The sequence below is a fragment of the Mustela nigripes genome, chromosome 2 (assembly GCF_022355385.1).
Source record: "Mustela nigripes isolate SB6536 chromosome 2, MUSNIG.SB6536, whole genome shotgun sequence".
Taxonomy (NCBI): Eukaryota; Metazoa; Chordata; class Mammalia; order Carnivora; family Mustelidae; genus Mustela; species Mustela nigripes.
The window spans coordinates 197,906,026-197,957,518 of record NC_081558.1 but is presented as its reverse complement, the minus strand read 5'-3'; the positions used below and the strand labels follow the sequence as shown (position 1 = coordinate 197,957,518).

At 34.8% G+C, this 51,493-nt stretch overlaps 1 protein-coding gene and 1 pseudogene across 1 annotated transcript; one reads left to right on the top strand and one right to left on the bottom strand.

The window, feature by feature from the left end:
• Positions 1-20,399: 20,399 nt before the first annotated feature.
• Positions 20,400-33,534, top strand: LOC132010627 (coiled-coil domain-containing protein 34-like; annotated as a pseudogene).
• A 9,398-nt stretch (positions 33,535-42,932) lies between these two features.
• On the bottom strand, positions 42,933-43,576 carry LOC132010278 (fatty acid-binding protein 5-like). The gene has a single exon (XM_059388183.1). The coding sequence runs from the start codon at positions 43,542-43,544 to the stop codon at positions 43,140-43,142; it is 405 nt and encodes a 134-aa protein (XP_059244166.1). The 5' UTR covers positions 43,545-43,576; the 3' UTR covers positions 42,933-43,139.
• Positions 43,577-51,493: the final 7,917 nt, after the last annotated feature.

Genomic DNA, 51,493 nt, shown 5'->3' with positions numbered 1-51,493 from the left:
ATATCACTAGCCACATATTCTTAATCATCTTTACTACCTTCTACTCCATTATGAAATCTTGATTGTAAAAAGCCTAAAGATTTGGTCATCAACTTTCAAGTTTCCTATATTTATATTTCTATTTAATCAGACATGTAGATTTGATTTTGCATACAAACTCTATGTCAATGTGTCCCTACCTAATATCTCTAAAGTTTATTGAACATGAGAGTCATAGATCCTCCACTGAACATTCCATCCATAGTTTACATGGCTTCACATAAGCAAGCCCATAACAAAATTATGGCTACTAATATACTTCCTTATGGCAAAATTCCTTATTTTGGAATTTGGCAGAGTTTTTCTCAGTGTTAAATCACGGAGATAGGAGTTAGTACTCATTCCTTTTTTCTGTCTCATATTTCCTCCATCTACTATATCAGCAATACCTTCAATTCTCTCTACTAAAATACATCATAAACATGTTCCTGTTTTCTCTTCTCTTAGCCTGCTCTCAGATAAGCTCCAACTATCTGGGCTCTGCAGTAGCCTCCTAACCAACCTCCTGCTTTTCACATTATTCACCCAGAAGTTAGAGGAATGTTTAATACCATGATTCATATTGTTTTATTTACCAAATCAAAACTATCCATTACCACAGATTTAAATTTGTTGATAATAAAATTCAAACTCTTTATTTTAGTCTATTGGATCCAATATGTCTGACCCAAAGCTTCATCTCTGAAAATCTCTCTGAGCTTCACTTCATGACTCACTAAAATCATAGTTAATAAACTATTCAACCACACTGGCTTTCTTTGTGGTCCTCCACTATATTGAATTTGTCATCACTTTAAGGTCTTCATCCCATTTCTCCTGCCCAAGAAGTTACTCTGTTTAAATAACTAGCACCTTCTGACAGCTAAATGTCTTCTTCTCCAATTGGCGACCTCAGCACAGACTGGTGCTCCTTTCTGTTTACATCTATTTGATTCTATTTATCATAACCATTATAAAAACTGATGTTTTCTTGCTTACCCAGTTATTTAATTTGCACATTGACTGTCTCCGCTAACTAGACAATATCCGAGAGGAGTAATTTTTCCTATTTTGTACATAGTTGTATCTCCAAATACTTTGAAAAGACACAGACACCGTACACACTTATTACACTGTAGACATGAACTGAATGAATAACTAGGACATGCTCAGTATTCAAGCTACATATACTATTTGTGTCCACACTGAGCTCACAGATGAAAAATTAAGTATACCCACGTATGAGCAACTATCAGTACACAAAATCAGATAAACTATTCTCCATCCGGTATAAATTTTCTTCATAGCATCCATATTCAAGTGATACTCCATTTCAGTTTTTTGTGTTTAAAGTACAAGTAAGCTCGAGTTTCACTCACCTGATAGTGAGAAACTCAATCCTAGTCATTTTATGTTGAAAACTTTCCTCGAGGTGTGGACAAGAGAAACTAGAGAATTTGAAAATTTTCTGGGACTTTCAGTGATCAATTTTGTTTTTTCATGTCAGTTTCCTGAGAAATATTGGACAATGAAAGCTTTCCTAATGTAGGAGTTGTCTATCACAAGAGTCTTCTCAATGAAGTGCAGATTCAAAAACAAAACTAGGAGGTTGGAAGATTTTCCTAATTTGTGTATTTTCAATTTTCATTTATGCAACACAAAAGTAATTAGCAACTTCTAAATTTATGTCTTAGTACCTAAACATCTATGCTTATCCACTTTTTTTTTAGGTACCAGAGAAGGAAAGAAGTATCTCATTTCATATTTCTACAGCAGAAAAAAGCAAATAGGGTCATCTACATAAATTACCTTTCTATAATTGTTGATTTTAAATGCCTGGACATAATAGCTAATCCAATTTGTGTTAATGAAACATAAAATTTTAAGTTTTTCCCATTCATAATAATCTTCTCACTTTCCATTCTTCATTGTCAACATTTTAATGTCTCAGTCCTTTGATATTTATGTTTTTATCAGTTTTATTTTTTACCATTAATATGTTACTATTTGTGAATAAATGGTAGAAATATGATCTATAATATCTAATGTACATAAACATAAGTTGAAAAAAATCCCAGGCTTTATTGGGATTGTTAATTAGGTCTTCTAAGGTGGGCAATGACCTGTGAAAAGGTAGGTAACCAAAGAACAGAGATCATGGAGGATATTGGGGTCCTTGTCTAGTTATCACTCAAACCAGAAAGTACATTCTAGCCCAAATCCAAAGGGGTTCAGTAACGACACCAAGTTCCCACTCAAAATTCTTACAGAAGAGGTAAAAGTGATCCTTCTAAGGAGCTTGCACAGAAGCTTACATGATGGAAAGGAATATATGTGCAAAGAACCAAAGTTGGTAAATGGAGGACACGTAGATAACATTTGTTAAATAAATGTGCATGGGTCAGCAAATGAGTAAGGACAATCATATCTTCAGCATTTATAAAACTCTGTACAATAGAGGGAAATTCAATAGAAAATGTGACATACAAATAAGGAGCATAAGTGGTGTTTGTCCGTGTGTGTGTGTATCTGTGTGTGCATGCATGCACACTTTGCCTTATAGCTCACTAGTACATCCTCTCTGTAATCTTTCTCTCTCCATAAAACCGGACTGTTCAGGAACTTCTGTCCATTTGTTTCTATTTTCATCTATTTAAAATTTATGTTTTTAGGTTTCCTTTTGATTGTTTATATCTTTAAAAGGGTTACTGATAGAATTTCTAAAATAATGATTATACATGCAATAGGCCTAAAACCTCAGAAAAATTACTCAAAAATAATTTTAAGTATTTTAAGTACCCTTCTGCATTAGGGACTTACAATACAATGTTTCATAAATTATTTTTATTCAATTAGTTTTCATGTATACACTATCCCAATCATTCTGTCAACTTCCTTATGTATCTATATAATTAGTAAATATATCTTTACCAGCATACCAATGTAAAATGCTGCACTTTAAGTATGAAAGTTTAATTACCTTTCATTAATTAAATTGTATGTAATCATATGGCATAGAAGTAATTGCACTAATCACTTGGAAGGAAGGTGTGATAAATATGAAGCTTTTAGAAAAAAATCAAACAAATTCTGTAGTTTAAACTATGTTCAAAGCCAAATACATAGACTTTTATTTATTTTTTAGTAATTTCCTTTTCATCTATTCGAAAGACATGCATTATTTGTTATCTTAATGGCATCTTTGGAACACTGTGAATTATTGTCTATCCTTATTAAATCTATTTTCGCTTAGTGTTTTTTCTATATCTTGGAGAAATTGATGGGGATGATTAACAACTGAAAAATAGCATTTTTGTGGATATATTAGCTATAGTAAAGAAAGGTCAAGACTGTTTAGTAAGAGATAAAAACAAAGAAAAAAACAGCAAAAATTCAGTTAGGGGAGACTGTGAGAAGACAATATTCAAGTGACATTAAATGCTGAAATGACAGGTTAGACAAAATAAGGCCATATTTTTATACATGCACTAATGATTCAAATAATTTTACTAATAAAAATAGTCAAATTATGTATTAGTAAGAAATACATTTTAGAACAATTTTGGATTTACATAATTACTGAGAATATAGACAGAGCTCCTCTATACCCTATACTTCATTCTTCTATTTTATTTTCTAAAGATTTTACTTATTTATTTATTTACTTATTATTTATTTATTTGACAGAGAGACAGAGAACACAAGCAGGGGGAGCAGCAGAGGGAGAGGAAGAAGCAGGCTTCTGCTGAGTAGGGAGACCATGCAGGGCTTAATCCCAGCATCCTGGGATCATGGCCTGAGCTGAAGATAGACGCTTAACCAACTGATCCACCAGTAGCCTCTATTTTATTTATTTTGTTTCTTCTATTTTAATATCTTATATTACCATGACATATTTCTCACAATTAACAAAATAATATTGATGTATTATATTTTTCATTTTATTTTATTTCTTTCAGTGTCCCCACATTATTTATGCACCACACCCAGTGCTCCATGCAATATGTGCCCTCCATAATACCCACCACCAGGCTCACCCAACCCCCCATGTCCCTCCCCTTCAAAACCCTCAAACTGTTTCTCAGAGTCCACAGTCTCTCATGGTTTGTCTCCCCCTCTAATTTCCCCCAACTCACTTCTCCTCTCCATCTCCCAATGTCCTCCATTTTATTCCTTATGCTCCACAAAAAAGTGAAATCATATGATAATTGACTCTCTCTGCTTGACTTTTATTTCACTCTTCCAGTCTCATCCATGTTGACACAGTTGGGATTTCATCCTTTCTAATGGGGGCATAATACTCCATTGCATATACGGACCATATCTTCTTTATCCATTTGTCTGTTGAAGGACATTTTGGTTCTTTCCACAGTTTGGCAACTGTGGCCATTGATACTATGAACATTGGGGTACAGATGGCCCTTCTTTTCACTACATCAGTATCTTCGGGGTAAATACCCATTAGTGCAATTGCAGGGTCATAAGGAAGCTATATTTTTAACTTCTTAAGGAAACTCCACACTGTTTTCCAAAGTGGCTGTATATTTTATTTTCAATTAAAAAGGATATTTCAGTATTTTTCCTTAATGTACATTTTCTGCTCTAGGAGCCCATCCAGGGTACCGTTACATTTAGCTGTTAGGTCTCCTTAAGTTCCTCTTGGTTGTGACAATTTCTAAGACATTCCTTGTTTTTTATAACATTGACACTTTTGAAGAGTCCTGGTCAGATATTTTCCACAATGCCTCTCAACTGGGATTTATCTGATGTTTTTCTCAGATGATTAGACAGCAGCAATTTTTTATTCTTGACAGAAAGACCATGGAGGGGCACCTAGGTGGCTCAGTTGGGAAAATATCTGACTCCTGATTTTAGTTCAGGTTGTGATCTCAGGGTCTTGAGACTGAGCCCTACAGGGGGATCCTGGCTCAACAGGGAGTTTATTGCTCTCCCTTTCTTTCTGGCCCTCCCACTACTCATGTTTTCTCTCTCTCTAAAATTAATAAATAAGTCTTTAAAATAAAAGAATAAAAAGAGACAGACTCTGGAAGTAAAGTGTAATTTTTATCATATCCAGTACATACTAAGTATTACTTTCACTTTTTATGGTGACTTTGATCACTTGGCTGAGGTAGGGTTTGTCTAGTTCCACCCTATTTAAGTTACTCAATTCTCTTTCCATACAATATTCCTTGTATGGAAGTCACAATGTACAGGAATACTTATGGACCATACAATAAATTTTGACATATCTAGATAGTGAACATGTATGTAATTTCAAGAAACTTTCTTGTTATTAATATCTCTTTATATTCCATCTCTCTCAGACTATAGGAAACTACTGATCTGTTTTATGTCAGTATAGATTTAGATCAGATTTTCAAGAATTTTATGTTCTTTGTACAGTTCAAGCTTTTTAGCATTTGAAAAATTCAACATAAGTATTTTGGGATTTATCCTTTATGTATATTATTACTTTATTATTTTTCATTACTGAGTAGTTTCCAATGTATAGATAAGCAAAAATCTGTTAGGTTGGTTCTGGGGTTTTGCTTTTATATAAAGCAGTAATGAATTAAGTATTTGAATGGATATCTTTATTTCTTTGGAGTAAATATGTAGAGTGTAATAACTAAGGGATTTGGTAGATGAATATATAAGTTTCTAAGTAACTATAAAATTATCTTCCAAAGTATTAATACAGTTATCCCCACAGTATGTGAGTGTTATAATTACTCCACATTCTTGCCAACAGTTAGAACAGGCAATCATTTTACACTTTTAAAATTTTATAGGAATTGTGGTGGTATACTATTGTGATTTTATTTTACCTAATCCTAAAAACAGATTTCTTTGAACAGTTTTTCACTTGATTATGTGCCATACATATATCTTCTTTAGTGAAATTGCTATTCAAAAAAAAATTCCCCTGTTCAGATGTTGTGTTATGACTGAGTTGTAGGATTTTTAAATATATATTCTAGATACAAGATTATATTACATATATTTTCCAAATGGTTTCTTCCTTTTTGTGTGAATTCTATATACAACAAAAGTATTTTTTTTCTTTAAATGAAGAAGATAAATAACATTCAGATAAACAAAAACCCATAGGATTTATTACCAACATTTATGGAATATTAAAGGATGTTCTAGCAGGAAAAAATATGACACATATAGAAATTTGGATCTATTAAAAATAAATAATTTAGGAAATAGGTAAAATAGATTTAAATGTGAATGAATTTATTATTATTAGGTATCACTCTGAAAGTTAAAAGGTCATATGAAGAATTTTTTCATGTTTTCTGGAATTACATGTATTGTAAGTATAAAATATCATAAAAAGTGGAAGAGAGGAATTAGGACCATATGATTTAAAGTTCCTACATGGCAATTGAAGACTTATCTAAGATCATTTGAAGGTAGACTCTTATTAACAGTGTACCTATCTCTCAAATATCTTTACATTGTAATTTTAAAAAATACATTTATTTTCTCTTACTCTTTCAGTGGGAACATTGGGCTGCTGTGTCTACTACATCCTCCCTGGAAGTAGCTATTGCCACACTCAACTTTTACTTTGTAACATAAGATAAAAATGATACTGAAGATCTTATATTCAAGCATTACAAAAATAATGCAACATATACACCTTACAAATCATGTTTACCACAGTAATCTGGTTTTATGTGGCAACAAAAATTCTCATTTCAAAAGAGCTAAATCCAACAAGATGCTTTACAGAATAACATGAATTAAAACAAAGCAATCATTCAAAAACAAATAAAATACAAGTAAAATGATACTGCTATAAAAATAGGTTGATTTAAAAATTTTTTCTGGAGTAAAGTTTGTAAATATCAATCAAGACTGTTATAAACATTTTCCTGTACAGCAAAACAAACAGACAAAAAATCCTATATATAGGAATTTATAGTAAAACAAAACAAAAATAAGAATAGCAAGCCAAATTTTCATAAGATTTTTTATTGTTTTAGCTTATTTAGTAATATATTGAAACCACAGAACCCTAGTCAAAATTAGTAGACTAGACTATTAAGAAGAGTAAATACTGTTTTTATACAATGTTAAAAACAACAGAGTCCCATCACTTTTAAATGGGGATATTTTGAAACATGTTACTTTCATACTGAAATTGTAACTGTATATGTGTGGTTGTGTGTATAATCAGAATTTTACTTGGAAAAGAATTAAAAAGTATGGAAAATAAATTCATAGTTGGTACAGCAGTAGCAAAACCACATGTTATTATGTGGGTTAATAGGAAAACATCCCAAGAATTCTGTGGAGTAATAACTTATCTTGCTAAACTTTGCTTTTGTGCTCTAGTTTTTGTATTAGATGGTTTTTAAAATAATCTGGATTATTTCAATACTTTTCTTTACACTGGTAATTCATGTATGGATTTCTAATCAGGAAATAAATAGCATGCGACTTCTGTTATACTTCCAATTATCTTATTCCAAAATTTAAAAAAAAATTAGTTACTTGAACTTGTTTTTCAATTACATTTTAAATCACATTTGTAGTACTTCAAAGTTAGGAATTATAGATTTGGAAATTATAAAACGATGAAAAATTTAAGGCTATATGTATACATGACTGTTTTTAATTCCAAGTGTAACTTGATATGAGCAGAGAGGCAAATGTACCCAAATCTAGACCCATTCTTGTGTTGGTGATCTCAATGGGCAATGTTATAGGGCTGATACTTGTAAAAGAAGAATGGATTTGATGGAGTTAGAGAATATTGTAGTTTTCCTTGCAGTTTGATTATATTAGCATAATTATGTTGACATATGACTAGAATTTCTATTATTTATTTTAAAGTAGACTATCTCATAGAAATATTTATTCCAAATGGAGACAATTTTGTTCTTTAAATCTAAGTAATGTTATAGCCCTGTTTATATTGGGATGTATTTGGTCAAATTATAAAGGTGGCAATAAATATTCCCTGAGATATTCAAGGGCTTCAGATTTTTAAAGGGTTGAAAATAAAATCTTGGGATAGAATATTTTTTTCCTAAAACTCTAGAAAATAGTACAGTACACATACACTTACAAGTATCCTAAATCACATAAGCAAGTTTCCTTTGAAACTATTCCCTGTCAAAAATGAATGTTTTTCTAAAAAAAATAAATAATACAGTTTAACTTAACATACAATTTTTATGTCAATGGTTCTTTAATATATTTACAGACTGTCAAAATACTTTCAAAAGTAGTTGAAGCTGTATGAGACTTAATGACCATAATTTCCTGTCTGCACTTTTAACAGTTATACTCTTTGAAACTTTTGAATATATTCACAGTTGTGTTCTCAGTAAAATTGAACATGTTGAGTTGATTGAATGTCCAGAGGAACCAATTAAAGGTGGGATATTAATATTAACAAGAGTGTTTCATAAATGATGAAATTATTCTCTATTTTTTCGTTTTGGAAGATAGATTGCTTTCCCTCTAGAGCTAAAATCTTTTTAAAATTTTGTTATTTATTAAAGTACAGGTTTTCTTTAAAAGTGAGTCCAGAGTAACTCTACATGTAATCATCCTAGTTGGAAATAGGAGAAAATGAACCCTCTATAAAGTCATATTTAATCTATCCGTCTCTTAGATTCATGCAGAGAAGTGTTGCCAAAAGGAAATTCAGTCAAAGAAGGTTGTGCATTGAGGCCAAGCTCCACTTTAGGAAATAACATTTCCAGATGATGCACTTGGGACTTTATAGAGGAATTTATGTAAATGAGATCATTTGACCTGTTTTCTGTCTAGGTTCTTTATGTGAAATATCTAATATTCATTTATTTTTCACATCATAACAGTGTATAATACATAGTTTAAATATAAATTTATATACTTAAACGGTTTTAAGGAAAATTTTAGTTTTTGATATCTAGATACCCCTAATTTGAAACAAGTCAAAAAACATACAAAAGTGAGAGAAGTGATATTAGGAAGGTATGGAAGAGATATTTATTTCTAAAGTTGCTATACTGGATATTCACTGAACCTACAGATTTGCTATTGTCATCAACATACTTTTTATTTAATTGAATTAAGAAAATTGACTCTACACTATGCTCTAGTTTTAGATGACCACAGGAAACCATATATGACCAATTTATTACACTCAATGTAACAGCCTAAAATGCCATTGAGCCACTATAAAACATTAAAAATCTTAATGAAAGTAAAAGTAAACTTAAACTAAAAAGCATTTTAAGGTGACTTTAAAAGTAATATTTGATTAATTTTGGATCCATCTTACATACTAAAGAAAAGGCTGCTAACAGCACCAAAATCATAATTGAATTTATAGTCAAATAAGTTGATGGCCAAATAATTCAACTTCAGTATTATGTTATATGTTGTACACTGATTGTAATTTAATATTCTTTCTAGTTGTGTCTATTAATAAGACCTAAGTATCACACGCTCATCCTTAATCTCAATTTATTTCCTATTATGTAAACATCCTTAAATTATATTTCATGTCTCCATATGACTTACTCCTCCATGGGTCGGTTAGATTCTTCTTCCCTCAATAACCCATATCAGCACTTAGAGTAGTCTGGATAGGCTCTTAGAAAATTTGAAAACATTGATTTGACTGTGTTGAGCCATTCTTTCTCTCCTATGATCTTATCCTAAAAAACAATCTTTCTTTCACAAACACACACACAACACACACACACACACACACACACACACGATGACTTTTCCACTATAGAAAAAAAAAAAATAAAGATTTTATTTATTAATTTGTCAGAGAGGGAAAGAGAGAAGGAGAGAGAGAGCACAAGCAGGGGGGGCAGCAGGCAGAAGGAGAAGCATTCAGAAGGAGAAGCAGATTCCCTGTTGAGCAAGGACCCTGATGTGCGTCTTGATCCCAGGATCCTGGGATCATGACTATAGCAGAAAGCTGACACTTAACAACTAAACCACCCCAGTGTCCAATGCAGAAAATTTTTTATATAAAACATATTTACTGTCTAAAAGAATGTTGTTATGTTACAGAATCATGATGATCTATGAAATATTCAAACCAATTCAACCACGTGTTGTTATCAAGTTATACCATTCATTAAAATTACTAAACCAGAGGTACCAGTATTTCATGGTTTATAGCTGCCTTAGTCTCTCAGCAACTGTTTTTCTTTGATACCCCAAAACAGATGATAGCTCCATGTGTGAAGTAGATATAAAAAAATATTAGAATGCACAGAATCCAAAGATCTCACTGCATTTCACCAAAAATTTAAAATATTATTTGGTGTCCCTGTGAGTTTGCTATGAAGCTTTGGAATTCCTTTTTGGGAACCAGAGGATTAAATTCCTATAATTATTAGGAAATTGTTACAAAAATGTCTGTATTTTTACAGAGATGTAGATAGAACATCCTCTATGAACTAGTTAAATATATACAACATGTTTTTAAAAATACTGAGTTATCATAAAGTAAGGTTTAGTTCATAGACTAAAAGCATGACCTAAATCTATCTATCTAACTATCATTTATCTATCTATCATCTATCTATCTATCTATCTATCTATCCTTATGCATTTAGTATATGAACAAACTAAAATGTGACAAAATTATATGATCTCAAAGCAGTGTAATATATGTTTGTAGTTGAAAATATCTTTTAAATTAGAAAATAAAATATACTAACCTGATAAAAATAGGTATAAATAGCATAGGAAACTACTTCATTAATCTTCAACATCAAAAACAGGGGGGTGGATAAAGGAGGAGCAAACAATGGAGCAGAGATAGTCTCTTTAACAAATGGTACTGGCATAATTGGGTAGTCATATGCAAAAAAAAGAAAATAAAATTAAGTGCAGACCTTACATCGTTCACAAAAATTAAATCAAAATAAATCACTGACCGAACTTTAAAGCATAAAACTATAATACTCCTAAAATATAACATACAAGAATAGATTAGAAAAAAAATACAGGAAAAGACAAAAACATATATTAAAATTTAATAATAATAATAATAATAATAATAATATCAACAATAAATAAGTGTCTCTACTGGCAACTTATATCCTTCTGCCTTTTCTACATTATACTCTTTAAAAGAAAGTCACTATTTTCAGCTCACAATTAAGAAATAAGGAATGGAACACCTGGGTGGCTCAGTTAGTTAATCTTCCACCTCTTATAGTCTCAGCTCAGGTCTTGACCTCAGGGTTATAGTTCAAGTTCCCATTGCACTCCATACTGGAGAGCTTACTTAGAGAAAAAAGCAAATCAAGACAACAACAACAATGTCACACACACACACACACACACACACACCCCAAACTGAGGAATAAAATTCTATTTCCTTTTAAGACAGATTATCTACTGAAATTATTTGAAGGTCTTTATAGGTGAATTGTTCATTTTATTTGTATTCCTTCATTTACTTTTTCAATGATTTATTATCCTGCAAATTACTATTATATCAAATTTGTTGAAGTGCTCTTCAAGTCAACTATATATTTGCTAATATTTGTCTGCTTGAACTACCAATTACTGAAATAGTAATATTTAAGAAAAGTTTGTAGGAGTGGATTTGTATATTTCTCCTTGGAGTTCTATAGCAACCCCACCTCCCATCCCCACCTCCCCAATCCACCCTTAGTCATTTTGATGTTCTTTTGTGAAATGTTTACACATTTAGGACTGGCTTGGAGAATTGATTCTTTTGTCATTAGGTAATGCTACCCTTTGCCACTGAGAATTTTCCTTGTTCTTTTTTTTTTTTTTTTAAGATTTTATTTGTTTATTTCACAGACAGAGATGACAAGTAAGCAGAGAGGCAGGCAGAGAAAGAGGAAGGGAAGCAGACTCCCTGCTGAGCAGAAAGCCCGACATGGGACTTGATGCCAGGACCCTGGGATCATGACCTGAGCTGAAGGCAGAGGCTTTAACCCACTGAGCCATCCACATGCCCCAGTTTTCCTTGTTCTTAAATTTACTTTGTCTACATGGGCAAGTGCAAAAATCTATTCCTTCAGATTTTATTTGTCTGAGAATATATTTCTCCATTTTTTAAAGGACAGTTTCTCTGGGTATAAAATTCTAGGTTGATAAGGTTTCTGCCAAGAAGTCTACTATAATTCTTAACCCTTGTTTCTTTAAAAGATAAGGTTCCCTTCCTCTTCCAGCAACCACCAGCTAATACTGGTTTGCTTCAGGATTTTATTTTTGTCTTTGGTCTCTGTTAGGTCCATTATTAAATGAAATGAGACCAAGACAAAGTAAAAGTTATTAAAAGCTTTTTTTTTTTTTTTTTTTAATGATAAGTATTAGAAGTTAGACTGATAGGCCAGGGGAAAGAGACTGAGACAAAGTTAAAATTATGCAAAGCTCTATTCTATGTTAAGCATTAGAAGTCAGACTGACCAGCCAGGGCCGTCTCTGAAGAGAGCGACCATCCTGATCTTTCAGGCTTAAGAATTGACTGACTGACTGGTCAGGGCCGCCTCCGAAGATGGCGACCCCTCCCCATCTTACAGACTACCTTTTATAGAGCAAAAGTCTGGCCACACATAGGTGGCCAATGAGATTGTAGTCATGTTAGGTCACACGCAGGTGGCCAATTAAATTACAGTTTACCCTATAGTAGCTGTTTGACCTAACCTATTACTCTGGTCAGAATTAGTGCTCAAGGTTAGCACGCAAATGGCGGGGTTTACATTCTTTGGTGGTTAGGGAAAAAGTATGTGTGTTTCTTACTGATTGGATGTCTCCACCTGGCCCAACTCGTCCTTGTATTCTTGGTTCTGTTATCAAGAACTGGCCGACCTGGCCTTGTATTCTGGGCTCTGTTATTAGGAACTATCTGACCATATTTTACTGGTTTCCCAGACTTGCTTCTAAGTAAGTTTCTCTGGGGCGTGGGGGCAGGGTCAGTTTAAGTTTTACTGCACAAACAACAAAATGGCTTTTAACCAAGACGGAGTAGCTCTGGCTAAATAGGTCCTTACAGTCTCTATTTGTGATATGTATGCCTAGGTGTCAGTTTTTGCTTTTTGTTGTTGTTTTATTTTCTTTTAGGTATTTAATTGGCTTGGTGTTCTCTGAACTTCCAGGATATGTGGTTTGTCCTTACTTTTGGAAAGTTCTCAGTTGTTGTTACACCAAATATTTATTCTGCTCCATTTTCCCCTCTTGTCTCTTTCCAGTATTCTAATGTGTATTTTACACATTTTGAAAATCCGTAGGTTCTAGGAAATTCTTTTCTGTTTGTTTTTTCTATTATTTTTCCTCTTTCCATTTCAGTACAAGGACTTTGGCAGTCAGGATTTTCCAGACAAACAGAACCAGTGGGATCAATCTTTCTATCAAAGGCAAAAGGAAAGAAAGATTGGAGTTTTAAGAGTTGGGTTGAATTTGGTGGGTCTAATCTCTATAGAAGAGGGACTGGCTGGAAACTCCTACAGGACTTAATAGTGTAGTCTTAAGTGCAGAATATGTAAGGCAGGTTGGTCAGGGGAAACTCAAACAGAATTTCAGTAGTACAGTCTTATTTATTTCTTTATTTATTTGAGAGAGGGAGAAAGAAATTATACATAAGCAGGGGTGTGGAGAGGGGCAAAGGGAGAAGCAGAAGTAGACTCCCTGCTGAGCAGGGAGCCCCACACAGCTCAATCCCAGGGTCCTGCAATTATAACCTGAGCCAAAGGCAGACACTTAACCTACTGATATAACAATGCACACCTCAGTGTTGCTTTTTTATATCAGAATTCCTTCTCTCAGAAACTCAGTTTCCGCTTCTAAGGTTTTCAATTGAAATGAGGCCCTTAACATTTTCAAGAATGATCTCCTTTATACACAGTCAATGGGTTGCAGATTTTAATTACATCTACAAAACAACTTTACAGCAACATCTGTATTAGTGTTTGAACAAAAAACTAGGTATCATACCTAGTCAAACTGATACACTGTGGGTTTTTTTGCATGTTTTAAAAATTCTTTCTTAAGTTTCAATCTTCTTATAATATCAATGCATTTTTTTCCATTAGACCTTAATATATTATACATAGTTATTTTAAATTCTCTACTAACAAATAAAATGTCTATATTATGTCTAAGTTTGGCCCTAATGCTTTATCTCTTCATGCGGTGTCTTTTTGTTTGTCTGTTTGTTTGCCTTTGGCTTATCTTCTATTTTTGTTGTTGTTTTTGTTGTTGTTGGAAACCAGTCTTCAGGGATGCCTGCTTGACTCAGTGTGTCAAGCCTCCACCTTCAGGTCAGGTCACGGTCTCAGGGTCCTGGGATCCAGCCCTGCATCAGGCTCTCTGCTGAGTGGGGAGCCTGCTATCCCTCCTCTCTCTGCCTACTTGTGATCTATCTCTGTCAAATAAACAAATAAAAAGTCTTTGGAAAAAAAGAAAAGAATAGAAAACCAGTCATCTGTTGGCAATATGTTCGCTTCTGTTTAGGACTTGCTTGAGCCATTGGTAGCTTCAGATTCCTCTGGTGCCTTGATTTTGTCTCCCCTCTTGACTTCTGGCTTTCCTTTTTGGTTCTCCAAGAGTTTCTGCCCTGCAGCTTTTCCAGGTATAATTCACTATTATTACATTGTAGCCCTGTTGATATTGGAGTAATGTGTGAGGATGGGTGCATTATGTGATTTTCCAATTAACTTGTGGTCTTTTAGTAGGCCTGTATCTCTGGTTGTGACTAAATTTACCAGTGTTGTCTCTAGGATAACTTCTTCCTCTCTTTAGTGAGGGAATACTGGAGAGACCTGGAAAGAAAGGAATGCCTAAGTCTCTGGGACAATGCACCAATAATGGTTTGCTCCCTGGGCATTAGACTTTTATAATCAAAAAATCATTGGACATATTCACAAGGATTTGTCTTTCCCTCTTCTTGCCAGAAGCATACAAGGATCATTCTCAAATCTTCGTAAAGAGAATCTAAATAAGGTTCCTGGCGGTAAAATTCTACAAAATTCTGTGGGACCCTCTGATGTGTCAGTTCCCTGGTGAATCTCAATCTTAATCTATTCTATTCTCAACTTCTAGCACCTCATTAAAATTATTATTTAACAATTCTTACCTGCTTATGACTTTAGAGGCTTCTAATCCAGCTATGTAGTTGTTGGCGATCAATCTCTGGATTGGTCCATCTCTCCAGAATTTGGGGTGGAATTTGGCCTTCGAACTCAGTTATTTTTTTTTAATATATTTTGTTTATTTGACTCAGAGAGAGCGATCACAAGCAGGCAGAAAGGCAGGCAGAGAGAGAGAGAGAGAGAGAGAGAGAGAGAAGCAGGCCCCCTGCCTAGCAGAGAGCCCAATGTGGGGCTCAATCCCAGGACCCTGAGATCATGACCTAAGCCAAAGGCAGAGGCTTTAACCCACTGAGCCACCCAGGCGCCCGTGACCTCAGTTATTTGATGGGTCCACATAAAGTTGTTGAATTCAGTTTGTTTTATTTTTACTTGTAAGGATCTTACTCACAGCCCTTGGAAGCTCTGTGGATGTCCAGGCTTTTCAAATATCGGAGCTGAAACCAGAAGTCCTTGGTAACAGTCATAAACCAACCTAGGCTCCAGGGAATACATTAAATATTTTTTCAATTTTCTTATAAATAAGTATATATATAAATTTCAATTATTACATCAGTGAGAAGTGAATTATTGACAGTTTTCATGGTACAATTAAATCACTCAATATTCTCGTGGGTCCCAAATGTCAATTTGCTTTTTTTTTTTTTTTTTGCTTTTTTTTTTTTGTTTTCTAAATTTTATTTTTTTTTTTTTTTTTTTTTTTGCTTTTTTTATTTTGTTTACTATATATGTTATTATAGTCTTCAATGTAACTGGCTTATGTGTAATTTTAGAATTACATATTCCAAATGTGTAAATTCTTCTAGAGTATTACTTGTGATTGGCAACATCCATAGCAAACCAAAACAGTGACTGAATATTAAAATAATGAATTGTTGTAGAATATACCTTAGATTAGGCAATACGAGAAACTCAGTTTAAGTCCTCCCATACTAATTTGCCAGAAGACCTTGATTAAAAAAGAAAAAAAAGCTAAACACTCTAAATATTCCTTGACTCCCTTTGTATATAGGCTCCTACCAAACTCATTGTTTCACTTGTAAGTTAAGTCAAATTCCAAGTGTCTTAGCCTTCATGAATGATAAAAATATTTTGAAAGATAAAAGATATTTATTTATTTATTTGACAGACAGAGACCACAAGTAGGCAGAGAGGCAGGCAGAAAGAGAGGAGGAAGCAGGCTCCCCGCAGAACAGAGAGCCCGATGTGGGGCTTGATCCCAGGACCCCAGGACCATGACCCAATCCGAAGGTAGAGGTTTTAACCCACTGAGCCACCCAGGCACCCCTGAAAGAACTTCTTTTATAGCAATGTTTATTCTGTTCTTAAAAAGTTTTCCAACAAAAGTTTACTTAGATTTTACAAAGACTGTATCAATGAATCCTTAAGCTAGTCTTCACTTAAATTCTATACCCCTTGATCTTATTCCCTTTTTCTAAATTTTATTTTATTTTTCAGTGTCCAAGATTTATTGTTTATGCACCACACCCAGTGCTCCATGCAATATGTGTCTTCCAAAATACCCACCACCAGGCTCACCCATCTTCCCACCCCCTTCCCTTCCAAAACCCTCAGTTTGTTTCTTAAAGTCCACTGTCTCTCATGTTTTGTCTCCTCTGATTTCCCCAATTCACTTTTCCTTTAATTCTCCTAATGTCCTCCATGCCATGTACTCCTTATGCTCCACAAGTAAGTGAACTATATGATAATTGACTTTTTGCTTGACTTATTTCACTCAGCATAATCTCTTCCAGTTCTGTCCATGTCGATACAAAAGTTGGGTATTCATCCTTTCTGATGGAGATATAATATTCCATTGTATATATGGATCATACCTTCTTTATCCATTTGTTTGTTGAAGGGCATTTTGGCTCTTTCCACAGTTTGGCGATTGTGGCCATTGCTGCCATGAACATTAGGGTACAGATCTCCTTTATTTTCACTACATCTGTATCTTTGGGGTAAATACCAAGTAGTGTAATTGCAGGGTCATAAGGTAGCTCTATTTTTAATTTCTAAAGGAATCTTCAAACTATTTTCCAAAGTGGCTGCAACAACTTGCATTCCCACCAAAAGTGTAAAAGGGTGCCCCTTTCTTCACATCTGCTCCGACACCTGTTGTTTCCTGTCTTGTTAATTTTGGCCATTCTAACTGGTGTAAGATAGTATCTCAGTGTGGTTTTAATTTGAATCTCTCTGATGGGTAATGATGATGAACATTTTTTTAGCCATTTGTATGTCTTCTGTCCATTTTTTGATGTGGTGATCTGCTTTTTGAGTGTTGAGTGTGAGGAGTACCTTATAGATTTTGGTTATCAGGCCTTTGTCTGTAGTGTCATTTGTGAATATCTTCTCCTATTCCTCAGGCATTCTTCAAAGTGTTGGAACAAACAATCTTAAAATTCTGTATGGAACCAGAAAAGACTCCAAATTGCTAAGGAAATGTTGAAAAAGAAAAACAAAGCTTGGGGCATCATATTGCCTGATTTCAAGCTTTATTATAAAGCTGTGATCACCAAGACAGCATGGTACTGGCACAAAATAGATATAAAAAGATTGTAAATGCAACATGATATAAAATAAAGCATATCCACAAAACAACAATGATGCTTATGTTTTACACTGTCAGGTTTGCTGCATTCAGATGCTTAAGATCCCCCACCTGTATTTTACCTTGATTTAAGTGGTGCTTAACTCAGTATTTCTTTCTATACTCTCAGCTTCATCAACCATGGGAGGTGTTGATGCCTCTGAATATAAACAATTACCTGAATCTTCAGTTTCTTTAATCTTCATGTCCAATGCAATTTCTCCATATTAGTTACCATTTAAATTACACCTTAGGAGGAGGAGGGGCAAGATGGCAGAGAAGTAGGAGACCCTGTTTCAGCCAGTCAACTAAAGTGAGCTGATTATCTACCAGATCATTCTGAACACCCATGAAACCAGCCTGAGATATTGGATTATATACACTTCTTTATCCCTATGGGGCAGAAGACACCAGTGGAGAGTAAAGTGTACTGGGTATGATCAAACTGATATTGGAGGATAAACAGAAAGGGGAGGGAGCTACCAAAGCAAAGCATTGGAAAGTAATACCCCAATACGAAAGTGCCCTGTGATTGGGAACTAGCATTAATTTGGAGTCTAGTTAAAAGCACTCAAAGAGAGCAAAATATCTTAAAGGGCAGCTGGTGGAATTGGGAGGGCACAGGTAGGGGCCTAAGCCCACAGACCCAGAACAGCCACTCTGGTGACCACCCATGCCATAGAGAGTACAGCAGTGGAGACTCCAGTTCCCGGTCCCCAGGACCCCAGGGTTATGCGGCTTGCACCACCGCTCAGCTGGGTCACACTCCCACCTCCCTGCATGATGGAGTCTGATGGGACTCTCTAGAACCACAGCCTTTTACACTCTGTGCTCACTGTGCAACCAGTCTGAACCGTGCTCCCCACCTGAGCCTAAGAGTTCTCCCTGGGGGCTCTAGCCAGCAGTCTCTAAGGCTGGCCAGGAGTCTGGACACTCCCAGCCCAGACTTGAAGGAACTACTCCAGACAGCAGTCCAGGCAAAGGCAGCCACCAGAAGCAGGCTCTGTGAACCAATGTCACTTATGGTTTTAGTGGTATGGGGGTACAGAGACAAGCAGGTTCTTCGGGTGACCCCTAAGATGGTGGCTGGGGACATGCTCTGACAGTGAGAGGTTGCACAGCTCAAAAGAGTTTGCAGAGGGGGAGTTTGTGTGTTCTGGATCACCCAGAGGGGAGCAGACTGAGGCTTCTCTCTGAGACTGAGGACTCGGTTAGTTAGCTTTTCCTTAAACCTCCAAAAAGGTACAAAAAACTGTCAAAGGACAAAAACCTCCAGAGAACAAAAGCCTAAAAAAATGGTTTCCACAGAACCTGGTCCCTTGATAGGGGACTGGAAGACTCAACCTAAGCAAGACAGACTGAAAAACAAAAACGCAGCAGGACCCTCCCCCTGCAAGCCAGCCAAAGAATGAGAGGACAACCACCACAGAGTCCCCATAAAACTGTAAAACCCCAACATCAGGGGAAAGCAAGATATTAAGCTCCCATTAATATCCTAAAAACTGTATATTTCATAGATACAACTTCTGTTTTAATTCAATCTTACTATTCTTGTTCTTTTTAAATTTTTTAACCTACTTACCATTACAACTAGAGGTTTAATACAATATATCCCATAATAACATGTTTAACTTGAATTTTTCTCATACATATACTTGTGTTTTTCTTTTTCTTTTCTATTTCTTTTAATATACATACAGATACAAGCTTCAAGGTAAACCTCTTTCCCTAATTAATATTACCCCTACTAAATATAAACCAGTTTTAATCTCCCTTTATCTCTGGAAAGCTGACTCCATTAAGAAAGATAACAAGATACACCCAGGAAGAATCAAAGTAACTTTCCTTGCCCACATCAAGGACTTATAACCAGCATCCCATCTTTTTCTTTTGTCAGTGTTTCTGTGTATTTGTTTTTTGTTCTGATATTATATAAATCATATCATCTGGGTTCATTTTGGCTGGGTTTTCTCTTTTTCTTGTCATTTACTTTTGTTAGTTATTTGTTCATTTTTTGTTTGTATACCTTATAAATCTTACTTTCAGGGTGCATTCTGGCTGGGTCTTCTCTCTTTTCTCTCTCTCCCTTCCCTCTCTCTCTCTCTCTCTCTCTCTTTTTTTTTTCTTTCTTCTTTCTTTTTGGTAGTGACTTCCAAATGGTCCAAAGCTTTCCAGGGTTCACCTGGCCAGATTGTGGTTGATATATTCAGCTAAACATCCCCTCAACTACCTCTCATCAGAATGTCTAGGGGAGGAACACCCAACAGAGAAAAAATACAGATATTGAGGCCTCTCCATCACAACTATTATATAGGGACATAAACAGTATATCAGAAAGGGAATTCTGGGTAACAATTATCCAGGAATTGGAATCACTAAGGGTGGAAGTGAAAGCTACCCAGGAAGAAGGTAAAAATGCTACCACTGAGATCCTATCTAATCTAAATATGTTAACAGCTAAGGTAATCAAGGCAGAAGATAGAATTAGTGATCTAGAGGACAAACTGATAGAGAAAAAGGATCAGGAGGAGGCCTGGAACAAAAGGCGTGAAAACAGAATTGGGGAAATAAATGACGCCATGAAACATTCCAATGTCAGAATTATTGGGATTCCTGAGGGGGAGGAGAAAGAAAGAAGAATTGAAGATACAGTTGAACAAATTCTACATGAAAGTTTTCCCAGTATGGGGAATGGAATAAGCATTAGTGTCCTACAGGTAGAAGGAGCACCCCTTAAGATGAACAAATCTAGAAAGACCTCAAGGCTCTTGATTGCAAGACTGATGAAGAATAATTTTAGACAAGAGCTTTTGAGAACAGTAAGGGGGAAGAGATTCCTTTGTACAGAGGAAGGTCCATCAGAATGACATCAGACCTGCCCACAGAAACCTGGCAAGCCAAAAACAGCTGGCAAGACATATCCAGGGCATTACATGAGAACAACATACAGCCAAGAATACTTTTTCCAGCATATATCCTGGCATTCAAAATAGATGTAAAGATAAACTTCCAAAACTTGCCAGCTTCCAAAACTGACAAGGTTTAAAAGAGTATGTGACCATGGGGCATCTGGGTGGCTCAGTGGGTTAAAGCCTCTGCCTTTGGCTCAGGTCATGATCCCAAGGTCCTGAGATCAAGCCCTGCAGAGGACTTTCTGCTCCTCAGGGAGCCTGCTTCCTCCCCTCTCTCTCTCTCTGCCTGCCTCTCTGCCTACTTGTGATCTCTCTCTCTATCAAATAAATTAAATCTTAAAAAAAAAAAAGTATGTGACCACCAAGCCAGCACTACAAGAAATATTTGGCGGGGCGAGGGGTAAGAGGAAAGAACCCAAGAGTATCATAGAACAGAAATTTTCAGAGTCCATCTATAGAAACATGGACTTCACAGGCAACATGATGTCAATAAAAATGTAACTTTCAGGGGAGCCTGGGTGGCTCAGTGGGTTAAAGCCTCTGCCTTCAGCGTGGGTCATGATCCTTGGGTCCTTGGATTGAGCCCTGCATTGGGTTCTCTGCTCAGTGGGGAGCCTGCTTTCTCCTCTCCCTCTGCCTGCCTCTCTGCCTACTTGTGATCTCTGTCTGTCAAATAAAATCTTAAAAAATAATAAAGAAAGAAAAGAAAAAAAAGTATCTTTCAATAATCAGTCATGAACAACCTAAAAGCTCCCATAAAACAGCACAGCATTGCAGATTCAATAAAACAACAGGACCCGTTCATATGTTGTCTACAAGAGAACCATTTGAAACATAAGGCTGCATCCACCCTGAAAATGAAGAGGTGGAGAAGCATCTTTCATGCCAAATGGCCCTCAAAAGAAAGCTGGGGTAGCTATTCTCATATCAGATAAATTAGATTTTAAAGTAAAGACTGTAGTCAGAGATAAAGAAGGATGATACTACATCATTTTTAAAGGGACTATCCACCAAGAAGATCTACAAGTTGTAAATATTTATGCCCCCAATACAGGAGAAGCCAACTACATAAGACAACTGTTCATCAAGATAAAGGGCCATACTGATATAAATAGCAGCAAGAGATCTTAACATGCTATTCTCAGTAATAGACAGATCATCCAAGCAGAAAATCAATAAAGAAATGAGAGCATTGAATGACACATTGACCCAGATGAACCTTGTAGATATACACAGAACATTCCACCCTAAAACAAAAGAATACTCATTCTTCTCAAGGTCACATGGAACTTTCTTCAGAACAGACCACATACTGGGTTACAAATCAGGGCTCAACTGATACCAAAAGATTGAGATTATTCCCTGCATATTCTCAGACCACAATGCTTTGAAACTGGAACTCAACCACAAGAAAATGTTTGAAAGGAATTCAAACACTTGGAGATAAAGACCACCCTGCTTAAGAATGTTTGGATTACCAGGAAAACAAAGAAAAACATAAACAAATCACGGAAACCAATGAAAGTGAAGATGCTTTGGTCCAAAATCTATGGGGATGACAAAGGTGGGTCTAAGGGGAAAATCCATATCCATCAAATCCTCCCTCAATAAATAAATAAATAAATAAAATAAAAAATCCAGAATACACCAGCTGTCTTTACACCTTATGGAACTGAAGAATTAACAACAAATTAAGCCAACAAAAACACACACACAAGAAGGAAAATGATCAAGATTAGAGCAGCAATCAATGAGAGAGAAACTAGTAGAATACATCAATTAAACCAGAAACTTTTTTTGAAAGAATCAATAAGATCAATAAACAATTGGCCAAACTAATCCTAAAGAAAAGAGAGAGGACTCAAATTAATGAAATTATGAATGAAAAGGGAGAGATCATGACTAACACCAAGGAAATTAAAACAAACTTCAGAAATTATTATCAATTGTTATATGCCAATAAGTTAAGCAACCTAGATGAAATGGATGCATTTCTAGAAATCAATAAACTTCCAAAACTGAATCAGGAAGAAATTGACATCCTGAATAGACAATATCTAGTAACAAGATTGAAGCAGTGATCAAAAACCTCCCAAAAAACAAGAGCCCAGGACCTGATGGATTCCCAGGAGAATTCTACCAAACATTCAAAGAAGAAATAATACCTATTCTCCTGAAGCTGTTTCAAAAGATAGAAACAGAAGAAAAACTTCCAGACTCTTTGTATGAAGCCAGCATTACCCTGATCTCAGTCCAGGCAAAAACCCCACCAAAAAGGAGAATTCAGACCAATACCCACAATAAATATGGATGCCAAGATTCTCAACAAGATGCTAGCTAATAGGATCTAACAGTACTTTAAAAAAGATTATCAACCATGACCAGGTAGGATTTGTCCATGGGATGCAAGGGTGGTTCAACATTCACAAATCAATCAATGAGATAGAGCAAATCAATAAGACAAGAGAGATGAACCACATGGTCCTCTCAATTGCTACAGAAAAACCAACTGACAAGATACAGCATCCATTCCAGATTAAAATGATTCAAAGTATAAGGATACAGGGAACATTCCTTAACTTCATAAAATCTATCTATGAAAAACACACAGCAACTATAATCCTCAATGGGGAAAAGTTAACAGCCTTCCCTTTGAGATCAGGAACATGACAAGGATGTCCACTCTCACCACCATTATTCAACATAGTACTATAAGTCCTAGAAACAGCAATCAGACAACAAAAAGAAATAAAATGTATTCAAATTACCAAAGAAGAAGTAAAACTCTCTTCTCAGATGACATGATACTTTTTTATGGAAAACCCAAAAAACTCCACCCCCAAACTACTAGAACTCATACAGCAATTCAATAATGTGGCAGGATAAAAAATCAATGTATACAAATGAGTTGCTGTCTTATACACTAACAATGAAAAAATAGAAAGGGAAATTAGACAATTGATTCCATTTACTATAGCAACAATAACCATCAGATAACTGTGAGTAAACCTAACCAAAGAGGTAAAGGATCTGTACTCCAAGAACTACAGAACACTCATGAAAGGAACTGAAGAAGACACAAAAAGGTGGAAGACCATCCCATGCTCATGGATCTGAAGAATAAACATTGTTATAATGTCTATCCTGCCTAGAACCATCTATACATTCAATGCCATTGCTATCAAAATTCTGCAAGCATTTTTCAAAGAGCTAGAACAAACAATCCTAAAATTTGTATGGAACCAGAAGAGACCCCAAGTTGCTAAGGAAATGTTGAAGAAGAAAAGCAAAACTAGGGGCATCAACATTCTCTTACACCATACACAAAGATAAACTTGAAATGGATAGAAGACCTCAAAGTGAGACAGGAATCCATCAGAATCCTAGAGGAGAACATAGGCAGTAACCTCTTCAATACTGGCCACAGCAACTTCTTTCAAGATATTTCTCCAAAGGCAAAATAAACTTTGGGGGCTTCATCAAGATAAAATGCTTCTGATCTCATTTCTTCAATTCCAATGTTTAAAAAAAACTCTTAAAAAATTCTATTTTCCTGTTTAATTACTTAAAAATTAATTTATTAGATTTTTTCTAAATATGCAACAATTCTTTCTTCACCCTGACACTACTCATGTTTTTCCTAACCAAAATTTGTTCTTCCCAACTAGATAAAAAGCTTTAGTAAGTTAGAAGCACTTGTGTGTGTGTGTGTGTGCATACACACATATATGTGTAATATTACTCAGCAACTAGACAAGTCCTGGAGAGTAAGGTATTTTTATATCAGATTTCTAAATATAACACTATCACATAATGAGTGAATATATACACATAATTTTAATTAACTATGTAGTCCTATCATACAGAAAAAGTTTTCGATTTAAATATTGTATTTGTATTGATTTGTATTAATTCTTGAAATTTGTATTGATTCTTGTTATTATTACCACATAATAATGATGAAAGATCAAAACCAGAAGTAACTTGTGGGTTACGATTTAGTTTCCATAAATTAGAAATAATAATAATTGATAAACTTTTATGCATCATAAGCCAAATTGCTTCTGTTATGGAGTGTATTTATCTTTTGTTTGGCAATTTTTAAATAATTTCTTCAGAGATTTTAGCTCATCCATGAGCTTGGTGACTTAGTTTAGTCTTTCTACTTGGAAATTTTATTTGGAAAAATTTTTTACATGATGCAATATTTTAGTTATTTTTATTAGCTTTACTACTTAATGCTATGATTTCTTCTCTGGGGTGTCAGGGGACATAGAAAAGTAACAAAGGGAAGAAGTATGGCATAAAAATATTGACTTATTCATTTATGCAAAATAAGCTTTATATAGATATCCTTTTTTTTTTATAAACATATATTTTTATCCCCAGGGGTACAGGTCTGTGAATCACCAGGTTTACACACTTCACAGCACTCACCAAAGCACATACCCTCCCCAATGTCCATAATCCCACCCCCTTCTCCCAAACCCCCTCCCCCCAGCAACCCTCAGTTTGTTTTGTGAGATTAAGAGTCACTTATGGTTTGTCTCCCTCCCAATCCCATCTTGTTTCATTGATTCTTCTCCTACCCACTTAAGCCCCCATGTTGCATCACCACTTCCTCATATCAGGGAGATCATATGAAAGTTGTCTTTCTCTGCTTGACTTATTTCGCTAAGCATGATACGCTCTAGTTCCATCCATGTTGTTGCAAATGGCAAGATTTCATTTCTTTTGATGGCTGCATAGTATTCCATTGTGTATATATACCACATCTTCTTGATCCATTCATCTGTTGATGGACATCTAGGTTCTTTCCATAGTTTGGCTATTGTGGACATTGCTGCTATAAACATTCGGGTGCATGTGTCCCTTTGGATCACTACATTTGTATCTTTAGGGTAAATACCCAATAGTGCAATTGCTGGGTCATAGGGCAGTTCTATTTTCAACATTTTGAGGAACCTCCATGCTGTTTTCCAGAGTGGCTGCACCAGCTTGCATTCCCACCAACAGTGTAGGAGGGTTCCCCTTTCTCCGCATCCTCGCCAGCATCTGTCATTTCCTGACTTGTTGATTTTATCCATTCTGACTGGTGTGAGGTGATATCTCATTGTGGTTTTGATTTGTATTTCCCTGATGCCGAGTGATATGGAGCACTTTTTCATGTGTCTGTTCGCCATCTGGATGTCTTCTTTGCAGAAATGTCTGTTCATGTCTTCTGCCCATTTCTTGATTGGATTATTTGTTCTTTGGGTATTGAGTTTGCTAAGTTCTTTATAGATTCTGGACACTAGTCCTTTATCTGATATGTCGTTTGCAAATATCTTCTCCCATTCTGTCAGTTGTCTTTTGATTTTGTTAACTGTTTCCTTTGCTGTGCAAAAGCTTTTGATCTTGATGAAATCCCAATAGTTCATTTTTGCCCTTGCTTCCCTTGCCTTTGGCGTTGTTCCTAGGAAGATGTTGCTGCGGCTGAGGTCGAAGAGGTTGCTGCCTGTGTTCTCCTCAAGGATTTTGATGGATTCCTTTCGCACATTGAGGTCCTTCATTCATTTTGAGTCTATTTTTGTGTGTCGTGTAAGGAAATGGTCCAATTTCATTTCTCAGCATGTGGCTGTCCAATTTTCCCAGCACGATTTATTGAAGAGGCTGTCTTTTTTCCATTGGACATTCGTTCCTGCTTTGTCGAAGATTAGTTGACCGTAGAGTTGAAGGTCTATTTCTGGGCTCTCTATTCTGTTCCATTGATCTATGTGTCTGTTATAGTGCCAGTACCATGCTGTCTTGATGATGACAGCTTTGTAATAGAGCTTGAAGTCCGGAATTGTGATGCCACCAACGTTGGCTTTCTTTTTCAATATCCCTTTGGCTATTCGAGGTCTTTTCTGGTTCCATATAAATTTTAGAATTATTTGTTCCATTTCTTTGAAAAAGATGGATGGTACTTTGATAGGAATTGCATTAAATGTGTAGATTGCTTTAGGTAGAATAGACATTTTCACAATATTTATTCTTCCAATCCAGGAGCATGGAACATTTTTCCATTTCTTTGTGTCTTCCTCAATATCTTTCATGAGTACTTTATAGTTTTCTGAGTATTGATACTGTGCCTCTTTAATTAGGTTTATTCCTAGGTATCTTATGGTTTTGGGTGCAATTGTAAATGGGATTGACTCCTTAATTTCTCTTTCTTCTGTCTTGCTGTTGGTGTAGAGAAATGCAACTGATTTCTGTGCATTGATTTTATATCCTGATACTTTACTGAATTCCTGTATAAGTTCTAGCAGTTTTGGAGTGGAGTCTTTTGGGTTTTCCACATATAGTATCATATCATCTGCGAAGAGTGATAATTTGACTTCTTCTTTGCCGATTTGGATGCCTTTAATTTCCTTTTGTTGTCTGACTGCTGAGGCTAGGACCTCTAGTACTATATTGAATAGCGGTGGTGATAATGGACATCCCTGCCGTGTTCCTGACCTTAGCGGAAAAGCTTTCAGTTTTTCTCCATTGACAATGATATTTGCGGTGGGTTTGATGATATTGAGGTATGTGCCCTCTATCCCTACACTTTGAAGAGTTTTGATCAGGAAGGGATGTTGTACTTTGTCAAATGCTTTTTCAGCATCTATTGAGAGTATCATATGGTTCTTGTTCTTTCTTTTATTGATGTGTTGTATCACATTGACTGATTTGCGGATGTTGAACCAACCTTGCAGCCCTGGAATAAATCCCACTTGGTCGTGGTGAATAATCTTTTTAATGTACTGTTGAATCCTATTGGCTAGTATTTTGTTGAGTATTTTCGCATCTGTGTTCATCAAGGATATCGGTCTATAGCTCTCTTTTTTGGTGGGATCCTTGTCTGGTTTTGGGATCAAGGTGATGCTGGCCTCATAAAATGAGTTTGGAAGTTTTCCTTCCATTTCTATTTTTTGGAACAGTTTCAGGAGAATAGGAATTAGTTCTTCTTTAAATGTTTGGTAGAATTCCCCCGGGAAGCCGTCTGGCCCTGGGCTTTTGTTTGTTTGGAGATTTTTAATGACTGTTTCAATCTCCTTACTGGTTATGGGTCTGTTCAGGCTTTCTATTTCTTCCTGGTTCAGTTGCGGTAGTTTATATGTTTCTAGGAATGCATCCATTTCTTCCAGATTGTCAAATTTATTGCCGTAGAGTTGCTCATAGTATGTTCTTATAATAGTTTCTATTTCTTTGGTGTTAGTTGTGATCTCTCCTCTTTCATTCATGATTTTATTTATTTGGGTCCTTTCTCTTTTCTTTTTGATAAGTCGGGCCAGGGGTTTATCAATTTTATTAATTCTTTCAAAGAACCAGCTCCTAGTTTTGTTGATTTGTTCTATTGTTTTTTTTTGGTTTCTATTTCATTGATTTCTGCTCTGATCTTTATGATTTCTCTTCTCCTGCTGGGCTTGGGGTTTCTTTCTTGTTCTTTCTCCAGCTCCTTTAGGTGTAGGGTTAGGTTGTGTACCTGAGACCTTTCTTGTTTCTTGAGAAAGGCTTGTACCGCTATATATTTTCCTCTCAGGACTGCCTTTGTTGTGTCCCACAGATTTTGAACCGTTGTATTTTCATTATCATTTGTTTCCATGATTTTTTTCAATTCTTCTTTAATTTCCCGGTTGACCCATTAATTCTTTAGAAGGATACTGTTTAGTCTCCATGTATTTGGGTTCTTTCCAAACTTCCTTTTGTGGTTGAGTTCTAGCTTTAGAGCATTGTGGTCTGAAAATATGCAGGGAATGATCCCAATCTTTTGATACCGGTTGAGTCCTGATTTAGGACCGAGGATGTGATCTATTCTGGAGAATGTTCCATGTGCACTAGAGAAGAATGTGTATTCTGTTGCTTTGGGATGAAATATTCTGAATATATCTGTGATGTCCATCTGGTCCAGTGTGTCATTTAAGGCCTTTATTTCCTTGCTGATCTTTTGCTTGGATGACCTGTCCATTTCAGTGAGGGGAGTGTTAAAGTCCCCTACTATTATTGTATTATTGTTGATGTGTTTCTTTGATTTTGTTATTAATTGGTTTATATAGTTGGCTGCTCCCACGTTGGGGGCATAGATATTTAAAATTGTTAAATCTTCTTGTTGGACAGACCCTTTGAGTATGATATAGTGTCCTTCCTCATCTCTTATTATAGTCTTTGGCTTAAAATCTAATTGATATGATATAAGGATTGCCACTCCTGCTTTCTTCTGATGTCCATTAGCATGGTAAATTCTTTTCCACCCCCTCACTTTAATTCTGGAGGTGTCTTCGGGCTTAAAATGTGTTTCTTGGAGGCAACATATAGATGGGTTTTGTTTTTTTATCCATTCTGATACCCTGTGTCTTTTGACAGGGGCATTTAGTCCATTCACATTCAGGGTAACTATTGAGAGATATGAATTTAGTGCCATTGTATTGCCTGTAAGGTGACTGTTACTGTATATGGTCTCTGTTCCTTTCTGATCTACCACTTGTAGGCTCTCTCTTTGCTTAGAGGACCCCTTTCAATATTTCCTGTAGAGCTGGTTTGGTATTTGCAAATTCTTTCAGTTGTTGTTTGTCCTGGAAGCTTTTAATCTCTCCTTCTATTTTCAATGATAGCCTAGCTGGATATAGTATTCTTGGCTGCATGTTTTTCTCGTTTAGTGCTCTGAAAATATCATGCCAGCTCTTTCTGGCCTGCCAGGTCTCTGTGGATAAGTCAGCTGCCAATCTAATATTTTTACCATTGTATGTTACAGACTTCTTTTCCCGGGCTGCTTTCAGGATTTTCTCTTTGTCACTGAGACTTGTAAATTTTACTATTAGGTGACGGGGTGTGGTCCTATTCTTATTGATTTTGAGGGGCATTCTCTGAACCTCCTGAATTTTGATGCTCGTTCCCTTTGCCATATTGGGGAAATTCTCCCCAATAATTCTCTCCAGTATACCTTCTGCTCCCCTCTCACTTTCTTCTTCTTCTGGAATCCCAATTATTCTAATGTTGTTTCGTCTTATGGTGTCACTTATCTCTCGAATTCTCCCCTCGTGGTCCAGTAGCTGTTTGTCCCTCTTTTGCTGAGCTTCTTTATTCTCTGTCATTTGGTCTTCTATATCACTAATTCTTTCTTCAGCCTCATTTATCCTAGCAGTGAGAGCCTCCATTTTTGTTTGCACCTCATTAATAGCTTTTTTGATTTCAACTTGGTTAGATTTTAGTTCTTTTATTTCTCCAGAAAGGGCTTTTATATCTCTCGAGAGGGTTTCTCTAATATCTTCCATGCCTTTTTCGAGCCCCGCTAGAACCTTGAGAATTGTCATTCTGAACTCTAGATCTGACATATTACCAATGTCTGTATTGATTAGGTCCCTAGCCTTCGGTACTGCCTCTTGTTCTTTTTTTTGTGTTGAATTTTTCCGTCTTATCATTTTGTCCAGATAAGAGTATATGAAGGAGCAAGTAAAATACTAAAAGGGTGGCAACAACCCCAGGAAAATATGCTTTAACCAAATTATAAGAGATCCCAAATCGTGAGGGGGTAGAAAGGGGTAAAAAGAGGTTCAAAAAGGAAGAAAGAAAAAAAAAAAAAGAAAGAAAAAAGAAAAAAAAGAAAAGAAAAGAATCAAAAAAGGAAAACAAATAAGAAAAATATAAAATAGAAAAAATATATATATATTGGATAAACTAGTTAAAAAATGTCAAAAAAGAAAAGGTAAAAGTTAAAAAAAAATTTACCAGAAGGTGAGAAAAAAAAACAAAAATGAAAAAGAAAAAAATCAAATTAACTGCAAGAGTAAAAAGAAATCACAGGGAAAAAGCTATGAGTTCCGTGCTTTGCTTTCTCCTCCTCTGGAATTCTGCTGCTCTCCTTGGTATTGAAACCTCACTCTTTGGTAGGTGAACTTGGTCTCGCTGGATTTCTTGTTGATCTTCTGGGGGAGGGGCCTATTGTAGTGATTCTCAAGTGTCTTTGCTCCAGGCAGAATTGCACCGTCCTTAATAGGGACCGGGGTGAGTAATCCGCTCGGGTTTGCTTTCAGGAGCTTTTGTTCCATGAGCACTTTCCATAGAGTTCTGGAGGACGGGAATACAAATGGTGGCCTCCTGGTCTCCGGCCTGGAGGAGCCGAGAGCCCGGGGCCCCACTCCTCAGTGCGCCCTCAGAGAACAGCGCCCAGTTACTCCCGTCTGCCTGACCTCCGGCCGCGCTCCGAGCTCACCGAGCCTGCGACCGGTTCAAGGTAACACGGAGCTGTGAGCTTACTGTCGGCTCTGTCTCTGTAGCCGGCTTTCCCGTTCCAATACCCGCAAGCTCTGCGACACTCAGACACCCCGATCCTTCTGTGACCCTGCGGGACCTGAGCCCACACTGACCCCGCGTGGGCTTCACCCCGGTTTAGCCTCTGGAGCGATGTCCCTCAGCGGAACAGACTTTTAAAAGTCCCGATTTTGTGCGCTGTTGCTCCGCCGCTTGCCGGGAGCCGGCCCCTCCCCCCGGGGTCTATCTTCCCGTCGCTTTGGATTCACTTCTCTGCCGGTCCTACCTTTCAAAAAGTGGTTGATTTTCTGTTTCCAGAATTGCTGTTCTTCTTCTCTTCGATCTGCTGATGGATTTTCAGGTGTTTGCAATCTTTAGATAAGCTATCTAGCTGATCTCCGGCCAGCTGAAGTAGTCTCAGCCTGCTACTTCTCCGCCATCTTCTCTAACAATCTATATAGATATCCTTAAAATTAACTATGGCTTCTCTCAACATCATCAAATCAAATGCCAAAATTTCTTTCCCTTGATGGAATGTCTTATGTTATAAAAATTACATTGTTTTCTTCTGATATGAATGAACATTTGATTGCATGTCTACTACTACATTCAAAATTACTTCCCTCAGCACTGAAATAATTGCTATGCCATCTTCTATATATTTTATTGTTGATGGAATACCCCATGAACTGTATTATATAATCATCTTTTCCTTGTGTACTTGAGGTTTTCTTTCTTCCCCTTAGGTAGTGAGGTTTTACCACTGTCTTCTTATTTGTACTAAATAAAATAATTTTTATGACACAATAAGTTAGATTATAACTAACACTTATACAACTAAAAAATTAAACAGCAACCAGGAAAACAAGAATGATAACAAATCCATAAAGGTAGTGTTAGAATGTAAGACCAATATTGAAATGTATTTTAATCAATTCTTATTAAATAATAATTACTATCAAAAGTTGATATTGCAATATTATCATAAATTCTAATTTTGACTTAAAATTCTAGATCTATACTGAAAGTGAGAACCAAGCAATGGGAAAAATAGAGGGAAATAAAACCACATTTTTTGGCAACAAAATAAAAATTGAAATTCAGAAGTTTCACAAAATATGAATTTTAGGTATTCAAATGACAAAGAGAAGGATAAAGGCCAAAAATAAAATATAAAGTGTATGTTCAAATGCAACAAAATAATTTAAAAAGGAAGTGGTAGAATTATATTATGCAGAAAAAAATTAGAAAAATAAAAGAACAAAGACACACATACAATCATAAATAAAGTTTCAAAAACTCAGATTTTAAAAAACTGAGATGTACAATGATTATATCTTTCCACTGTTACACAAAACACTAGTCAATATCAAAGCAGTCTTTGTAAAATGGGGCTTTCTTACCCATACGTCTTGAGACCTCATTCATAGTATACAGGAGAGATTATAGGTGATTTTAATTACAATGCACTTAATTAATGAGTTTGTTTTTGACATTTGTTATATTTGATAACTTATAGAGACAAAAGAAAGTTTCCAATTTTAATTCTTTCTCCATGAGATGTTGTCCAGTTTATAATAGGTTTTTGGAAAAATCTTGAGGGGAAAGTAGGCACCAAAATAACAACTTCAAGGTAAAGCTAGTCATTTAGATGACAATTGTGGTGACAATTCCATTTAGCCATGATTGTGAAAAATCTACTTATCATTCTAATTAAGACACCATTGGTTTGAACTTGATGGGCCCAATATGGGCTGACCAGTCATGGGAGGCTGATTTGCCTCCATCTTATGTGCTGTCTGTCCTTGGTGACTGCATGTCCAGGTCCTCATGGCAGGCATGCAGGGGCAGGGGCTGGCAATGGTGATACTCTGCTTGTGGTCACTGCTGCTGGACTACAGCAAATCCACCTGTGGATACTGTCTCCCCTCAGCCACTAGAGCATCTTGTTTGACTACAGCAATGGCCAGGGGAGGCTGAGGAAGATGTGGATGAAGATGCTCATCATTCAGAAGCTAAGGTGGCGAGTCTGAGAGCAGTGGAGGTACAGAATTGCTCCTGTGTGGTTGAATCAGAAGGCAACCAAGAACAGAAACAGGAGCACCTACCAAAAAGCTGCCTAACTCCATGGGAAGTGCGGTTTGTTGGGAAAGAAAAAGAATGTGACTGTCTGCAACAGAAAGCTCTGGAAGAATTAAAACAACTAGGAAATAGGAAAGAAATAGAAGACTATGAAAAAAAAAGATAGAAAGGTAATTGCTAAAGAAACGTACAAGGAATGGGTTCAGGAAAAGAATGAACAGAAAAGAAAAAGGGAACAAAAATTAATAAAGAAATGGAAGAAAACACAGTAGAGGAACTGGTGAAGAAACATTTGCAAGAAAAGGCAAAAGAAAAATATCAAGAATGGTTGAAGAAAAAATGTTGGAAAACATGATAAGAAGAAAAGGAAAAGGAAAAATAATGGTAAGGTGAATTACAGGGAAAAAAGGAAATAGCAGAAAGAAAGTTTAAGGAGTGGTTGGAAAATTCAAAAAATAAACCTTGTCTGGCTGCAGAGAGCTATGGTTATGCCAATGGAAAACACAGAATTTTAATTGAGAACCAGTATTTTATAAACCATTCCATGGAAACCCATCCATATGTCTCCTTCTAAAAAGCTGAGGACCTTGAGGAAAGAGGATGAAAAGGTCTGTGAATGTCAGCCAAGGAACTCATAGCCTCTGGTGATGCGGAGAGTGGGAAGCTGTCTTTACCTTGGAACTCAGTGCAGAATACAAAGACAGTGGATGTGGGAAATGCTTTTACCTGGAGCTAATTTTAAACTTAGCATCATTTTTCACTGTTCAGTCAGCCCCTCAACATTTGATGTGATTATGAGCAAGTTGAAAATTTTGGCATTTGTGTATGTTGTTCTTGGAGTTAATTGAGGAAGGTGTTTTAGATATTTTCATTTTTAAAAGTGCTTTAAGCTTGATCTTGGCATATTGTTTCATAGGATAAGTGACTGAATATCTAACGATTGTGTTTATATTTAGCTTGTATCAAAACTACACTGTAATACCAATAAAACAGACAGTTTATGTTGTGTTAAAAAAAAATCCACTGAATATAAAGACATACTTGTTTGAATACATATGTCCATGCTTTATTGAATGTTACATGTTGGTGTTTTATTAAATGTTCTACTTAAAAATATTAATAAATTAATTTTTGCACAAACTGTGTTAATTCTGAAATTTGATATGAGAAAATTGAGATAATTCTATTCTGTGTGCAAGTTTTCACTCGCTCGGTTGACTTAAATATTTTCTTTAATAACTCTTTAGATCACCCTACAAATCTTTTGCCATTAACTGTAATAAGCTTTAGTAGGTAAGATAAAAGGCCTTGTAAAGTAATGTTTCCTAAACAAGGAGCATAAATCTGTCACACAGTATATTAACTATTAATTTTAAACAGTAATATTTTTATTTTTATTTTCAGTATTGATAGAAAAAATAAGAAACAGTTAAACATGATCAATTTGTATATTTTTAGATATATTAATGAATATTGAGTAAAATAACAATAATGAAAAGTAGCTTGAAGATAATTTCAAATTCAAAACTTAATTTAACATATAAATAAATAAAGTATAAAATTTATACTACTGTGGCCTGACTAATAAATGGACATTCACATTTAACATTAGAAAATTCTAAAACAAATTATCCTATTCACCTTATTATATCAGATAAAATTAATAGAGATATTTACTGACATTTATAATATATTACTAACATATTCATGTTTTCATTATTTTATGGCCACATAGCATTTTATTATTTCATTATATATATATTCAAGTGTTCCTTTACTTCTCTGCTAGAAAGTGTTTAGAATAATTATATTCCTGTTGTAGTTACACTGCTGTGAACACTCAGGTTTACTTGAAACAGTGTTTATATATGTGAATATTTAAGTTAAGTTTCTACCAATGGAACTGTTCTGTTAAATGCTTAAGATATTTTTTAAATTGCAAAAAAGTGTAAATTATTTAATTACCTGGGTACAATTAGTTTATACATTGTTGGAACGTCTAGTATTCTACTTTAAAATATACTGCATGCACATGCAAAACAAAATCACTTTAGAGAAAATTGCAAGTTAATGTTTCTTACTCTGTTCTTCAATGGAAATAGAAATGAAAGGTACAATAAAAGGGTCAGTGATCTAAAGTTAAAATGCAATATCTTTTGAGAGCAAAAAATCATAAGCAAAGCACTAAGTAACCTCTTTATACTTCTGTGGCCTGACTAGTAAAATAAAACCTCAGGGTGGCTCTCAGAAGAACTCCCATTATGCTCTCCAATATTGTCTTATGTGAGGACTCGTGAATTTTTACATGATAGCTTGACCTAAAAACATTTTTAACAGCTTACAAATCATACTCCAACGTGTCATTTATATTTCGTTAGACTAAAAGGGAAAATCTGGTATTTCTAGGACTATTTAAATCAGTATTTTTCCTTATTTATTTATTTATTTAGTTATTGTTATACACATTGCACTGTTCCACATTTCTTTTGTTTCCAGATTTGGCCTCTTTGCAAGGATTGGGGCGGGGGAACTCTAATCAATTGTCTTTTAAGTCTTTTTCCTAGGGAAAAAACACAACTAAACTGTCTAAGATCATTCATTCAACTGAAAATTTATTTCCAAAATATTTTTAATATTCTACACCCCAATTAACAATGCCTACGAGTTCTGACACACTCCTCTCTCCTTAATATTTAGGATATAAGCTTTTTTCCTTAACTATTCTATTCATTGTATCATTTGCTGTCTTGTGTGTTTCAGTGTTTTAATTTTTTTTTAATTAAGCTCTTCTGTTTTCATTATATGCTCATCTAAATGACAGTACAGACAAAAGGTTGATATCATCTAAATTTAAGAAGCAAAATTTCTTATTTCTTTTGAAAAGCCTTACAGGAATATTTCTTAAGGTTGGTTTTAATCTGTAGATAAGTTTGGGGAAAACTGACATCTTAGTAATGTTTTCTAATTCGTGAACATTGTGTATATCTTTGTCATCTTTAGCTTTTTTTTTTTGGTGGATTTTATTTTTATAAGTGTGTTTTTGGATATATTATTTATTTATTTATTATTTTTTTAAACTTCTATGGATAACTTTAGAAACACTTGTATCTTATTTAAATTCCAGTTAATTAGCATATGGTGTCAGGGGTATAATTTAGTGTTTCATCACTGACATACAACACCAGTGCTCAGCACTCCCAGTGCCCTCCTTATTCCCCTTCATTCATTTAGCCTATGTGCCTGCCCACTTCCCTTAAAACAATCCTCAATTTGTTCTCTACAGTTAAGAGTCTCTTTTATGGTTTGACTCTCTATTTACTTTCTATGTGCATCTGTTTTGTTTCTTAAGTTCCACATATGAGTGAAATTATATAGTATTCGTCCTTCTCTGACTGACTTATTTCGCTTAGCATAATACACTCTAGCTCCATCCATGTCATTGCAAATGACAAGATTTCATTCTTTTTTACAGTTGAGTGATATTCCAGATTGAGTAATAGTCTATTCTCAACTCTTTTATATACCTCCTCTTCTTTATCCATTCACCAGTCAATGGGCATGTAAGCTTTTTCCATAATTTGGCTATTGTTAATAGTGCTGCTATAAACGTCGGAGTGCATATATCACTTTGGCTTAGTGTTTCTGTACACTTTTAATTTATTTTCAAGAATTGACATTTTGTTGATAGTATTTAGGAAGAAATTAATTATAAGGCTATACATGCATAGAATTATATATGTATAATGTGTAGACAATATACATCTATTTATTTGTGTGTGTTCCCTTTCTGGGAGAAAGAAAGGGGTCATGCTTTACCATAATTATATGCTAATTTACAGCATTAAGACATTATATTTCAAAAGTAAATTAAAATACCATTTACTAACATCATTAATTCATCGATCAAAATCTTCCTTTGAATATTCTTTTAATAAGATTTGTAATTTAATATTGGAAATAGAAATATTCAAAAGGACCAGCTCCTCCTCCTGAGAAACGTTTCATTTTATTTTTTTGTACATATGTATGCTTGAAAAATACATGAAATGCTTACCTGTTCTTCTATGATCATTCAAAAATAAAAGGGGATATACAATGTCTTATGTATTTTTTCAATATTCTTGTCATATTTATCTGAAAATGTTAATAGTATATATTCGATCCTTGATTCATTTCCACTTGTATTATCATCATATCAAGGAAGCATATTGGCTTATATCTTAATTTGTCTTGCCACATCTTAACCTGATACTTGTATAAGTTTTACTTCTTTCTCTGAGAGCCTCTTGATGACTCTCTGTGATTGTAGCACATCGCTATATAATCTTACATTTCTTTTTTTTTATTTAAGATTTTATTTATTTATTTGATAGACAAAGATCACAAGTAGGCAGAGAGGCAGGCAGAGAGAGGAGGAAGCAGGCTCACGAGGAGCAGAGAGCCCGATGCGGGGCTTGATCCCAGGACCCTGGGATCATGACCCGAGCCGAAGGCAGAGGCTTTAACCCACTGAGCCACCCAGGTGCCCCTTACATTTCTGAGAATGTCCCAGTTACTGCCATTCCTATTTCCTGTTTAGATGAACATAAACTGTGGTTCTTTATGTAGTGATGTATTCTGTTAGCCACATAAAACTACATACAGACATAATTATTGAGCTTCTGTCAAGAAGGCATTCTATTCTATGAACATAAAAAAAATTACAAAAAGTTATTTTATACCATTTGTGGTTTCTCATTTTAAAGTATGTTGCCATTGCAAGTTTCAATATTTCTAATCCTTGTTGTAGGCACTATTATTAGAAATTATGAAAAAGGGGGAAGGAACAAGATACAGGATACATACAAGATATGTGTACTAGTTAAGAATTTTGCCTTAAAAGGTAAACCTAGGTTTGAATTCATTTGTCTATCTTTCCTGTTGTGGAAACTTGGACAACATTTTAAATCTCTCTCGATGTTTCAATATCTATAAAGTAGAGATAAGAAAAGTATTAAATTTATTACTTTGAGAATTATTAGAGACAATAAATGTAAAATGTTTAGCACATTGCTTACCTAAAAATATTACTTGTGTTTTATTTTTAGCCATTATTCAAAAGGACTTTATCAGAGTCTCCTGAACAGATTTAATTTTATTTCAGAAACTAGATGTCTGGGAGATTTATCAGTTTATCCTTTCCTGTATAACAAATTACCACAAAACCCTAAGGTTTTAAACAATCAGCTTACTTACTCATAATCTTGTCAGTAGTGTGGGATGAGTTTAAATGGGCAGTTCTCCTGTGAGTTCTGTCTGGGATCATTGGTAAGCCATAGTCATCTTGTGACTCTACTGTTACTGGATATTCTAAGATGGATTTAGATGTTTGGTGATCATTGTTGGTGTCAATTGGTAGTCAGATGACAGTTCTAGAGGAAACTCAGCTAATATAGTCCTCCATGTGCTCTGTAATCCTCCAATGGAGTGAATAGAGATTATTTGCATGGCGGCTTGAAAACAGATTGCCAGGGGGGCAAGAGTGGAAACTTCTGGTCCTCTTCAGGTGAGCATCTGGATTCCCACAATATATGTCTTCCTCCTTTTGTCTTTGACACAACTCACAAGACCAACACTTATTCTGTGAGGTGGAGAAATAACCTTCATCTCTTGCTGAGAAGGGCAGCAAAGTTAAAAAAGGAATTTGTAGCTATTTTCTATTTCAATTAAATACACAGGCTTTATTTCACAGAATATGTACCCTGAACTCATTATGCTAACAAAGTAATTGTCAGTCTACTTGACACAGTAGAGAGTTAAGAAAATCTAGGTTTTATTTTTCTATTAAAAAATAATCTCATTTACATCTGCAAGGATTTTTTTCATGGAATTATTTTTAACAGTGTAGTTGTATACAATATAATTGTATGAAAATCACTGAAAGGTTTTACACATGAATAGTAATAAACCAATACTATTTAACATTCTGACCCAATAAATTTTCCTTATGTTTATATAAGTGTTTACTTTTAGATAATGACAGTATGTTTTCTGACAATTGTATTTTTGTGCTCTGTGTTGATCTTTTTTTTTTTCTGATTTTTCTAGTATAAATTACCCATTTTAAAAAGTTTTTATATAAAATCCAGTTAGTTAACATACAGTGTAATATTAGTTTCAGGTGTACAATAATAATTCAATACTTCCAAACATCAGCTGGTTCTCATCAGGAAGGGTTTACTCCTTAATCCCCATCACCTATTTCACCCATCCCCCCACCTGCCTCCCCTCTGATAACCTCCAGTTTGTTCTCTATAGTTAAGAGTCTGTTTCTTGGTTTGTCTCCCTCTCTCTTTTTTCCTTTGCTTGTTTGTTTGGTTTCTTTAATTCCACATATGAGTAAAATCATGTGGTATTTGCCTTTCTCTGACTGAGAAAATGAAACTACTTTTAATACTTATATTATTTCACAATTTTAACTATAATGCTTTTTATTAAAATCTGAAGAATATGAATTTTTCAGTAACTTAATTATTAATGGATACTCATAGCCAACATATTATTTAAATATCCTTTTAATTTTTCAGACTCTCTAAATTTGTCTTCTGTACACTTGAGATTATACCACATATTAACTTGTATATCTTACTGTTCTTTAAAGGCACTTTTAACGTTCTACATATTTCTCTGTTACAGCACTTTCATTGTTGTAATTCTGCATTGATCAATACATCTTGCTTTCACTACATCGAAAGTTTTCTCTGTAAAGACTGTATTTACTATATGATCATCATTGCTCCCTGTGCCCTATACAACATAGGAGCATGAAACATATATATTTCTAATAAATGTTGAAAGAAAAGGAAAATTGAGTACTTTAAAACTCACTTTTTCTGTTGAAACTTGAAAGCAACTTTTATTGACTTAAAAAAGAAATGTTTGCTCATTAGCAAGCATCTGGTGGTCACGGAATAATGGTCACAGTTCTCCATAATGAAAGAATAATGAGTAACTAAATGGTTTAGGCTTGTAATGTACTTCTCAGCACCAGGGGACAAGCTGCTATTTGTTTTCCTGTAACTTGGTGTTGAATGGGAGGTTCATGAGGGTGATTGGCTTTTTTATCTTTTTTTGGTAACAGGACAGAGTCATTACTACCTTTTTATTGTTCTCCTTTTCTTGTCAAGGGCTAGTCTCTTGACTCCTTACATTCGTTACTTTTTCCATTTACTAGCTGTGATCAAGGAGAAATCAGACTAGGTATGCCTTGTGCACTTGAGCTTTCCATACCCTGTTTACCAAAACACAAACTGATTTAGCCTTTGACATGCTTTTTTTGCTCACCAGAAATGTGACAGAGTTGGTAGCTCTAAGGAGCTCCAGATGTTATAGCATGAGAAAAGATTAAGGCCACAGGACACTATGTCCAATTTGAGCTTCTAGTCTTGGAAATCCCTGCCAAAAACAATGAGAACATGTTTTTGCCTTCATGAATGTTTTAAATCATTATGATGTCAGACAATAGTGTCTGAAAAATTGTATCACAGACTATATATTTTTGTTTAGTAAAAAAGAATGGGGTAAATGGTATCCAAGATTTTAAAAAAATAAAAGAATCATTTTAGAGTCGTGTATCAGCCTTATGTGCCAACCATTTAGGAGTCTGTGAATCATTGGGTTATTTTTCTCTTAATAATTTTTTATGTAAACATTGGTTTTGGTTTCTCCTGGACAACAAGGCTGGATAAAGAGCTTAGAAAAACACCTCCCATCCTATCTTAATTCTTCTTACGTTGCAATATTTTATAATGTCAGTATAGCTAACAGTTCCATGTAGTGCATATATAGACAGTACACTGTGAAAAAGTCCCATCCACATTACACAATCATGGGTGATTTTAACTTTGCTATATTATGGTTAAATGATCAGCTATTCTCATACACCTTAAGTGAACATATTCCTAGAAACAAAAACAAAGAATCAAAACAAAGGAAACACGAAAATCTTAAATTTATTTTTATATTATATTATGGAACTGAGCAGTAGGTAACTTAAAGAGGCAAGACAGACTTTATTCAAGTCTGTTGCAATAGGGAAGAGAGTTTGAACTCAGTTTCACTAAAACAAAGGGTGGACGAATTTTAAGCACTGCAATGAGCTAATAGAAAAGTACTAGACTATCAGAGGAGAGGTTGACAATATGATCAGGCCATTAGTATTTATAATTGGTGCTTTTAGAAGTAAGGCTCCAATTCTCCATTAAGACAAGAAAAAAAAAAAAAAAGACTCTTTTTTGAGGATTACATTTCAAAGATGACTCCCCAGCTCTTGAGAAGGACAATTCTGAGTTGTAAAACTGGAATGAAGCAGAAAGTTTTATAACTCAAAGGAGCTGAGAAAGAATTGTTATTGCAAGTTTTTGAAAATAAATGATTTAAGAAAAGGGAGGAAACCAGTCTAAACTTTAGTCAAGCTGAAGGGGATATTAAGACCATCTTGTTTAATTATAACTGCTACTTTTTAAGTAGCACACATAAAAAGGACACATACCACTAATCGATTACATAGGACAACTAAAAATAAGATTAAAATGCAGTTTTTAGAAAAACATTATTGAGTCATATTCACTTATTTTTAGTATTTTTATCTACAACCTAAAGTATTTTCTTTTAAAAGTTGCATTACTGGGGCGCCTGGGTGGCTCAGTGGGTTAAGCCTCTGCCTTCGGCTCAGGTCATGGTCTCAGGTCCTGGGATCGAGCCTCACATCAGGCTCTTTGCTCAGCAGGGAGCCTGCTTTCCCCTCTCTCTCTACCTGTCTCTCTGCCTACTTGTGATCTGTCTGTCAAATAAATAGATAAAATCTTTAAAAAAAAAAGTTGCATTACTATAAAAAACTGAAATTTGCTTTATTTAGACCTTCCTATAAAATTTAGGATCACAAATAATTAGATAGAAAAAGTTTACACAGAATATTATAAAGTTTATTACTCTTGAATCTTGTAATCAGAATATATGCATTATATGTCAAAATTATTTCAAAATTTAAAATTATAATTATGTACATAATAATTTCTGTAGACTTTTACCTCATGAAACTATCATATTAGCATTTCTTATAAACCTGGTAGCTCATAGAAGAAAATAGATATTATCTAATTTATAAATAAACTGGTCAAAGGATTTATGTATTGATGTATATATAACACCACTGATATAACATCAATATACATATACTGATGTATATATAACATCATGGTATTATATATAAACTCATGCCCATAAATCCATTTGCTGCTGTATTAAATACTAATAGTGAGAACAATATAATGGCCTCAAAATACTTAGTATACATTTAGTTGTTATTATATGCTAGACATTCTTTTTAGTAATTTATGTGTATTTGAAATAGGTGTTCTTTTTATTGGTGACGAAATTGAGGGACAAGGAAGTCTAAAAAATTTCCAAATCTGCTAAATGGCAGAGAAAGTGTCTATCTTATAACTGAATTAGAAATCATTTTTATATCCCCAAAATGATCTCCATGTATTATATATTTGCATGAATGATGTCACTAATTGTTCGTTTGCTCATTCTGAAGTCATGGATTTTACATTTGACTTCTTTCTATATTTTATGACCCATCTCCAACCAACTACTAAGTCTGATTGATTCTATCATCTTAACAAGCTCTCAGCTCCATTCATATTTTACTACCCTCTTGCATTTAATAAAATCCCAGCTCTTGACTGTATCTTTAAAAAAAATATTTTATTTATTTATTTATTTGACAGAGAGAGAGAGAGAGAAATCACAAGGAGGCCGAGAGCAGGCAGACAGACAGGGAGAAGCAGACTCCCCTCCGAGCAGTGAGCCTTGATGCGGGGCTCAATCCCAGAACCCCGGGATCATGACCTGAACCAAAGGCAGAGGCTTAATCCATTGAGCCACCCAGGCGCCCCTCTTGACTGCATTTTTACAACAGTTTGTGCATTTTTAGCACAAACACATTTATTTACTAACCCAAGGGATGATCCTAATTAAATCAACACTTCAAAATAGTTGCATGTAAAATGTTTGTGATAAAGATAACTGAACACAGTAATGGAAAAAAAAAAAAAAGCAGTATGGAGATTTGCTCATTGAACTGAGCTTGCTCATCCTCACAGCTAATTCCTATCCAAAATGATGATGGAATTTTTACTCTACTTTTTCATAAACCCGAGTACAGGTGACATTGTTCATGACGCATTCCACCACTAATTTCCCATTTTCCAATTTTCTTGTGATTGTGCTTTCCTTCCCATCCCATTCCTGATGTTGAACCAATGCACCGTCTGTGAAGTTGCAGACCGTCTGAGTTTTTCTGCCATCAGCTGTAGTTTCTTCAAACCTCTCTCCCAGGTTACATGAAAACTGGGTTGTTTTCAAAGTGCTCTCAGTTTTTATGGTGAGGTTTTTGCCATCAGAAGAGATGATACAATCTGGTTTGGCCATTGCACCCACTTTTCGCAGAGCCATTCCCACTACTTCCTTCATGTATTCGTCAAAGCCTTTGCTCTCCACTAAGCGCCATCTTCCTACCAGCTGCTGAATGGTGGCCATGGTGGGTGCGGGCGGGCCGGCCGAGCGAGCTGAGCTGAATCTTCTTCCTCCATTCTTGTAACTTTTCCCTTTCATTAATTACTTCAAAGATATTTAATTTAAACTGTATGCCAGGAAATTAATCTTTGTTGGATAACAACTGTTGCGCTGTTCTTGGCCTACATATTGGCAAATGCTTTGGAGTAATAACAGAGAATATGGGTCAAAGGACACAGTGATGGGAGAGTGTTTGCAATTTAAAAAGCAGAGTTAAGAAAAATCTGACTGAGATATTGAGATCTGTGCAAAAACCTAAAGCATCGAGGGAATGACCCAGGGGAATAATGTGATTCCAATAGAAGGGACAATCGAAGTCCACTGTTAGACAATGAAATGACTTAATAATACTTAAATCTTATCAGAATGTTGCAAATCTTAGTTGCATATTGCAATAAGACCAGAGGGGATGTCAGGACTAATCTAAATTAAAAACAGGAGTCTAAACTTATCCTGTTGAAAATAAGTGAAGAGACTTCTCTGCCTTTCTTTTTCTTGGAGCAATAATTTAACTAACTATAAATTCTCAGTAATGTTAATCTAAGTAAACTTTTGAATTCTTTTTGTCCCTGAAAATATATTTAAATCTTTTTTTTTTTTTTTTTTTTTTTTTTTTTTTTTAGATAAACCTCTTGAGTTTAAGACCTGGTAGTCTTTCTTCAGGATCTGAGCACCATCTCTTTGAAATTATTTGAAAAAACAAAAACAATGAAAACAATACCCCATCTTCCAGTTTTTGTGGGAAACTAAGTACCTAATTTGAAGCACAAGTTATTAAAAATTACTACCTGTTCTAAAGATATGAAAAATTTATTTTTCCTATGGATAAGCAAATTAGCAAAATAGATACCCCTCTCAGTTACCAGATGAATCTAAGATAAACTGTGTCTAATAAATGGTTCCATCAGTTTGTCTTACTTTGATGACTAGTAATTGTTTATCATGAGAACCTGAATGCAATGGGTTGTATCTATTTGGTTATTTATTTATTTATTTATTTAGAAGATTTTATTTATTTATTTGACAAAGAGAGAGATCATAAGTAGGCAGATAGTCAGGCAGAGAGAGAGGAGAAAGCAGGCTCCCTGCTGAGCAGGGAGCCCAATGTGGGGCTTGATCCCAGGACCCTGGGATCACTACCTGAGCTGAAGGCAGAGGCTTACCCCACTGAGCCACACAGGCACCCCTCTATTTGGTTATTTAAAGGGGTGTGATTTCTTCTGTCTTTGCAATCACTTAGAAGAGAGCTTATCATTCATATAACATTCTAGCTTATATGTTCATTTAAATTAATAAAGCAGATAGGCAAATGACAAATAACATTTGAAAATATGCTCAACATCATATATCAGGAGGAAATGCAGATTAAAACAACGATGAGATGCACTGCACACCCACTAAAATGGCCAAAATCCAAAATGCTGATAAACCTCAAATGCTATTGAAAATATTAAACAACACGAACTCTCATTCACTACTGGTGGGAATGTGAAATGACATGGTCACTGTAGAAGACAGTTTGTTGGTTTCGTAACAAAACTTAAAATACTTTTCCAATAATCACACTTCCTGCCATTTACCCAAATGGATTAAAAATTACATCAAGACAAAAACTTGCACACAAATATTTATTGCAGGTTTATTCACAGCGCCAGAACTTAGAAGCATCCAAGATGCCCTTCAGTTTGTTAATGGATAGATTAACCTTCAGTACTTCAGACAGTGGACTATTATTTAGTGTTAAAATAAATAATCCATTTCTTTTGATGGCTGCATAGTATTCCATTGTGTATATATACCACATCTTCTTGATCCATTCATCTGTTGATGGACATCTAGGTTCTTTCCATAGTTTGGCTATTGTGGACATTGCTGCTATAAACATTCGTCAAGCTGTGCAAAGGCATGGAGGAGACATAAGTGCATATTACTAAATAAAAAAGCAAATCTGAAAAGGCTATAGATGATCTGATTCCAACTATATGACATTCTTGAGAAGACAAAACCATTGAAACAGCAAAAGGAGCAGTGGTTGCTAGGAGTTAGGGAGTAGGGATAGATGAATAGCCAGAGCACAGGTGATTGTTAGGGCATTTCTCCAAAGAAATGAAAACCTAACACTCATACAAACATCTCTCTATGAATGCTTTTAGAAACTTTGTTCACAACTGCAAAATCAGAAGGCCACCCAAATGTCCTACCATTGGCAAATGCAAAAATAAACTGTCATGCATCCATGCAATGGAATATTACTTAATAAGAAGGAAAAAACTGTTGAATATTCAGCATGATGCTTTTTAAATGTATCCTAATTCATGGAAGCCTTCTGTGCCTGCATACTATATGATGCCATTTTTAAAATCTAATTCTACAATAGACAAAATTACTGGGAGAAGAAACAGATCACCAGTTGCCATTGGTCCAAAGTGGGGAAAGGTTTGACTGGAAAGGGTGAGCACAAGAGAGATTTTTTGAGGGAGTGATGGAACTACCTCTATTTTTATTGGGCATATGGTGATATGACTCAGTACTTCTATCAAAAATTCATAGAATTACATACATATACATGTAAGAAAGTGAATTTATAATAGATAAGTTAAATACATACATTCACAAATATACAGAGAAATAAAGTAGGTTCTTTGTGTCCACATTTCCTATTTTTAAGAAAAAGCTGTAAATTATTTTTTACCTGTTGATAAATAATTATGGTGTATATTTTATTTTATTTTATTTTATTTTATTTTTTAAAGATTTTATTTATTTATTTGACAGAGAGAAATCACAAGTAGGCAGAGAGCCAGGCAGAGAGAGAGAGAGAGGAGGAAGCAGGCTCCCTGCCGAGCAGAGAGCCCGATGCGGGACTCGATCCCAGGACCCTGAGATCATGACCTGAGCCGAAGGCAGCGGCTTAACCCACTGAGCCACCCAGGCGCCCCAATGGTGTATATTTTAAACAAGGCATATCCACAGGTAAAATGCAAAGTTCATAGGCTATTAAATTGTAGCATTCTTCTTGAACATTGTATTTCAGTCACTTTTATAAATGTACTCTCTTAAGAACAAGTTTTTATTTTAAGACTGTTTTGTTCACCTTATATACTGAGTATCTAACACAGTGTTTCAAAAATTGTGAGTGAAGGTCAGGGTATGGGTATCTGTATGCATTGACTCTAGAAGTGCACACACAAATAACTTTATCAAACAGCTATTGGCAAGAAGAGAGAACCTGTGGTCAGGTGAAAAGGCAGGCAGGGGAACTCTTCGCTTCATAGTGTTTTGTGTATTTTGAGTTGTATATTATGATTTAATAAAGCAATAGGATTTTATTTCAAAAATGTAGTTGGGAATGGACCTCACTCAAACTACAATCTTAATGCCATCTCGCACATATTGAACTGAGTTTTGAGAAGGACGATGACTATGTGGCAGAAGTCTAGAACTAAGAAATCTATCCAGATCATAGAACACTATACATTACATTGCACTTTTAAGAAACTTCGAGCAGAGAAGAAGGATTAGTAGAAGTGAAAGCATGTGTAAACATAAGGATGTGGAGACAGAAGCCCGATGACAAAGGGATTTATATGCCATGCTAAATTGCTCCTATTTCAGCTTGACGGTAATAGGACATCACTGAAGCATGCTATGTGAAAATGCCATAATCTGGTTTGCCTTTGATAATGATCCATCCATGGCAAAATGGATGGCTATGTTATAGTAGCTTCAGTGAATGACAGGAAGATTAATTTAAAATATATTATAAAAAACAAATAAATAGAGTAAAATATATGGAAAAGTCCAGTTGTTGTTCAAAGACAACAGACCAAGTTGTTAAATTAGCAGCATTACATATAGTTAGTTAACTAATGTGTTTATTCTAACATTTTAAATGTCATTATGAGACAAAATACAAAGAAAATTAAAATTTTTTAATTTGTGCCAAATTTTGGAGCTATAGAAATGCCTTAACTTCAATGTATTAAATTACAGCAATTGGTTTATTCAGAGGGTTTTGTTTCATTGGTTTCTGAAATTCAACTTAATGTGTTTAGGATTAGGCTATTGAATTATGCATGTTATATCTATATATCTCCCTAAATGTACATTTATATACTTATGTATGTATCTATAGATATATATTTTAACAATCTAGTCATTGTTGTAGTACTTTAAACTTTCTTTTAATGTTTGCTTTATAAAAGTTCTGGGGAAATTTGAACAAGTCAGTCAGAATCTATGAAGACATGTATGCTTCTCTGCACTTTCCTCCTATCCTGTATTTATCCTCGCTCTCTCCATTCTGTCATGCTGCCCAGATACGTTTCTTCTGGTTTCTGTAGCTACAGTTGAAAATGTTTTATGCAACCACTGACTGAGAAACATTTCCACCAAGAAGAACTGGAGGGAGTAGTTTCTTCCACTACAAACAGTTTAAGTCATTTTGTATCCTCTTACATGTACCAGCACTTTTTATAGGTCTTTCCAGACTGAAGGGAATATGAGATCAGTTTTCAATATATATATATATATATATATATAAATATATATATATTTATATATATATATATATATATATATACCAAATTTCCCTATAAGCATGATGTTCCCACTAAATATGAAACGTTCCATGTCTTTAATAGCATAAATAGTCTGGGAGACCCCTGGTGGGAAAATATTGGTTTCCAAAAGGCCCATGCTGTGTTTCAGATTAAACCACCTACCAAAGTTCTATGCAAAATGGGGCAACTTTTGGTGCATGCATTAAGGTACCAATAACCTTTCTACATTAGAGCTCCTTATTACTCTTGTACTTTGGTATCCTTCCAGGGGGCCAGAAAATGTGAATAAGACTTTCTGTGGAATAAATCCCTGTAATGTCTACTATGTAGGAGATGACAATTCATCACCAGAAAAAATGTAAACACAAATGCATGTGGAGCAAATTGCTTCTGAGGGCCTGAGGTTTGATGTCCTTAACTGTCAAGGATTTTCTTGTTAAAACTTTGGTAAAGTTAAGGTTGAGAGAGAGTAAGAGGCAAACAGATTGACTGACTGACCGACTGACTTAATTTTAAAATTTTAGGAACCTTGTCCTGAATCATATATTCCTGTTATTTGGTTTTGTTTGCCTCTTTTCATGAAGCAGTTACCCTGCTGCTCAACGTTAACAGGTAATTCCCGTTTCCTAACAGTTGACAACTGATTTCATCTTATTTGGAAATTGAGAATCTCTTTGATATGTTTATATTTTTCTTTAATTAAAAAGCGCAATCATGAATTTTCAAATTTACAATTTGAGTACATTTAAATAAATTTCACTTAGTACATTCTGCCTCCAGCCAGAAAGTAGAAGAGAAACACTGAATTCTCATGTATAAGTATTTATGTTTTTCTCTCTTGACATCATATTTGGTTCTTGCTTGAATACTCACTCAGAATTTCTCATCTTTGTTGGAAAAATAGAGTTGAATCTTTTTGATTAAATTAAAGTAATAATGACATTTTGTGAAATAATCATTTTACAAGGATAAAAGAGTATTATTACAAGGACAAAAGAGTATGATACAGAAGAATATTATAGAAGTCTATGATGGGTTGTTTATGGGGATCTAAGAAATGGAATATGAAGCAGGGGGAAGTCAAGGGAGAGCAATGAGAGACTGAACATAAATTGGAAAAGTTTTAAGAATTTTTTTTTTTATCTCTTGCACCATTTATTCACTTTTTCCCTCTCTCTCATCACAACATTGGACTTTAAGGGATATATCTGTAGTCTAACCAAGTACACCTGTTACTCTCTTGGGGCATCGGGAGTGTCTTTCAGAGAGACTGAATTTAATTCTCTGGGTACCTTTTGGTGCATTCTTTTTTTGGAGATATATATAAATAAATATATATTTATTTGTTTGAGAGAGAGACAATGAGAGAGAGCATGAGAGAGGAGAAGGTCAGAGGGAGAAGCAGACTCCCCGTCGAGCTGGGAGCCTGATGTAAGACTTGATCCCAGAATTCTTGGATCATGACCTGAGCCGAAGGCAGTTGTTTAACCAACTGAGCCACCCAGGTGCCCTGATATATATATGTATGTGTATACACACACACACACTCACACAAAATGTATTATATATACATATAATGTATTATTTATTTATATATTTATAATGTATAAAAATGTAATTGTAATGTATAATTATATAATTATGCATTACATACATATAATTAATCATATACATATAATGTATTTTTATTTATCTCAGCGGTACAGGTCTGTGATTCCTCAGTCTTGCACAATTCACAGCACTCACTATAGCACATGCCCTCCGCAGTGTTCATTACCCAGCCACCCCATCTTTCCCTCCCACCCCTCTCCCCCTCCAGTTTGGATGAAAAAGTAGGAAAAATATTTTTGAGGAACAAATACCATAATATTATAAACTTGGGGAGACACATAATGACTATTAGGCAATCTAATTTTAGCTCTTTCTGGAAAATTTTAATAAAATTTTAAATTATGTGGATGTGTTTTGGATGAATGAGAAATGTCTGGGATGGTACCAAAAATTGAGAACTTCCTATTAACTTGACTGTATTTATTAAATGCTGCTTTAAAGCTTTGTGTTTGTGTTTTATGTTAATAAAAATAATAAAGTATTTAAAAGTCTATAAATGACAAAATGGGAACTGTAAAAGGGCAAATTCATTGTGAAAATTCAAAAATCAAAAGATATAGAGCTTATTTCAGTGTCCCTGAATGGCTCATAAATATATATGAATACCCACACACACACACACACACACAAAATGTATTATATATACATATATATATGTATATATATATACATATATATATGTATATATATACAGCGTTCAATACTTTTAACCCTGTTAGTTCATGGACATGTGAACTTTGGAGCTTTATTTTACCTTTCCTAGTGAAAAAGATCATTCAGTGCACTTTTAGGAATTATTTCTACACAGAACCCCTACTGCCTGTCAAGTCAATGACATTATTGTAACTTCTCATAAAAATAAAAATAAACAAACAAACAAACAAAAACTATTACTTTCCTTTACAGCTCTAATATCAGCTATAATTTTTCATCTATTTACTCTGTATCTCTGGAAACTCGGGGAAGTCAATGCTTTATTTCCCTTATTATATAATTTTTTATGAATTATTCTTTATTAAATTATTTCTTCAGTTATTTGAAATGTCTTTTTTAAGAGTTGATTTTTTCCAACTTGTAAGCATTGCGGATTAAGGCTATGGGCTTTTTCTCAAAAAGAGCTTGAGTCATATAATAAGATCTGCTGTGGTTTTATTTTTATAAATATCCTAAAATTTTAGCCTAAAATTTTAATTTTCATACGATTATATCAATACATTAGCTTTATAGGACTATGTATTACCTACAAATTAGGGTATGTTTCTAATATATTTTACATTAATGTAATACCTTTGGATCTAAAAATAGTTTAAATGTTGTGTTTTAGAAGTTTAATAAAGTAGAATTTAAAATTGGCACTCTTAGTTTGATAGTGTATGTGCAGTATCCTATTATTGTATATGTGCTGAAGTTTAATTGGAATTGTGGTTTTCAAAATAAATACATTTGTAGTTTAATTGATAATAAGAATATCAGTAATGAAAATATTTGGGAAAAAATGCATATTTCCAGTTAATTGTGCAGGAATTTTTCTTTGTGTAGCATCTATTTTTCTTTTTTGTTGTTGTTGTTGTTGTTATTTTCACTTAAACAATATAAATTTATAACATAAATAACTGTTAGTGTTAAACAGTTTAACTGTTTAAACAGTTTAACTATGTGATTTCACTTTACTCTTTTTTAATACAGTAACACAAAAAAGCATAAAATGCAATGAAACGTCTTTACTTAGCATTATGAAGC

Excerpts from the sequence above, each read along its gene's own strand:
- LOC132010278 (XM_059388183.1), bottom strand. The coding sequence starts at position 43,544 with ATGGCCACCATTCAGCAGCTGGTAGGAAGATGGCGCTTAGTGGAGAGC.